General features: G+C 38.2%; 1 protein-coding gene across 1 annotated transcript; it reads left to right on the forward strand.

The window, feature by feature from the left end:
* The first annotated feature begins 32,237 nt into the window (after positions 1–32,237).
* On the forward strand, positions 32,238–32,858 carry LOC145619710 (uncharacterized). Its single transcript, XM_081674413.1, has one exon. It carries the CDS (start codon positions 32,238–32,240, stop codon positions 32,856–32,858), a length of 621 nt encoding a protein of 206 aa, XP_081530539.1.
* Positions 32,859–72,089: the final 39,231 nt, after the last annotated feature.

The raw sequence follows: 72,089 nt of genomic DNA on the forward strand, positions 1-72,089 counted from the left end.
TTTATTTTATCAATAATGTACTTTCTTTATTAATCAATAAAATTTTAGCTTTTATTTTAATTAACTTTCAATTAGAGCAATGAAAACAATTACAACATTTATTCTTCGGAGAATTAATTCGAGTACGAGAGTCGAACAAATTTCCAGAATACGTGAAACTTGTCTAGACACTTGCAGAAGACTGGCGCTGCTATCTGATGCACTGTCGCTGACGATTTAGCTCTGTCGCCTGGCGAAAAAATTGTCGTCTGGCGACAGAGTCTATTTCCTGGCGCCAGTCTTGATATTTTGCGGACGTGCATTTTTTACTTCGGGGACACAGAATTTGAAGGAATTAAAGTGGCCGCACCCTGTACGGGTTGCCTACGTATCCTTTATTTAAGGAATCAGGCCAAACGTAGCTCTCTTGAGTACTTCACTCAAGTACTTATGGGTAGTATTTCTTAAGTTGGTCAAGGTTTGTCATGTTTGAAAATTCATTGCCATCCATAACAGTTAATTTAGCCGCGCCTCCTGACAGGATTGTTTTGACAACATATGGTCCAGACCAATTAGGCCGGAATTTGCCTCTTGGATCTAAAACATTTTTCCTTAATGCTTTTAATACCAAGTCCCCAACCTTGATATTTCTAGTCTTGACCTTTTTGTTAAAATGTCTAGCCATGCGGGTTTGATAACATTGGGTATGATGAAGAGCTTCTAGTCGTTTTTCATCGAGTAGGATTAGCTCTTCATATCGTGCTCTAGTCCACTCAACTTCATCGAGTTTACTTTATAACGCAATGCGCAAAGAAGGTATTTCTAATTCTACAGGTTGTACGGCATCCATCCCGTATACTAAATTGAATGGCGTATTTCCTGTTGATGTTCGGATTGACGTGCGATAACCCCACAGTGCGAAATGAAGTTTGTCAGGCCAATCTTTATAATTTTCAGTCATTTTCTCAATGATTGTTTTCAAATTCTTATTAGCGGCCTCAACTGCTCCATTTGCTTGAGGTCTATACAGGGAAGAATGGTGATGTTGAATACCATACTTTTGTAGCAATTCCTCACATTCCGCTTGAAAGTGAGTTCCATTGTCACTTATCATTTCATGTGGGACTCCGTATCGACAAATTATGTTCCTTTTGATAAAGAGTGCTACATGCTTGGCGGTGAGTTTAGCATATGATTGTGCTTCCACCCACTTTGTGAAGTAATCTATTGCAACCAAGATGTATTCATGACCTCCTGTTCCGGGGGGTGTAATCTTTCCAATTATGTCTATTCCCCATGTAGAGAACGGCCATGGTGAAGTGTAGGTGTAGAGAAGAGATGGTGGGATATGTTGCAAATTTGCGTAAATTTGGCATTTTGGGCATCTTTTTACATATTGATGACAATCTTTGTTCATGGTAGTCCAGTAATATCCTTCTCGCATTATCTTTTGGACTAACATTTTGCCGTTAACATGTGTTCCGCATATACACTCATGGATTACTCTCATAGCCCTTTAAGCATTTTTTTTGCCTACACATAATAGAGCTCGTCCCTTAGGTACCCTTTTGTGTAGTTCATTTCCTATGAGTACAAACTGGGAAGCTAAGAGTCTTAATGCTCTTTTCGCTCTTTTGTCAGCATGAGGAGGATATTCTCCTTTGGTGACATAATTCAATATATCTACGAACCATGGTTCCTCCTCTGGTTCTTCTTCTTGAATTACTTCGTCATCCTCTATGGCTTGGATATACGCTGGTTTATGCCTTTTTTCTATGGTTAAAGGCATTTGCTCAATTTCCTTAGGTATTCTAACCATTGAGGCTAGCCTTGCCAAGGCGTCGGCGAATTGGTTTTCCTCTCTAGGTAGGTTAGTGTATTCTACCTTTTCCAATTGGTCGGTGAGAGTTTCCAAATATGTTTGGTAAGGAGCTAAACTTTCACTCCAAATATCCAAATATCCGGAGTTTCTTTACGCCTAGGGCTAAAGCGGTTTCGAGGCCTACCACGCATGCTTCATATTCAGCTGCGTTGTTGGTGATGTCGAAATCTAATTTGATGGATATAAGGACATGTTCTTCCTTAGGTGATACTAATAAGACTCCTACGCCGCACCCTTTTTGGTTTGAGGCTCCATCAAAATATAGAGTCCATGTATCATCCTCTGTCATCATTAAATTTTCGTCCGGAAATTCATTCTCTTCTAAGGGTGTTGAATCTTCTATTGGGAAATCTGCTAGAAAATCCGAGACCACTGATCCTTTAATTGCTTTTTGAGGCATAAACCTTATGTCGAATTGAGCCAAATTCACTATCCATCTTGAGATTCGTCCATTAAGTGTAGATCTTTCGAATAGGTATTTTAGGGGATCCATTCGTGAGACTACATAAACGGTATGCACGAGCATGTAATGTCTCAATTTAGTTGTGGCCCACACCAACGCGAGGCACAGCTTTTCCAACGGTGTGTAGCGTGTTTCATACTCGAGCATTTTTTTACTTAGGTAGTAAATAGCATTTTCTTTGCTTTCTACCTCTTGTGCGAGCATAGCCCCCATTGTTTCCTTTGTGACAGTTAAGTATAGTCTTAAGGGTATTCCGGGGAGTGCTGGGGCTAATACGGGAGGATTCGAAAGATAGGCTTTGATCTTCTCAAAGGCTTTTTGACACTCATCGTCCCATATGATTGGTACATTTTTCTTAAGCTTTTTGAATATTGGTTCGCATATCGTGGTTAACTTGGATATGAACCTACTTATATATTGCAACCGGCCAATAAATCCTCGAATTTGCTTTTCGGTTTTGGGCGGTGGCATGGACATGATTGCTTTAATTTTGGTGGGATCTATCTCTATTCCTCTAGAACTTATGACATAACCCAAAAGTTTCCCTGAGGTAACCCCAAAAGCACATTTAGAGGGGTTTAACCTCATGTTGTATTTTCTTAATCTTTCAAAGAATTTCTTTAAAGCTATTGGGTGTCCTTGGCGGTCTTTCGATTTTACAATCATATCATCCACATAGACCTCAACTTCATTATGCATCATATCATGGAGTAGGGCAGTTGCTGCTCGTTGGTAAGTGGCGCCCGCGTTTTTTAACCCGAATGGCATTACCGTATAGCAATAAGTACCCCAAGGTGTTATGAATGTTGTTTTCTCCATATCTTCTTCGGCCATGAGGATTTGATTGTATCCTGCGTATCCATCCATAAACGAGAGAAGTGCATGGTTTGCTGTGTTATCTACCAAAATATCGATGTGTGGCAAAGGGAAGTCGTCCTTTGGACTTGCCTTATTTAAATCTCGATAGTCGACACACATTCGAACTCTACCATCTTTTTTTGGAACTGGGACAACATTGGCGACCCATTCGGGGTATTTGGATACCCGGATAAAACCTGCAGTTATTTGTTTTTGTACTTCTTTTATTTTAAGGGCCACGTCGGGTTTCATTCGACGTAACTTTTGTTTTACAGGTTTCATTCCTGGAATTAATGGTATAGTGTGTTGAGCTATTTCTCTATTAATGCCCGGCATATCTTCGTATGACCAAGCAAATACATCGATAAATTCTTTAAGTAGATTAATTAAATCGGTTCTTTCTTCTTTGTTTAGTGTCAGTCCGATTTTAACTTCTCTTTTAATGGTTGGATCTTTTGAGATATCAACCGTTTCTGTATCCTCAATTATTGGTGTCTTATTTTCAAGTGTTTCCATTGCTTTAATTATTTCTTTGTCATTTTCATCATTAGTTAAGCAATGCTCGTCATCTTTAGATAAAGAAAAACAAGAGGAATAAGGGGAAGAAGACATATTATTGAACTCGGAAATCATTACATCAAATAAAGCAATGTCTGTCGGCACTTGATTGCTAACGATCCTAGGAGTAGAAAAAGAAGGTGAGGATGCTACAACTAAAGACTTAGAAGACTCGATGGGGGAAGACTCTAACTCAGATTCTGACTCAGACGACTCTTCGAATATTGGTCTTTGCCCTGTAGTTATTGAAATCTTCTTTCCATTTGTAGTAACTATCTTCACTGTCTTGCGCAATCCACGCTCTTGATCTTCTATTGGAGTGATAAGTTCGGAGGGATCGAAATTTTCGCTTTGGAGGACTGCTTGGATGAGTGAAGAATCATCTTCCACATATCTTAATTCGTTCTTTTCCCTTCCAAAGAAGAGTCCCATGACATTAAAGTCGAAACAAGGGGGGTGTCTTTTCCTTATATGTTGGAGGTGGAATCTCGTCTAGGAAACAACAATCCAAAAAGATTTCGAATCCAGGCTGCCTTATACCATTCACAACAAAAGGTTCAGGAAATTCATGACAAGGGTAATCCTCTCCTTCTCTTATAAATTGCCCGTTTAAAGTAAGAGGATAATGATCCATGGGTATTTCTTTTTTTTTTTGTATGCGGGAATTTCTTCGTGCTTTTGATTTTTCCTGGGCTCGTTTAAGGTCTTCGCGGGTTGGTTCAAAACCAAGTCCGAAAGTATCCAATTTAGGGAGGCCAGGTAAGCCCATGTGTTTAGCTACTCCTTTCTTCTTTCCTAGAGTCATTCCAGGAAAGTGTCCTTGTTTTCTTAGGATAGCATTTGTTATCATGTTTGAGTGGAGGTCATAATGAAGAGGGGTCCTTTCATCTTCCTCTATTAAGGAGACCTCTTCGCTAAAGCCCCACAAATCTTCATCGTTTTCATCGTGTTCCACATTAATTAGTGGATTTTCTACTGTTTTAATCCTCATAGATGAAGCATCAATGGTTATTGGAATGCCTCCAACTATAGCCTTTACTTGTTGATGGAGAGACAACGGGACGGCCTTCAAATCATGATGCCAAGGGCGTCCTAATAGCAAGTTAAAAGACGCTTTGATATCTACTACTTGAAATGTAGTAGCATGTTCAATTGAGCCTGCCGTTACATTCATAGTGATTGTCCCTAATGCTTGACGACGTGAATTATCATAGGCTCTTATTCCTTGGGTTGACGGGGATAAATCCTCATCTCTTATTCCCAACATTCTTGCGGTTCTAAGTGGGCACACATTAATTGCTGAACCGTTATCCACGAGAGTCATAGGGACATTCATTCTTTTGCATATGACTGTGAGGTTTAGAGCTTTATTGTGTTTGTCACCTTCCGGTGGCAGATCTTTGTCCGAAAAGGTGACCAAATTAATTGGACTTGGGAGATCGCTCGTGAGGAAGTTTGCAAGTCCCTCAGGAGTGGTGTCCGAATCTATGCCTACCTTAGCCAGTGCATCCATAACTGCAACTCTATGTTCTCGAGACGTGGCTAAAAGTTTCCATACATTCATTTCTACTTTAGTCTTTTTTAGCTGTTTGACAACATCGTTGTCTTCTATAATAGGCACGGGAATTTGCTGAATAGAAGGTATGGGTTGTGTTGAAATGGGAGGTTGTATTCTCCCGGACCTAGTGAGGACATCTATGGGTGAATCCTCCTCATCCCAAATGTCACTTACTGGGTATATTGTTGATAGAGGAGTTTCTTCAATGTCTTTGAGGTAAACATCCTCATCGTCACTGTCCCATACTCCATTAATCATGGCATCTTGTGGAAGTTGAACTAACTTTTTCTCATCAATCAAACGTTGAACCAAGTCCTTAAACTTGAAGCATTGCTCTATTGTATGTCCTCCTGATTGATGATATGCACAATAATATTTGTCTGTCCTTTTCAGCGATTCAAATGGTCTTGGCTCGAGAGGTTGGATTTTTCCATTCTCGAAGAGCATTTTGAATATGTTTGTGTATGACGTCCCAATTGGAGTATATTTCCTATTTTTCTTTTTGGCAGTGTCAATTACTTGGAAAGAAAATGGTTTCTTTTGCTTAAGTGGAGGTTTATTTTTAAGCAACTCATTTTTCTCTTTTATGGCCTCGAAGGTTTGTGAGATTAATTCTTTCAATTCCGAAAGTATTAATGTTAATGCCAATACTTCTTGCTTAGTTGCGGGTTCCTGACCGGAGAATTCGAGAGCATCTTCGAAGATTTCTTCTTCAATGGTCTCGATAGGCTCTATGAGACTAGATGGATCCTCTTGGTTTTCTTCGTCGGAAATAGCCAAAGAATCCGATAGCGGTGCAGTATTGATACTTGGCTTCTTACTTGCGGGACGTAATGGGAGCTTGTTACTATCAATCAAATCTTGAATGGCTTCCTTTAATCTCCAACAATTTTCTGTAGGATGACCCCTACCTTGGTGATATTTGCAATGTGCATTTGGGTTCCAGCTAGCCGTTCTCCTTTCGACAGGTGGGTCTCCAAATGGTCCAATGGGAGTTATAAGACCTTTTGCATGCAAGCGATCAAACGCGGTGTCATAACTCATACCAATAGGAGTATAATTCTTCCTAAATGGTTTCTTTTGTCCTTGATTATTATTCATTGCCAATACTTCATTAAGAGGAAAAGTGCTAACATTATTTGAGTGGGTAGATTTGGATGAAGAAGGATTGTCGTTCTTCTTATTTTTCCAGCCACTACTTGAGTTGTTATTAGCATTTTTCTGTTTAGCAAGATCATCTTCAATGTTAATTCCAATATCATATACTGCTTTGAAAGTATTTAAGTTGCTTTGGTATTTGAGATGCTTGGAATATTTTTCTTGGAGGTTCTTAATGAACATCCTGACGGATTCCTTTTCACTAGGCACTTCAACCATTTTTGCAGTGGTTTCCCTCCATTTATTGAAGAAGGAGGTGAAACCCTCGTTTTCTTTTTGTTTCAACATTTCTAATTCTCTATGATCGGTTTCAACTTGTATATTGCATTTATACCTTTCAATGAAAGCGCTCACAATAGACTCCCAACTAGAGGTCTTTTCTTTATCAAGTGAAAAGTACCACTGTTGACATACAGCTTCTAAGGATAATGAAAATACAGAATGAAATGCTTTTCTATCTATCCCCTTAATACTCATTACAGTTTCAAAAGCTCTTAAATGAAAATAGGGGTTATCCATAGCCTTGAACTTAGGGATGTCGTTGGGATTGAACTTTTGTGGAAGAAGGTCCTTATCCACCGAGACCCCTTGGGAGCTAATCTCTTGAAATCTGAAATCGTTGGACAGTTTGCCCAAGCTTTCCTGGATTAGGTCCATTTGTTTTTGTTTTTCAGGATTACTTATTTGCAGCGATAAGTTTTACAACATCTCAGCCAAGTTGGCTACTTGTCCCTTGACTTCAATAAGTTCTTCTTGACTAGCCATTGCATTCTTAGCTTTCCTTTTCCTACCGATTGGTTTGTCGAAAAGTAAAACTTGAACAAAAGTGTTGTCTTTGATTAAACGCCCTTCCTTTCTTGACCACGCCCTGTAATTTAAACCATATTTGTTTTAATATTTGACTCTAATTGACTTGACTTTATGTTTAAAAGATTAAAAAATGGGGTATATATTGTATATATTTTAAGGGAAGTTAAAAAAATTGGAGGATTAATATCCGACTTACCCCCCCAAAAAAATGACGGAAAACACGCATTCAAGACTCTCTAGACATGGTTATAATGTGACAAACATGTTATGTGTGTGCTTTATGTGTATGTGAGTGACATGCGTTGACTACTAGTGTGTGACCATGGGACTTTTAAATGCCTAAACTCAATTAAAGACTTGAACATGGTTTGAAATATTAACAAACTGATTAATCCGATTAGTAGACTGTTAATTAGACTCGTCGTGGTAACTCAACCAAGAAAACTAGACTGTCGCTAAAACAACAGGACTGTCGCCACCGTTTAGAGCCTGTCGCCAGACGACAAAATTGTCGCCAGGCGACAGACACTAGACTGCAGCGCCACAGTCCAAATTCCTGCGCCATTGCTGGAACATTAATCTGGACTGTTTCCAGTAATTTTACTCTAAATGGACATGCCTAAAGTCGTACTAAGTCGAATTGATTAAATTATTAGCCTTTAATTAATTCGAAATTAATTAATTGATTGATTAGACAAAGTCCTTTTAGTCATTGATCAATTTAATTAGTCTTTAACACAAGTCAAACAAACGGTTAACACACATATAATATATACAAACAAAGGCACAAGTAGTTCACATAGTCACAACATGATGAGTTTGCAACCTAACCATGGCTCTAGTTCTCTAAAGTTCGAGGATATGGGTTAAGTCAAAAAGGTCCATGGTTAAGAATCCATATGCATTTCACACAAGCCTACCGGGAGGGTTGGAGCGAATGGACAGGATTCCGCGAGTTCGTGATGAAATCGAACTCGACGCCACAGTTTGGTGGATTCACAAAACTTACACGTACCCAAATCTGAACTTTGCACATGATAGTGGAATATTCCATTGGGCAGGTGAAGCAGGAACCCCCAGAGGGTTATTTCCATATGTAGAACACATATGGGTTCAGAAAAGTAAGAAAATGACTCAATCAATAAGCAAAATCGAGCCAACAACACTAGAAATGGTCAAAGCAAGAAGACAGACCCCTGGCTCGGTATTGGAAAAACATGGCGCCAGACAACAGGGACTGTCGCCGCAAAAAAGCTCCCGTCGCCAAGCGACAGAATTGTCGCCAGGCGACAGAAACTTTTTACGGGCGACAAGCCCTGTTTTCTAGACGCTAGTTCCTACATGCCTTGGCAAGTTTCTGTGTTCTTCGAATTTTCCAGATTTCGCATCATCTTTTCGATTCTAGTCATGAAAGATATTTCCCAAATTTCCTACGTGTAAAATTCCTATGGATTGACTCATGGGGTACTCCCATGAGGACCTTTTAATGCATATGACAATAATGTTAATCAAATCACGCACATGAAATACTTAGAATTTTTCAAGTCTCATCCGCTCATTCTAAATAATTGCCAAAATTAAATAAATTTCAGGAATATAAATAGAAATCCTCCCAAGTGGAGTCGCCAAAAACTGTAGGGAATATTTCAAGCATCATGATAACCCCAAACTTGAACCCCACTGTGATCATACACTAAAGTACGGTGGCGTTCCAAAGGGAAAGACAAAGAGCAAAAAGAGTCGCCAACAAGTTTTAGGAACTTGTAAACCCAAAAGACAATCCAAAAGGACCATCAACTACTCCATAAGGTCTTGAACCAAACAGGGTCCGGGGATGAGGGTACGAATCCAATCTACAAAAGAAAGGACCCGCCCTATAAAATAGGCCTCTACTTTGTTCTGCTCGTATTCATGCGCGCTTTTCGAATAACATACAAACATTATGTTAAACCTACCCTGTTTATCTATGTTGGTTGAATATTAATGCAAAAATAATACTATTATTGGCGATCACTTGAGTTAAAATCACATTAGCCTAAACCAAATTAATAATTATCGTATTAAGCGTGATTTAAATACAAATTCCCTTTAAGCATGCATAAAAGGTGTGATCAAGCAATAACAATAATATAAATCAAGCAACATGACAATAAACAATAAATAATAATAACGATGATAATAACATGATAAGGCATAATAAAGCTTAATAATAATAGCAAGATCCTAGGCATGATACTAACAAGATTAATAACAAATCCTAGCATGTCACTAAGCAATAAAGATCAAAGCTTTAAATCTAACATGATACTAACATGCTAATATAATATTAGAAAGAATTAAAGGCACCCTAAACATGATACTAGAAAGCATTAAATAACATCCTAACATGATACTAGGAATATTAAACAATAATAAGCATGCAATCTACATTGAAAGAGAGTAATAAGATTACATACTTTGAAGCCTCGTACCTCTTTCTAATAACAAAAATACACAAGTTAGTAAACTTCAATGAAAATAATAAACAACAATTAATTAAAGAATTAAATTAGAAATCAAATTAAATAAAGTTTTGACTAGTTTTGGACCAAACCCTCAGAAAATATCAACCTTTCACGTCTAGGGCGAAGGCAACTTCGAACTTGGTTAAGAGATTCAAGATCTTGTGAATGCGGAATATTGTTTGTAAAAAGTTAGTTTAGAAAGAGAGAGAGAGAAAGCATATATTGCTCAAGAGAGAAAAGAGAGAATTAAGGAAGAGAGTTGATTGATGAAAGTTGATTCTGAAAACAGGAGTTCGGACGCTATTTATAATGAAAATAATCCGGAAAATCACAGAATTTGATAAGGAATAAAACTCCACGCTGTCGCCAGGAATTAACTCTGTCGCGACGCGACAATGTCTGTCGCGCGGCGACAGACTTGTCGTTTGGCGACAGCCTGCATTAGCGCGTTTTTCTTCACACGGAATCCGATCTTTAATCAACTTGATCTACGGAATCCGTACAGAAGATAAAATACGTATTTTTAAGATAACAAAACAATATTTTATTCCAAATAAAAATCTTTAAAAGATAATTAATTATTAAACCTATCAATATTAGAATTAAAAGGAACTTTCTAGAAACTTCTAGAAAACTATAATCAATCCTAATAATTTTAGGAATAATAATTAATATTGGGCCCTCCTCTAGATCATTGGGCCGTATTAAAATAAATCACCGGGCCCAGTTTAGTATTTTGGCCATAACTTCCTCAATATTCATCGGAATCGGGCTTATAATATATCGTTGGAAAGGTCTCTTCGAGCCCCATCCATCTACAACATTATTGGACCCTTATCATGGACCAAAATCAACTGAAATGGACATTTTCAAATAAATAAAGTCATTTTCAAAACAGGGAGAGAAGAATTTAATTAAAACTAAACCGCAACATTTGACTTTCGAATCACTTTCACCTAATTCGATAATAACACAACGCGCAAGGCATTCATCACTGGGTTTGGTTTTGGGGAGACACAAATGGGTGTCTACACCCCGTAACCTCAAAATTCCTCAAAACGCGTGGATTATAGCCTTCAATTTTGGAATTTTTTGTCCTTTTTTCGCCCGGAAAAAAAAAAATTGCCGAGATGTTTACCATGGTTCCTAATACCCTCCGGGAATCCAATTAATTGGGTGGAACAATCACATATTCCTTTAAACAGTTAATTTACCTGTTCCAAACTTGCACCGATATCGTGACTTGAAGCCTACCACGGACATTTATGGCAACATATAAAGGTCATATATAGTTCCAAACGTCATTATATGACTCTAAGATGTATCCCTAGGGTCTCAAGACTTTTCGCCACCGGGCCCCGTAACCTCAAAATTTCTCAAAAAGCGTGGATTATAGCCTTCAATTTTGGAATTTTTTGACCTTTTTTCGCCCGGAAATAAAAATTGCCGAGATGTTTACCATGGTTCCTAATACCCTCCGGGAGTCCAATTGAGTGGATGGAACCATCCAATATTCATTAAAACGGTCAATTTAGCCGTTCCATATTTGCACCGATTTCGTTAACTAAAGCCTACCACGGCTATTTTGTACAACATATAAGGGTCATATATAGTTCCAAACGTCATTCTTTGACCTTAAGATGTATCCCCTAGGGTCTTAAGACTTTTCGCCACCGGGCCCCGAAACCTCAAAATTCCTCAAAAAGCGTGGATTACAGCCTTCAATTTTGGAATTTTTTTACCTTGTTTCGCCCGGAAATAAAAATGGACGAGATGTTTACCATGGCTCCTAATACCCTCCGAGAGTCCAATTGAGTGGGTGGAACCATCCAATTATGCCTTTAAATAGTCAATTTACCCATTCCAAACTAACACCGATATCGTAACCTCAAGCCTACCACGGACATTTATGGCAACATATAAGGGTCATACATGGTTCCAAACGTCATTATATGACCCTAATATGTATTCCCTAGGGTCTCAAGACTTTTCGATACCGGGCCCTGTAACCTCAAAATTCCTCAAAAAGCGTGGATTATAGCCTTCAATTTAGGAATTTTTTGACCTTTTTTCGCCCGGAAATAAAAATTTCCGAGATGTTTACCATGGTTCCTAATACCCTCCGGGAGTCCAATTGAGTGGATGGAACCATCCAATATGCCTTTAAACAGTCAATTTACCAATTCCAAACATGCACCGATATCGTGACCTGAAGCCTACCACAGACATTTATAGCAACATATAAGGGTCATATATGGTTCCAAACATCATTATATGACCCTAAGATGTATCCCCTAGGGTCTCAAGACTTTTTGCCACCGGGCCCCGTAACCTCAAAATTCCTCAAAAACTGTGGATTATAGCCTTCAATTTTGGAATTTTTTGACCTTTTTTCGTCCGAAAATATAAATTGGCGAGATGTTTACCATAGTTCCTAATACCCTCCGGGAGTCTAGTTGAGTGGGTGGAACCATCCAATATGCCTTTTTATAGTCAATTTACCCGTTCCAAACTTGCACCGATATTGTGACCTCAAGCCTACCACGGACATTTATGGCAACATATAAGGGTCATATATGGTTCCAAACGTCATTATATGACCCTAAGATGTATCCCCTAGGGTCTTAAGACTTTTCGCCACCGGGTCACGTAACCTCAAAATTCCTCAAAAAGCGTGGATGGATTATAGCCTTCAATTTTGGAATTTTTTGAGCTTTTTTCGCCCGAAAATAAAAATTGCCAAGATGTTTACCATGGTTCCTAATACCCTCTGGGAGTCCAATTGAGTCGGTGGAACCAACCAATATGCCTTTAAACAGTCAATTTACCCGTTCCAAACTTGCACCGATATCGTGACCTCAAGCCTACCACGGACATTTATGGCAACATATAATGGTCATATATGGTTCCAAACATCATTATATGACCCTAAGATGTATGCCCTATGGTCTCAAAACTTTTCGCCACCGGGCCCTGTAACCTTAAAATTCCTCAAAAGCATTGATTATAAGCCTTCAATTTTGGAATTTTTTGACATTTTTTCGCCCGGAAATAATAATTGCCGACATGTTTACCATGGTTCCTAATACCCTCCGGGAGTCCAATTGCGTGGGTGAAACCATCCAATATGCCTTTAAACAGTCAATTTACCCGTTCCAAACTTGCACCGATATCTGATGTGTGTCATAAATGGCACACATTTGATGAGCATTTAGGTCCTTTTTATCCTCTTTTCATAGCTTTCTTGCTCAATAAATGTTCAGTTTTATGCTTTCTCTCTCTTTTCTACCTTTCTATGGTTTTCCAGTATTTTCTCCTTTATTTCTTTTATTTTCGTTATTTTAGTTGTTTTCTCTTTATTTTAGATTTTATAGATTTAGTTTTATTTTATTTTGGTTCATTTGATTTTATTTTCATTTCATTTTCTTTACTATATTTTATTTTTATTTTATTATATTTTCCTTCTTTTATTATTTTCATTTTCATTTTATTTCTTTTACTTTTATTTGTCGGTTTTAGTTTTATTTCACTTTATTTTATTTCTCGGTTTTATATGTGCTTTGTAGGTGTTTGTTCAAATCCAATTTGGTGCTAGCTACTGCATAGTTGAACCTTCATCACCATCATGGTGATGATGGTGATGGTGATTAAAACAACCAGGAACTCCTCCCTCATCTCCCCTGTTCCCGCACTATTCCCGCACTCCCTTATTTCCCCTGCTTCACAAACAACAACAATAATCCAAGAATATTTTCCCCTGCTCCGCACCTCCAGCAGCAGCAGCAAGCTCCAGCAATAACAATCGCCACCAGTGAACCACCTGCTGCCCCTTTAATCCGCCACCATCGCACCACCATTTCCACCAGCAATTAAGCAGCAATCGCAACCCAATCGCACTACATTCCCGCCACCACAAGTAGCCACACAAAGCAGCCCCTGCTGCACTTAATTGCGCCACCAATTGCGCCTCCTTTCGAGCAACCTCCAGCAGAACAGCCTCGAACCTCAGCAGGTGCGGGCGCACAATCAACGAGTCACTACAAGTAAAATGTCTTTTCGTAGCGATTATTTCGTAGCGATTGTACATTCGCTACAATATGCAAGTATGTTTGTGAAATCATTAAGCAAGTCGTATCATTTTACAATCGCCATGGTTTTCCCAAATAAAATCGATACGGAAAACATAATAATATATATCCACACTATTTTTACACATTTATATAATTTTGAGAAATCGTATCATTTACAATTGCCACTAAATCCCAAAAATCGATATGAAAAGTCTTTCCAACACTAGATATATAAATATTGTTTGATAAAGAATATATAAAATATATCATAGCTTATTGATGAAACATTTATTATAAGAGTTTGAGGTTGCATGTTCGAATCTTATAAAGATCATATGCATGTTTTTTTATTTTTTGAATAAAATGAGTTCAACATTTATAGCGATTGTAATCGCTACAATAATCACCACGATTGGATGTAGTTTTCCGTATCGAATATTGAGGCCAACCCCAACGATATTGAAAACCACTACTAAAGGCTAAGGCAATGGGGGATATTGTATCGAATGACCATTCGTTAGGAAAGCTTTTTGTTGTAATTATAATCGATACTAAAGGTTAAAATAATCGCTACGAAAAGGTTATTTTCTTGTAGTGAGTGCGGCCGCACCCACCTGGGTATTACTTGGACTGTTGATCGGAGATGATGAACGGCTGTGATGTTGTGTGATTTGATGATGATGAATGATGATGAGTTGCGTGCTGATGATGATGGACCGTGAGAAACCTGGGATTATTTCCCCATTTGATGAAGCAGCTTCCCGTTTCCTTTTTATTTCTTTTATTTTTGATTTCTTTTAATTCTAGTTTTTCTTTTACTTTTACTTTTAGTTTCTTATTTATCATACTTTCTTTTCTTTTCTTTTCTTTTCCTTTTTCATTTATTTTCTTTTCCCTTTTATTTTCTCTAATCCTTGTATTTTATAAATACCCATTTTTAGGTAGAGAGAGAAACAAGTAGAATTAGAATTAGCTTAGATTTTTAGATCATTTTCTAGCTTAGTTGAGAGCTTCTCTCTCTAGTTTTTAGGGTTAATTTTAGGAGTAGATTTTAGAGATAGAAAGTGAGGAATTTCAATGGTGATTAAGAGATTGAAGATTCAAATGTGACAATTGTATTGGAGATCTACTCTATTATCAAAGAGCATTTCTAAACTCTATCTCACTTATTGCTTGGTTTAATATTCATTGTTTTGATTGTTTGATTTTGTTTGGATTTTGATGAATTGATGATTGATCTTTGATTAGTGTAATTGTTCTTCTTAGATTGTTGATTCTTTGATTGTTGATTGTTGATTGTTGATCTCTTTAGTTGTTGGTTGAATTGATGATCATGTTTGAGTAGTTGTTTGGTTAGGGATTTGGTGAAGCTTATGATGTAATGAATTGATGTAAATTGGGGATAATTGATGGAGTTGATGATGTGATTAATTAAACTTGGTTGATTGATCATGAGCATGTGTGTGATTAATCAAAGAGTAGCTAACTTTGATTATTGCACAAGATTGCATTGTAAGTTCACATTGATACGGACCATTGATTTGTGGCTTGCAATTTACACGATTGAGGTGTCTTGTGATGTTTCCTAGCTAGAGTTTATCATAGTTGACGCTAGTTAGACCTCTAGGAGAATAGCTTGATATGCTCATTTGGTTGCATGTTTGATCTTCCCTCACATTGCTTGACTTAGTCGACTTTCCATTCCAATTTGCTATGTTCATTGCCATTATTTGCGGATCCTAATCCCTAGCTCTTTTTACTTGTTTGGTTTCCTCGTTTTAGTAGTTGTTAGAGTCATCTTTTACCCCTTGTCTTCGACCTAGCTTAGGCATATCATTGGAAGCACTTAGACATTACCGTTCCTTTGGGTTCGACCCTTGACTTACCTCTATAATTCTATTTAGGTTTGTTGAGTGTTTTTAAATTTTGTTTGGCTTAGGGAGAATTAGCCCAACGACCTAGTTTTCCCCACGTCAATATCGTGACCTCAAGCCTACCAAGGACATTTATGGCAACATATAAGGGTCATATATGGTTCCAAACGTCATTATATGACCCTAAAATGTATCACCTAGGGTCTCAAGACTTTTCGCCACCAGGCCCCGTAATCTCAAAATACCTTAAAAAGCGTGGATTATAGCCTTCAATTTTTGGAATTTTTTGACCTTTTTTCGCCCGGAAATAAAATTTGCCGAGATGTTTACCATGGTTCTTAATACCCTCCGGGAGTCCAATTGAGTGGGTGGAACCATCCAATATGCCTTTAAACAGTCAATTTACCCGTCCCAAAGTTTAACCGATATCGTTACCTCAAGCCTACCACGGACATTTATGGCAACATATAACTGTCATATATGGTTCCAAACATCATTATATAACCCTAAGATGTATCCCCTACGGTCTCAAGACTTTTCACAACCGGGTCCAGTAACCTCAAAATTCCTCAAAATTCCGCCCACAAATAAAAATTGCCGAGATGTTTACCATGTTTCCTAATACCCTCCGGGAGTCCAATTGAGTGCGTGGATCCATCCAATATGCTTTTAAACAATCAATTTACCCGTTCCAAACTTGCACCGATATCCTGATCTCAAGCCTACCATGGACATTTATGGCAACATATAAGGGTCATATATGGTTCCAAACGTCATTATATGACCCTAAGATGTATCCCCTAGGGTCTCAAAACTTTTCGCCACCGGACCCCCGTAACCTAAAAATTCTTAATAAAGCGTGGATTATAGCCTTCAATTTTGGAATTTTTTGACCTTTTTTCGCCCGGAATTAAAAATTGCCGAGATGTTGACCATGGTTCCTAATACCCTCCGGGAGTCCAATTGACTGGGTGGAACCATCCAATATGCCTTTAAACGGTCAATTAACCCGTTCCAAAATTGCACCAATATCGTGACATCAAGCCTACCACGGACATTTATGGCAACATATAAGGGTCATATATGGTTTCAAACGTTATTATATGACCCTAAGATGTATCCCCTAGGGTTTCAAGTCTTTTCGCCACCGGCCCCCTTAATCTTAAAATTCCTCAAAAAGCGTGGATTATAGCTTTCAATTTTTGAATTTTTTTACCTTTTTTCGCCCGGAAATAAAAATTGCCGAGATGTTTACCATGGTTCCTAATACCCTCCGGGAGTCCAATTGAGTGGGTAAAACCATCCAATATGCCTTTAAACAGTCAATTTACCCGTTCCAAACTTGCAATGATATCGTGACCTGAAGCCTACCACGGACATTTATGGCAACATATAAGGGTCATATATGGTGCCAAACGTCATTATATGACCCTAAGATGTATCCCCTAGGGCCTCAAGACTTTTCGCCACCAGGCCCCGTAACCTCAAAATTCCTTAAAAGCGTGGATTATAGCCTTCAATTTCTGAATTTTTCTACCTTTTTTCACACGGAAACAAAAATTTCCGAGATGTTTACCATGGTTCCTTATACCCTCTGGGAGTCCAATTGAGTTGGTGGAACCATCCAATATCCCTTTCAACAGTCAATTTACCTGCTCCAAACTTGCACCGATATCGTGACTTCAAGCCTATCACGGGCATTTATGGAAACATATATGGTTCCAAACGTTATTATATGACCCTAGGATGTATCCCCTGGGGTCTTAAGACTTTTCACCACCGGGCCCCGTAACCTCAAAATTCCTCAAAAAGCGTGGATTATAGCCTTCAATTTTGGAATTTTTTGCCCTTTTTTTCAGCGGGAAAAAAAATAACCGAGATATTTACCATGGTTCATATTACCCTCCGGGAGTCCAATTGAGTGGGTGGAACCATCCCATATGCCTTTAAACAGTCAATTTACCCGTTCCAAACATGCACCGATATCGTGACCTAAAGCCTACCACGGACATTTATGGCAACCTATAAGGGTCATATATGGTTCCAAATCTCATTATATGACCCTAAGATGTATCCCCTAGGACCTCAAGACTTTTCGCCACCGGGCCCCGTAACCTCAAAATTCCTCAAAAAGCGTGGATTATAGCCTTCAATTTTAGAATTTTTTGACCTTTTTCGCCAGGAAATAAAAATTAACGAGATGTTTACCATGGTTCCTAATACCCTCCAGGAATCCAATTGAGTGGGTGGAACAATCCAATATGCCTTTAAACAGTCAATTTACCCGTTCCAAACATGCACTGATATCGTGACCTCAAGCCTACCACGGACATTTATGGCAACATATAAGGGTCATATATGGTTCCAAACGTCATTATATGACCCTAAGATGTATCCCCTAGGGTCTAAAGACTTTTCACCACCAGGCCCCGTAACCCCTAAATTCCTCAAAAAGCGTGGATTATATCCTTTTTTGGAATTTTTTGACCTTTTTTCGCCCGGAAATAAAAATTGCCGAGATGTTTACCAAGGTTCCTAATACCCTCCGGGAGTCCAATTGAGTAGGTGGAACCGTCCAATATGCCTTTAAATCGTCAATTTACCCGTTCCAAACTTTCACCGATATCGTGACCTCAAGCATACCACGGACATTTGAGGCAACATATAAGGGTCATATATGGTTCCACACGTCATTATATGACCCTAAGATGTATACCCTTGGGTCTCAAGACTTTTCGCCACCGGGCCCCGAAACCTCAAAATTCGTCAAAAAGCAAGGATCATAGCCTTCAATTTTGGAACTTTTTTGACCTTTTTTCGCCCGAAAATAAAAATTGCCGAGAGTTTTACCATGGTTCCTAATATCCTCCAGGAGACCAATAAAGTGGGTGGAGCCATCCAATATGCCTTATAACAGTCAATTTACCCGTTCCAAAATTGCACCGATATCGTGACCTCAAGCCTACCACGGACATTTATGGCAAGATATAAGGGTCATATATAATTCCAAACATCATTATATGACCCTAAGATGTATCCCCTAGGGTCTCAAGAATTTTCGCCACCAGGCCTTGTAACCTCAAAATTCCTCAAAAAGCGTGGATTAGCCTTTAATTTTGGAATTTGTTTGACCTTTTTTCGCCCGGAAATAATAATTGCCGAGATGTTTACCATGATTCCTAATACCCTCCGGGAGTCCAATTTAGTGGGTGGAACCATCCAATATGCCTTTAAACAGTCAATTTACCCGTTCCAAACTTGCACCGATATCGTGACCTCAAGCCTACCACGGACATTTATGGCAACATATAATGGTCATATATAGTTCCAAACGTCATCATATGACCCTAAGATGTATCCCCTAGGGTCTCTAGACTTTTCGCCATCGGATCCTGTAACCTCAAAATTTCTCAAAAAGCGTGGATTATAGCCTTCAATTTTGGAATTTTTTGACCTTTTTTCGCTCGGAAATAAAAATTGCCGAGATGTTTACCATGGTTCCTAATACCCTCTGGGAGTCCAGTTGAGTGGGTGGAACCATCAAATATGCCTTAAAACGGTCAATTTACCCGTTCCAAATTAGCACTGATTTCGTAAACTGAAGCCTACCACGGCTATTTTGTACAACATATAAGGGTCATATATGGTTCCAAACGTCATTATATGACCCTAAGATGTATTCCCTAAGGTCTAAAGACTTTTCGCCACCGGGCCCCGTAACCTCAGAATTCCTCAAAAAGCGTGGAAATAGCCTTCAATTTTGGAATTCTTTGACCTATTTTCGCCCGGAAATAAAAAATGCCGAGATGCTTACCGTGAACCCTAATACATCCTGGGAGTCTATTTGGGTGGGTCCAACCATCCAATATGCCTTTAAACAGTCAATTTACCCGTTCCAAACTTGCACCGATATCGTGACCTCAAGCCTACCACGGACATTTTTGGCAACATATAATGGTCATATATGCTTCCAAATGTCATTATATGACCCTAATATGTATCCCTTAGGGTCTCAAGACTTTTCGCCACCGGGACCCTAACCTCAAAATTCGTCAAAAAGCGTGGATTATAGCCTTCAATTTTGTAATTTTTTGATCTTTTTTCACACGGAAATAAAAACTGCTGAGATGTTTACCATGGTTCCTAATACCCTCTGGGAGACCAATTGAGTGGGTGGAACCATCTAATATGCCTTAAAACGGTCAATTTTCCCGTTCCATATTTGCACTGATTTCGTAAACTGAAGCCTACCACAGCTATTTTGTACAACATATAAGGGTCATATATGGTTCAAAATGTCATTATATGACCCTAAGATGTATCCCTTAAGGTTCCAAAACTTTTCTCCACCGGGCACCGAAACCTCTAAATTCCTCAAAAAGCGTGGATATAGCTTTTAATTTTGGAATTTTTTGACCATTTTTCGCCCGGAAATAAATATGCCGAGATGCTTACCATGGACCCTTATACACCCTGGGAGTCTATTTGGGTGGGTCCAACCATCCAATATGCCTTTAAACAGTTAATTTACCTGTTCCAAACTTGCACCGATATCGTGACCTCAAGCCTACCACGGACATTTATGGCAACATATAATGGTCATATATGGTTCCAAACGTCATTATATGATCCTAAGATGTATCCCCTAGGGTCTCAAGATTTTCGCCACCATGCCCCGTAACCTCAAAATTCCTTAAAAAGTCAATTTTGGAATTTTTGAACTTTTTTCGCCCGGAAATAAAAATTGCCAAGATGTTTACCATGGTTCCTAATATCCTCCGGGATTCCAATTGACTCAGTGGAACCAACCAATATGCCTTTAAACAGTCAATTTACCCGTTCCAAACTTGCACCGATATCGTGACCTCAAGCCTACCACGGACATTTATGGCAACATATAAGGGTCATATATGGTTCCAAACGTCATTATATGACCCTAAGATGTATCCCCTAGGGTCTCAAGACTTTCGCCACTAGGCCCCGTAACATCAAAATTCCTTAAAAAGTCAATTTTGGAATTTTTTAACCTTTTTTCGCCCGGAAATAACAATTGCCAAGATATTTACCATGGTAGCTAATATCCTGCGGGAGTCCAATTGAGTGGGTGGAACTATCCAATATGCCTTCAAACAGTCAATTTACCCGTTCCAAATTTGCACCGATTTCGTAAACTAAGCCTATCACGGCTATTTTGTATAACATATAAGGGTCATATATGGTTCCAAACCTCATTATATGACCCTAAGATGTATCCCCTAAGAACTCAAGACTTTTCTCCACCGAGCCCTATAACCTCAAAATTCGTCAAAAAGCATGGATTATAGCCTTCAATTTTGGAATTTTTTGACCTTTTTTCGCCTGGAAATAAAAAATGCCGAGATGGTTACCATGGACCCTAATACACCTTAGTAGTCTATTTGGGTGGGTCCAACCCTCTAATATGCCTTTAAAAAGTCAATTTACCCGTTCCAAACTTGCACCGATATCGTGATCTCAAGCCTACCACGGACATTAATGGCAACATTTAATAGTCATATTGAAGGAGTTATGTCTTCGATAAGTGCAATTACTAGATATATCAAGGATCACTATTATGGAGATAATAAGTTCATTCTATAGGGTCGTCAATATGTGGTGCTAGATATGATAATTAATCTTTGGGTTAGTTAAATAGCCCAAAGCCTTATAGAATGGATTCTATGAGGTCACACAACAAGGGTATTGGGTTAAAAAAGTAAGAGGCCCATTAATGGGCCTTATGAGATTATGACATACCATGTAGAGTGTTGGGCTAGAGTGGTGTGTTTAGGATAAGGGTTTTGGGCTTTTGACATAGGCTCTTATTTAGAGATGAGATCTATAAATAAGATCCATGCCTAGGGTTTGCAGTAAGCAGTCATAATTCACATACTGTGAATTTTGACATCAAGGCAACCAATTCCAAAATCCCTAAACACTCTCCTCACTCACGGCCTTCTTCTCTCCCCTTCACGTCCGTACGTGCGACGCCCCTCATGGTGGCTCGTGGTGTTCGTCATGGTGGTTTGTGGTTAGCTCGTGTTTCTCTTCTCCGTTGAAGGTTTATTGAAGCGTTCAATCACGACTAACTAGCATTAGTGAAGGTTTAACTTGTGCCCGTGGACCAAGTAGAGGAATCACGCTTGGGGTTCTTTATCTCCCTTTTTTCTTGCTCAATCGCACGTGGAATCACGCTTCAAAGGTACAATTATTTGTTCTTTATGTGTTATGCATTAGATCCTTGGATTAGGTACTGTATGAATATGATTCATGTTTATTTCCGCTGCGTAGTACCTATAAACTCCTACAGTGGTATCAGTTAGCCTATTGCATTTACGCATATTGCCAATAATTCTTTGATAGTCCACAATTTTAATTCAATTAGAAGGAGAATTATTTAATTATGGGTCAATTATTATATTAAATGTGATTTAACTCTTGGAATTAATTAAATGTGATTTAATAATGCTCAAAATAGCAATGAAGAGATCCGATTTTGCCCTATTATGCTCAAATATTTCGACCCCCCCAAACCCTAATTTTTCGAAAATTTTCAAAACCCTAACCCTAAATTATGCATTTTATGTTTTGGTTTTGATTTAATTCGTTTACTATGTAATTAATAATTTTAATCTATTTGCTTTCATGATAAATTATGAATTTTTCATGATCAAATAATTTAATTTATGAGTTAAATTGAATTGGGGATTAAAATTCATGAAGAACCCTAATTTTGAGATTGAATATGATTTAATTTTGAAATTAAAAGGACCACATTAAGTTAATTTAATTTTAACAAAAATGTTTTGTTTTAATTAAAATCATCAAGAAAAAAAGGAAGAATTTCAGCAACAGCAATTGCGGCTGGGTGGCGCTGCCACGGCGGTTGCCGCTGCTGGTGGTCCGGAGGGAGGCGGGGTGGGGCAACGGCTCTGGTCAAGGAAGTGCAGCAACAGCAGCATCGTGCAGCAGTTGCGCGGCGCCACTGTTGCTGCTGTGCGTCGCTGCCTATAACAGCGTACACCTCACGGTGTACAGCCACCGTGGCTAGCTTCGGCTGGCCACACCACGGTGGCTGGCGTATATTTTTTAAAAAAAAAACAGTTTTTGAAAATATTTCAAGATAATTACAAAATTATTTTAGGATGAAAATCAGTTTTATTTTGGATAAGTTAAAATATTTTGAAAATATGATCTTTTATTTTAAAAGATAAAATTGGTTTTATTTGGATAAAATCTTTTATTTTAGGATAAAATCAAATATTCAAAAGTTGTTATATTTGATATTATCCATATTTAAGTTGTCAAATTAGTAATTATCCATAATTAAAGTGGTTAATTTTGGATAAGATTTGTTAGGATATTTTGAGCATATTCCAAAAGGATAATAATTGATTTAAATAATGTGATTATCCCATAATTATTTTTTGGTATAAGTGATTTAAAATATTGTGATTGGCTAGTAATTAAGATAGAGTTTCCTAACTTTGTTAGGATAATCTTTGAGGATAAATATGATTTATCTTTTAAGATTAAAATAAGATTTGATTCTATATCATGACTAATTTAAAATATATGATATTTTATTGATGATCATGAATAATATATGATATTATCTAATTACATTAATTAAAATATGAGATATTTAGGTGCTATGTTTCCTTAATTGTGAACATTCGATGTTGTAGTTTAGGAAAGCATGATGAGTGATTTATTATGTGGCAATTTTATAATATATGATGTTGTTTTATCTCTATATAATGACTAGTATGGCCCAGTAAATTGCTAAATACGATCTGCGCAATGTGATGTATTTTTGTAATCTTAGTACGGTCTACGAACCGATAAAATATTTTGTAATTTTATTTTATTTTATTTAAGTAGTAGATAGAATAGAGTAGAATTACAGGTTGCAGTTATTCCAAGAAGCCCATGAAATGAAGGCCCAAAGGAGCAAGGTGGATGCGATCCATCATGATTCAAGTGGGAGCATTTACTTTATTAGTTTTCTTAGGATTAGGGGCCATGCTATGTCTTTTTTTATTGCATTAGTTGATTATGCATGTTTAGGTTTATTTATGTTGCTTGATGATGCGCTAGAGTTCACTATTTAATCACAACATAATAAATCTAGATCCCAGTAATGTTGATGCAGCTTTTCCAATTAAAAACCCGACGAAAACTTTGATCGTTTATGATGGGTCGGCCCTCAGCAGAGCATCATAATATATCTTGGGGAAGTGGGGGTAGGACCGCATATCTACACTTTTAATTGGTTATATTCAACAAGGTTACCTAAAGCGTTTAGAACCTTGAAGCTAAGAGTAATAATTAAACATGCGATGGTTAATTATTCAACCAAGAATTACAAGAGTTGTAATCAGTAAAGAGTTTACTCACCTTGAAAATTTAATGGTTGATTGGAAAGCCTCACTCTGGTTAATTATTGCACAAATAAAGGATCTTGGAATCATTTAATTCAATAGGGATAAATTTAAAATTGAATGAAATGCTTTAAAGTTACCAATTAATTCGCTTTTGGTACTTTAAATTTATTAAACATAATTGAATTTTGCGTTTACTTATAAGTAACATGTCGTTTAATATTATATATAATCTCCTTGATTGAAAATAATGTTGATAAACGTTCTCAAAAGGTTTAAAAGATAATCCATAAACCCATATTCCAATTTTGCTAAGATTGTTCTAAAAGGCAAGTTTTAGAAATTCATGTCACATGTCTAAGGTTGGTTTTATTCAAAATGTTTGAGTAAAATACCAAGACATCTTCATTTTGAAAAATATTTCAAGGGATATAATGAGATGAGAGGTACAATCCCTCAAAAGACAAGTGTACAAGTCCAATAAAATCTCTTATCTTCAATATGATTGAATATAAGAAAGTGATTGGAAATCTCTATGATCAAAAGTTGATCAAATAAAAGTATTCTTCATCTATTTTATATAGAGTTTAATACTTGATTAAACTCAAATATAAATAATGATAGAATAGACTTAGCAGAATCATGAATAGTGCTTAAAGTATTTGAGCAAAGTATCATTTTGAACCTAAGAGAAATGTTCTAAGTGGCTCAAAGGGAAAGGTTTAGGAATATATGAGGATTGCATTAATATGTTATAGGCCAAGAAATGCAAACAAGTTGCTACTTCTCAAACCTAGAACTACTTACATGCTAAAAGTTGTTCTGAACAACAAATGTTTCAAATTAAATGGACCAATTCCAATTGATTAGATACTACCTCATATAATTGGAAGGTAAAAGAATGGAAATGTTCCAATTTAAGAATTATATTATAGAAATTGATTTAGCATATTGCTACTTCTTGGACATATCATGTCTTGTTTAGATCACTCATTGCACAATGTGATTGAATTAAAGGAAGAAGTTATAGCTAAAGGAGGAATAAATCTACAAGTTTAGAAACAAATGTTGCTACTTCACAAGTAGAATCTACAAGTCTGGAAGCACAAGTTGCAACTTTACAAGTAGAACCAGTATTTCACCACTAATGATTGGCTAGAATTAAATAAATGTTATTCATTCTTGCCATTATCAAAACACCATTCAATGTTAGTAATGACTAAGCATCGAAGATTCTAAAAAGTGGAATAAATGTTATTCAATGCTTCTTTGAGTCATAATGTCTTTTGAATTGCTAAATTTTATTTCCGGGCGAAAAAAAGGTCAAAAAATTCCAAAACTGAAGGCTATAATCCATGCTTTTTGAGGTACTTTGAGGTTACGGGGCCCGGTGGCGACAAGTCTTGAGACCCTAGGGGATACTTCTTAGGGTCATATAATGACATTTCGAACCATATATGACCCTTATATGTTGCCATAAATATCCGTGGTAGGATTCATGTCACGATATCGATGCAAATTTGGAACGGATAAATTGAATGTTTAAAGGCATATTGGATGGTTCCACCCACTCAATTAGACTCCCGGCGGGTATAAGGAACCATGGTAAACATCTCGGAAATTTTTATTTCCGGGCGAAAAAGGTCAAAAAATTCCAAAATTGAAGGTTATAATCCATGCTTTTTGAGGAATTTTAAGGTTACGGGGCCCGGTGGCGAAAAGTCTTGATACCCTAGGGGATACATCTTAGGGTCATATAATGACGTTCGGAACCATATATGACCCTTATATGTTGTCATAAATGTCCAAGGTAGGTTTGAGGTCACGATATCGGATCGGTGCAAGTTTGGAACGGGTAAATTGACTTTTTAAAGGCATATTGGATGGTTCAACCCACTCAATTGGACTCCCGGAGGGTATTAGGAACCATGGTAAACATCTCGGCAAATTTTATTTCCGGGCGAAAAAAGGTCAAAAAATTCCAAAATTTAAGGCTATAATCTACGCTTTTTGAGGTATTCTGAGGTTACGGGGCTGGGTGGCGAAAAGTCTTGAGACCCTAGGGGATACATCTTAGGGTCATATAATGACGTTTGGAACCATATATGACCCTTATATGTTGCAATAAATATCAGTGGTAGGCTTTAGGTCACGATATCGGTGCAAGTTTGGAACGAGTAAATTGACTGTTTAAAGGCATATTGGATGGTATCACCCACTCAATTGGACTCCCGGAGGGTATTAGGAACCATGGTAAACATCTCGGCAAATTTTATTTCCGGGCGAAAAAAGATCAAAAAATTCCAAAATTGAAGGCTATATTCTACACTTTTTGAGGAATTTTGAGGTTACGGGGCCCGGTGGCGAAAAGTGTTGAGACCCTAGGCGATACATCTTAGGGTCATATAATGACGTTTGGAACCATATATGACCCTTATATGTTGCCATTAATGTCCATGGTAGGCTTGAGGTCACGATATCGGTGAAAGTTTGGAACGGGTAAATTGACTGTTTAAAGGCATATTGGATGGTTCTATCCACTCAATTGGACTCCTGGAGGGTATTAGGAACCATGGTAATTATCTCGGAAATTTTTATTTCCGGGCGAAAAAAGGTCAAAAAATTCCAAAATTGAAAGCTATAATCCACGCTTTTTGAGGAATTTTGAGGTTACGGGGCCCTGTGTCGAAAAGTCTTGAGACCCTAGGGGATACATCTTAGGGTCATGTAATGACGTTTGGAACCATATATGACCCTTATATGTTGCCATAGATGTCAGTGGTAGGCTTGAGGTCACGATATTGACGTAGGGAAAACTAGGTCGTTGGGCTAATTCTCCCTAAGCCAAACAAAATTACTAGGTCGTTGGGCTAATTCTCCCTAAGCCAAACAAAATTTATAAACACTCAACAAACCTAAATACAAGCATAGAGGTAAGTCAAGGGTCGAACCCAAAGGAACGGTAATGTTTAAGTGCTTCCAATGATATGCCTAAGCTAGGTCGAAGACAAGGGGTAAAAGATGACTCTAACAACTACTAAAACGAGGAAACCAAACAAATAAAAACAGCTAGGGATTAAGATCTGCAAATGATGGCAATGAACATAGCAAATTGGAATGGAAAGTCGACTAAGTCAAGCAATGTGAGGTAAGATCAAACATGCAACCAAAAGAGCATATCAAGCTATTCTCCTAGAGGTTTAACTAGAGTCAACTACGATAAACTCTAGCTAGGAAACATCACAAGACACCTCAATCGTGTAAATTGCAAGCCACAAATCAATGGTCCGTATCAATGTGAACTTACAATGCAATCTAGTGCAATAATCAAAGTTAGCTAATCTTTGATTAATCACACACATGCTCATGATCAATCAACCAAGTATAATCACATCATCAACTCCATCAATTATCCCCAATTTACATCAATTCATTACATCATTAGCTTCACCAAATCCCTAACCAAACAACCACTCAAACATGATCATCAATTCAACCAACAACTAAAGAGATCAACAATCAACAATCAAAGAATCAACAATCTAAGAAGAACAATTACACTAATCAAAGATCAATCATCAATTCATCAAAATCCAAACAAAATCAAACAATCAAAACAATGAATATTAAACCAAGCAATAAATGAGATAGAGTTTAGGAATGCTCTTTGATAATAGAGTAGATCTCAAATACAATTGTCACATTTGATTCTTCAATCTCTCAATCACCATTGAAATTCCTCACTTTCTCTCTTTAAAATTACTCCTAAAATTAACCCTAAAAACTAGAGAGAGAAGCTCTCAACTAAGCTAGAAAATGATATAAAAATCTAAGCTAATTCAAATTCTACTTGTTTCTCTCTCTACCCAAAAATGGGTATTTATAAAATACAAGGATTAGAGAAAATAAAAGGGAAAAAAAATAAATGAAAAAGGAAAAGAAAAGAAAAGAAAGTAAAATAAATAAGAAATTAAAAGGAAAAGTAAAAGAAAAGCTAGAATAAAAAGAAATCAAAAATAAAAGAAATAAAAAGGAAACGGGAAGCTGCTTCATCAAATGGGGAAATAATCCCTTGTTTCTCACGGTCCATCATCATCAGCATGCAACTCATCATCATTCATCATCATCGAATCACACACCATCACAGCCGTTCATCATCTCCGATTAACGGTCCAAGTAATACCCAGCTGGGTGCGGCCGCACTCGTTGATTGTGCGCCCGCACCTGCTGAGGTTCGAGGCTGCTCTGCTGGAGGTTGCTCGAAAGGAGGCGCAATTGGTGGCGCAATTAAGGGCAGCAGTGGCTGCTTGTGGTGGCACAAATGAAGTGCGATTGGGCTGCGATTGCTGCTGAATTGCTGGTGGAAATGGTGGTGCGATGGTGGCGGATTAAAGGGGCAGCAGGTGGTTAAATGGTGGCGATTGTTGTTGCTGGAGCTTGCTGCTGCTGCTGGAGGTGCGGAGCAGGGGAAGATATGCTTGGAGTTATTGTTTCTGTTTGTGAAGCAGGGGAAATAAGGGAGTGCGGGAATAGTGCAGGAACAGGGGAGATGAGGGAGGAGTTCCTGGTTGTTTTAATCACCATCACCATCATCACCATGATGGTGATGAAGGTTCAACTATGCAGTAGCTAGCACCAAATTGGACTTGGAAAAAACACCTACAAAGTACACATAAAACCGAGAAATAAAATAAAGTGAAATAAAACTAAAACCGACAAATAAAAGTAAAAGAAATAAAATGAAAATGAAAATAATAAAAGAAGGAAAATATATAAAATGAAAATAAAATAAAGTAAAGAAAATGAAATGAAAATAAAATCAAATAAACTAATATAAAATAAAACTAAATCTATAAAATCTAAAATGAAGAGAAAACAACTAAAATAACGAAAATAAAAGAATAAAGGAGAAAATACTAGAAAACCATAGAAAGGTAGAAAAGAGAGAGAAAGCATAAAACTAAACATTTATTGAGCTAGAAAGCTATAAAAGAGGATTAAAAGGACCTAAATGTTCATCTAATGTGTGCCATTTATGACACACATCAAATACCCCCAAGCTTACCTTTTGCTCGTCCTCGAGCAAAATGTAGTGCGATTGGGCTGCGATTGCTGCTTAATTGCTGGTAGAAATGGTGGTGCGATGGTGGCGGATTAAAGGGGCAGCAGGTGGTTAACTGGTGGCGATTGTTGTTGCTGGAGCTTGCTGCTGCTGCTGGAGGTGCGGAGCAGGGGAAGCTATGCTTGGAGTTATTGTTGCTGTTTGTGAAGCAGGGGAAATAAGGGAGTGCGGGAATAGTGCGGGAACAGGGGAGATGAGGGAGGAGTTCCTGGTTGTTTTAATCACCATCACCATCATCACCATGCAGTAGCTAGCACCAAATTGGACTTGGAACAAACACCTACAAAGCACACATAAAACCGAGAAATAAAATAAAGTGAAATAAAACTAAAACCGACAAATAAAAGTAAAAGAAATAAAATGAAAATGAAAATAATAAAAGAAGGAAAATATAATAAAATGAAAATAAAGTAAAGTAAAGAAAATGAAATGAAAACATAATCAAATAAACTAAAATAGAATAAAACTAAATCTATAAAATCTAAAATAAAGAGAAAACAACTAAAATAACAAAAATAAACGAAATAAAGGAGAAAATACTAGAAAACCATAGAAAGGTAGAAAAGAGAGAGAAAGCATAAAACTGAACATTTATTGAGCAAGAAAGCTATGACACACATCAAATATCGGTGCAAGTTTGGAACGGGTAAATTGACTGTTTAAAGGCATATTGGATGGTTCCACCCACTCAATTGGACACCCGGAGGATATTAGGAACCATGGTAAACATCACGGCAATTTTTATTTCCGGGCGAAAAAAGATCAAAAAATTCCAAAATTGAAGGCTTTAATCAACGCTTTTTGAGAAATTTTGAGGTTACGAGGCCCGGTAGCGAAAAGTCTTGAGACCCTAGGTGATAAATCTTAGGGTCATATAATGACGTTTGGTACCATATATGACCATTATATGTTGCCATAAATGTCCGTGGTAGGCTTGAGGTCACGATATTGGTGCAAGTTTGGAACGGGTAAATTGATTGTTTAAAGGCATATTGGATGGTTCCACCCTCTCAATTGGACTTCCGGAAGGTATTAGGAACCATGGTAAACATCTCGGTAATTTTTATTTCCGGGCGAAAAAAGGTCAAAAAATTCCAAAATTGAATATCCACGCTTGTTAAGGAATTTTAAGGTTACGGGGCCTGGTGGCGAAAAGTCTTGAGACGCTAGGGGATTCATCTTAATGTCATATAATGACGTTTGAAACCACATATGACCCTTATATGTTGCCATAAATGTCCGTGGTAGGCTCGAGGTCACGATATCGTTGCAAGTTTGGAACGGGTAAATTGACTGTTTAAAGGCATATTGGATGGTTCCACCCACTCAATTGGAATTCCGGAGGATATTAGGAACCATGGTAAACATCTCGGCAACTTTTATTTCCGGGCGAAAAAAGGTCAAAAAATTCCAAAATTCAAGGCTATAATCCACGCTTTTTGAGGAATTTTGAGGTTACGGGGCCCGGTGGCGAAAAGTCTTGAGACCCTAGGGGATTCATCTTAGGGTCATATAATGACGTTTGGAACCATTTATGATCCTTATATGTTGCCATAAATGTCCGTGGTAGGCTCGAGGTCACGATATCGTTGTAAGTTTGGAACGGGTAAATTGACTGTTTAAAGGCATATTGGATGGTTCCACCCACTCAATTGGACTTCTGGAGGATATAAGGAACCTTGGTAAATATCTCGGCAACTTTTATTTCCGGGCGAAAAAAAGTCAAAAAATTCCTAAATAGAAGGCTATAATCCACGCTTTTTGAGGAATTTTGAGGTTACGGGGCCCGGTGGCGAAAAGTCTTGAGACCCTAGGGGATACATCTTAGGGTCATATAATGACGTTTGGAACCATATATGACCCTTATATTTTGTCACCAATGTTCGTGGTAGGCTTGAGGTCACGATATCGGTGCAAGTTTGGAACGGGTAAATTGACTGTTTAAAGGCATATTGGATGAGTCCACCCACTCAATTGGACTTCCGGAGGGTATTAGAAACCATGGTAAACATCTCGGCAATTTTTATTTCCAGGCGAAAAAAGGTCAAAAAAATTCAAAATTGAAGGCTATAATCCACGATTTTTGAGGAATTTTGAGGTTACGAAACTCGATGGCGAAAAGTCTTGAGACCTTAGGAGATACATCTTAGGGTCATATAATGACGTTTGGAACCATATATGACCCTTATATGTTGCAATAAATTTCCGTGGTAGGCTTCGTGTCACGATATCGGTGCATGTTTGGAACTGGTAAATTGACTGTTTAAAGGCATATTGGATGGTTCCACCCACTCAATTAGACTCTCGAAAGGTATTAGGAACCATGGTAAACATCTTATGACATATAAGGGTCATGTTGGAATATTTCCAATAATAATGTTATGTGTGAGAGGTTATCCCACATGGAAAAAGTAAGAAGGGAATGTATTGTTTATATTGTAAACAATTAGATATGAGTTATGAAATGGGCTAAGTGGTGTTTTTGGACATGTGGGCTAAGTGGCTTATATATATTTATAATCAAAGACTTAGCACTTAGCACTTGGCCACTTGACACGGACACGTGAATTAAAGCCTAAAACGATAATTATTTTTTGTCAGTTTATTTTAACTCTGATTATTTAATTATATATTATTTAATATTTAATTAAATGAAAATTGAACAGTTACAATTATAATAACTGTTCATTCTTATCTTTTCGTTAACTGCCAATTTTGATCTATTTCAGATCATTACTGGATGAATTCACGTTCATTAGTTTTTCTCCCCTTTTCTCTGTTTTTCCTCAAAAAGTCCAGGGTCTCAAGATCGTTAGTACTAAACGCTCTTGAGTGTTCAATCTTTGTATCCCAAAAACGTGTTCATCATAGCCTTGTTAGTACGGTGGGGCGAATAACGTTTTTAGGAAAGTGTTCTTCGTACACGCCTAGATCCATTGTATATTTTGTTGTTCCAATCTATTTTTCCACCAACAATCTAAAAACGTTATTTCTGAAATATGGCATCAACAATGAAAGACATGGCTACGAACTTTGTCAAACTTGACAGATTCGATGGAGGCAATTTTAGGCGCTGGCAGAAGAAGGTTCACTTCCTGTTGACAACCCTCAATGTGGCGTATGTTCTGACTCAGGAAGTACCACAACAGGTTGAGAACGAAACCATGGCTCAGAGTCGTGCAAGGCTGAAGCATGAAAACGACAATTACATCTGTCACGGCCACATACTCAATGCCATGGAGGATACTCTATTCGACACTTATCTTCATGTTACTAGTGCAAATGAATTATGGGAGATGTTAGAGTCCAGATACATGAAAGAAGATGCTACAAGTAAGAAATTTATTGTTTCCCAATTTAATTCCTACATGATGAAAGACAATAGGTCAGTTATGGAGCAATTCCATGAAATTGAACGAATTATTGGTCACTTTAAACAGCATAATATGAATATGGATGAATCTATTGTTGTTTCAAGTATTGTTGATAAATTACCCCCCTCTTGGAAGGATTTCAAGCATAGTTTAAAACATAAGAAAGAAGATATTTCTCTTGAAGAACTTGCTAACAATCTTCGTGTTGAAGAGGAATTTCGTAAACAGGAAGGCACTAAGGAATAACATGTTTCTAGTGTTAATGTTGTAGAAACTGGAGAATCCAGTAAGGCACAAAGCAAGAAGAGAAAGGGCAAACCGAACAAGCAAAATCAGAAAAATCAGAAAAATATGAACAAGAAACAATGCTGGAATTGTGGCAGCCCTGATCACTTCAAGAAAGACTGTCCGAAAAAAGAAAAACAAAGGGAACAAGATGAATTCGGGAGGGCAGAACACGAGTGGGCAGAAAAATTCTGAAAAACAGGATGTTTTTGTTGCTGTAATTTCGGAAGTCAATATGATTCAAGATGACAATTCTTGGTGGATTGATTCCGGTGCAACAAAGCATGTGTGCAAGGATAAGTCGCTGTTTGCTTCTTATGTTCCTATGGAAGAAGGAACGGTCCTATACATGGGAAATTCGTCCACCACCCAAGTCCTTGGAAAGGGCAGCGTTGCGATTGAATTTACTTCTGGAAAAGTTCTACTTTGAATGATGTTTATCATGTTCCTGAAATTAGGAAGAATCTTGTATCGGGTAGTCTTTTGAACCGTTATGGTTTTAAGCTAGTGTTTGAATCTGATACTTTTGTAATCTCTAAGGGTGGGGTGTTTGTAGGAAAAGGCTATCTTCATGATGGCATGTTTAAGCTGAACATTATTAATAAAGTTGTTGTTAATTCTGCTTATTTGCTTGACTCTTTTTCATTATGGCATCATCGTTTAGGACATGTACATTTTAAACGTATGAATGATATGGCTAATCCGAACTTAATTCCTTATGTTGGCAAATGTAATGAAAAGTGTAAAACTTGTATGGTTACTAAAATTACGAGGCAGTCTTTTCCTTCCATTCAAAGAGAATCAAATTTGCTTGATCTTGTACATAGTGATTTATGTGAAATGAATGGAGTTATTACTAACGGTGGGAAAAGATATTTCGTGACCTTTATAGATGACCATTCTCGTTTTTGTTATGTTTATTTGCTGCATAGTAAGGATGAGGCACTTGACAAATTTAAGATTTACAAACCTGAAGTAGAACTGCATTGTGAATCTTTTATTAAGTGCTTAAGATCAGATAGGGGAGGAGAATATTATAACCCCTCATATTTCCAATCAACTGGAATTGTTCATGAACTTACGGCACCCTACACACCACAACAAAATGGTGTGGCCGAAAGGAAAAACAGGGTTCTAACTGAAATGGTTAATGCAATGTTGTCTATTTCAGGATTAGAACAAGGTTTTTGGGGTGAAGCAGTCCTAACTGCTTGTCACATTTTAAATCGGGTTCCAAATAAGAGAAATAAGAAAACTCCTTATGAACTTTGGAATAAAAGAAGACCTAACTTGACATACTTGAAAGTATGGGGGTGTAGAGCAATTGTTAGAGTTCCTGAACCTAAAAGAAAGAAACTAGGTGAAAGAGGAATTGAGTGTATTTTCATTGGTTAAGCTATGCATAGTAAGGCATATAGATTTGTAGTAATTGAGCCAAATAGTTTTATTTCGGTTAATACTGTTATTGAATCTAGAGATGCTGTATTTGATGAAAATAGGTTCACTTCAATTCCTAGACCTAAGGACTTAGTTGTTAACACCCCGTTGGAACAAGCTAGTGAAGCTCCACAAGAAGTTAGGCAAAGTAAAAGGATTAGAAAGGCAAAAGATTTTGGACCAGATTTTGTAACCTTTCTAGTGGAAGGATCAAGAGAAACAATTTGTGATTATGTTCCTTTATGTCTAAACATAGAGGATGATCCTTTGACTTTCAGTGAGGCTATGAAGTCTCCTGATGCAGCTTTTTGGAAAGAAGCGGTAAATGACGAAATGGAATCGATCATGGGTAATAAAACCTGGAAATTGGTGGATCTTCCACCAGCTTGCAAACCAATTGGTTGCAAGTGGATTTTCAAAAGAAAAAGAAAAGTCGATGGTACAATCGAAAAATTCAAAGCACGATTGGTAGTGCAAGGTTTTACACAAAAAGAAGGGATTGACTACTTTGATACCTATGCTCCCGTAGCTAGGACAAGTACAATTAGAATGCTTCTTGCTTTAGCTTCTATCCATGGTTTGGTAATTCACCAAATGGATGTAAAAACTGCTTTTCTAAATGGTGATTTAGAAGAGGAGATTTACATGAAACAACCCGAAGGGTTTGTTGTTCAAGGACAAGAGCACAAGGTCTGCAAGTTAGATAAATCCTTGTATGGACTAAAGCAGGCACCAAAACAGTGGCATCAAAAATTTGATGAAGTTGTTCTTGGATACGGTTTTTCCATTAATGATGCTGATAAATGTGTTTACACAAAGTTTAATGGAAATAAGGGTGTCATCATATGTCTTTATGTTGATGACATGTTGATTTTTGGTACAGATCTTGATGAGGTTGAAAATACCAAAGGATTTCTATCTGAAAATTTTTCCATGAAGGACATGGGAAATGCAGATGTTATTCTTGGAATAAAAATTTAGAGGAATGCTAATGGATTGTGTTTGTCTCAATCTCATTACATTGAAAAGGTGTTAAGGAAGTTTGATAACTTTGATTGCAAACCAGTTTCTACGCCTTTTGATCCGAGTATAAAACTCACAAAGAACAAGGGAACTCCAATATCTCAATTGGAGTATGCAAGAGTAATAGGTTGCCTAATGTATGCTATGACATGTACTAGACCGGATATTGCTTTTGCTGTTGGTAAACTAAGTCAGTTTACAAGCAATCCAAGTGATGCCCATTGGCATGCTGTAAGAAGGGTGCTTAAGTACCTCAAGAAAATAATTAATTTTGGATTATGTTTTTGTGGTTATCCTTCAGTTTTAGAAGGGTATTCGGATGCTAGTTGGATTACTAGTAGTGATGATCATGCTTCCACAAGTGGATGGATTTTTACTCTTGGTGGGGGTGCTATTTCTTTGGGGTCCAAGAAACAAACTTGCTTGGCAGATTCAACTATGGCTGCTGAATTCATAGCTTTAGCTTCTTCGGGCAAAGAAGCGGAATGGCTAAGAAATTTTTTATATGATATGCCATTGTGGTCAAAACCTATGTCACCTATCTCAATTCATTGTGATAGTGAAGCAACATTGGCAAGGGCATATAGTCAAGTCTACAATGGTAAATCAAGGCATATTGGTTTACGTCATAGTTATGTCAAAGGTCTTATTCAAGATGGACTCATAACTGTGGATTTTGTGCGCTCAAGTCAAAATTTGGCCGATCCTTTGACTAAAGGACTTGCTAGAGATTTGGTTAATAAACCAAGTAAAGGGATGGGCCTAAAGTCCATTGTGATCACCAATGATGGAACCTCAACTTAACATTCGTGATTACCCTCGAGTCTTTGATGTGTGTCGTAAATGGCACACATTTGACGAGCATTTAGGTCATTTCTATTCTCTTTTCATAGCTTTCATGCTTAATAAGTGCTTAATTTTATGCTTTGTTGCTTAGTTTTACCTTTCTTCTCTTATTTTGTAGCTTTTGTGCTTTTCGTTGGTTTTCTAGTCTTTTCTTCTTTATTTGCTCTATTTTCGTGGTTGTAGGTATTGGACGAGGTTCGGGTCTTGATTTTGGTGATCCACTATGGTGGAAGAAGCTTTTGGATCAAGTTCATGGAGTTTGGGAAGCTCAAGATGCAAAGAAGTGGAAGTTCCAAGTCTTGGCTCTTTTCTTGTGCTCCCTTCAAAGGAAGTGTGTGCCCTCAATATTAAGCCTTAGCTTCAGCCTACCTTGTCCTCCATCAGCATCATAAATCATGTGTGCACCCCTTGAGCTTAAAGAGTTGAAGATTCGAAGAAACCCAGCTGAGTGCGGCCGCACGCGCAGAATGTGCGGGCGCACACGAGGGATGTGCGGGTGCACATCATGGTTGTGCGGGCGCACATCCCCTGTTGTGTGGCCGCACCAACGTGGGTCTTTTCCGATCGGATTTTGACGATTTTCTCTCTCTTCTTATACCTATTTGAACCCAATTTTTGTAAGAAGTTTTCATAATAGAATTAGATCATATTCTTAGCTTAGTTGAGAGCTTCTCTCTCTAGATTTAGGGGTTAGTTTTAGGAGTAGATTTTAGAGAGAGAAAGTGAAGAATTTCATTGGTGATTGAGAGATTGAAGATCCAATGGTGACAATTGTATTGGAGATCTACTCTATTATCAATGAGCATTTCTAAACTCTATCTCATTTATTGTTTTGTTTAGTATTCATGTTTAGATTGTTGATTTTGATTGGATTTTGATGATTTGATGATTGATGTTTGATTAGAGTAATTATTCTTCTTTAATTGTAGATTCTTTGATTGTAGATTGTTGATTACTTTAGTTGTTTGTTGAATTGATGATGTTGCTAGAGTAGTTGTTTGGTTAGGGATTTGGTGAAGCTTGTATTATGTAATGGATTGATGTAGATTGGGGATTTTGATGGAGTTGATGATGTGATTAAATTGGTTAATTGATTATGTGCATGTGTGTGTTTGATTTAGGCTTGATCACCCTTGTTATTCACACTAGATTGCATTGTAAGTTCACAATGATACGGACCATTGATTTGTGGCTTGCATTTACACGATTGAGGTGTCTTGTGATGTTTCCTAGCTAGAGTTTATCGTAGTTGACGCTAGTTAGACCTCTAGGAGAATAGCTTGATATGCTCTTTTGGTTGCATAATTAATCTTCCCTCATATTGCTTGACTTAGTCAACTTCCTAAACCAATTTGCTTTGTTCATTGCTAATATAAGTGAATCCTAATCCCTAGCATTTTATTTGTTTGATTTCTTTGTCTTAGTAGTTGTCAGTGTCCTCTTTTGCCCTTAGTCTTCGACCTAGCTTAGGCACATAATTGGAAGCACTTAGACATTACCGTTCCTTTGGGTTCGACCCTTGACTTACCTCTATACTTGTATTTAGGTTAGTTGAGTGTTTATAAATTTTGTTTGGCTTAGGAGGATTAGTTCAACGACCTAATTTTCCCACGTCAGTCTTAAGTTCAATGAGTCAAAGTACGTTATTTGTGTGGTTGAAGAGCACTAATCATTGTATTTTCATCCCGAGAATTGTACTGCTTGTATTAGTTCCCATTTGTATTAAAGTAGGTTGAGCATAGCTCTTAATAAACTTCTAATGGAATTTATTTGAATTGTAATATAAGTATTGTAATATTTTATTATTTTATTATAATGTGTGCTTATATATTCAAATATTTTTTATTATAATACTTTAATGGGAGTATTGTGAAGTTTACCTAAGTGAGCGTAAAGTTTGGCCGCTTTAAGGAGTTTTAGGACTTTTAACTCTGAGGCGCTCATGATTGGATACATGACACGTGGCCTTTTAAATGTGTCGGCTCTTTACTAGATTTTAAGGGGAATGAAATCTTGTGTGTGATTTGGATTTAATTAGTCAAAGAGGATCACTGGTTCAAAGCATAGTCTACCATGTCATCCTGACTATTTGAAAACAAATTTACTAAGTAAAGGTTCAATCGTAAGACACCTTTATTTATGCATAAGGTTTCCAGAGTTTCCATTAGTTTTGGAAATGGTGGGGGATTGTTGGAATATTTCCAATAATAATGTTATGTGTGAGAGGTTATCCCACATGGAAAAAGTAAGAAGGGAATGTATTGTTTATATTGTAAACAATTAGATATGAGTTATGAAATGGGCTAAGTGGTGTTTTTGGACATGTGGGCTAAGTGGCTTATATATATTTATAATCAAAGACTTAGCACTTAGCACTTGGCCACTTGACACGGACACGTGAATTAAAGCCTAAAACGATAATTAATTTTTGTCAGTTTATTTTAACTCTGATTATTTAATTATATATTATTTAATATTTAATTAAATGAAAATTGAACAGTTACAATTATAATAACTGTTCATTCTTATCTTTTCGTTAACTGCCAATTTTGATCTATTTCAGATCATTACTGGATGAATTCACGTTCATTAGTTTTTCTCCCCTTTTCTCTGTTTTTCCTCAAAAAGTCCAGGGTCTCAAGATCGTTAGTACTAAACGCTCTTGAGTGTTCAATCTTTGTATCCCAAAAACGTGTTCATCATAGCCTTGTTAGTACGGTGGGGCGAATAACGTTTTTAGGAAAGTGTTCTTCGTACACGCCTAGATCCATTGTATATTTTGTTGTTCCAATCTATTTTTCCACCAACAATCTAAAAACGTTATTTTTTGACCTTTTTTAGCCCGGAAATAAAAATTGCCGAGATGTTTACCATGGTTCCTGATACCCTCTGGGAGTCCAATTGAATGGGTGGAACCATCCAATATGCCTTTAAACAGTCAATTTACCCATTCCAAACTTTCATCGATATCGTCACCTCAAGCCTACCATGGACAATTATGGCAACATATAAGGGTCATACATGGTTCCAATCGTCATTATATGACCCTAAGATATATCCCCTATTGTCTCAAGACTTTTCGCCACCGGGCCCCGTAACCTTAAAATTGCTCAAAAAGAGTGGATTATAGCCTTTATTGGAATTTTTTGGCCTTTTTTCCCCCGGAAATAAAAATTTCCAAGATGTTTACCATGGTTCCTAATATCCGCCGGGAGTCCAATGGAGTGGGTGGAACAATCCAATGCCTTAAAACAGTCAATTTACCCTTATTTGTACAACATATAAGGGTCATATATGGTTCCAAGCGTCATTATATGAACCTAAGATGTGTCCCCTAGGGTTTCAAGACTTTTCGCCACCGGGCCTCGTAACTTCAAAATTCCTCAAAAAGTGTGGATTATAGCCTTTAATTTTGGAATTTTTTGACGTTTTTTTGCCCAGAAATAAAAAATGCCAAGATGTTTACCATGGTTCATATAATATCCTCTGGGAGTCCAATTGATTGGGTGGAACCATCCAATATGCCTTAAAACAATCAATTTACCCATTCCAGATTTGTACTGATTTCGTAAACTGAAGCCTACCACAGCAATTATGTACAACGTATAAGGGTCATATATGGTTCCAAACGTCATTATATGACCCTAAGATGTATCCCCTTTTGTCTTAAGTCTTTTCGGCACCGGGCCCTATTACCTCAAAATTCCTCTAAACGCGTGGATTATAGCCTTCAATTTTAGAATTTTTTGAAATTTTTTCGCCCGGAAATAAAAACTGCCGAGATGTTTACCATGGTTCCTAATACCCTCCGGGAGTCCAATTGACTGGGTGGAACCATCCAATATGCGTTTAAACAGTCAATTTACCCGTGCCAGACTTTAACAAATATCGTGACCTCAAGCCTAACACGGACATTTATGGCAACATATAAGGGTCATTTATGGATCTAAACATCATTATATGACCCTAAGATGTATCCCCGAGGGTCTCAAGACTTTTCGCCACCGGGTCCCGTAACCTCAAAATTCCTCAAAAAGCGTGGAAGATAGCCTTTAATTTTATAATTTTTTGACCATTTTTCACCCTGAAATAAAAATTGTCGAGATGTTAACCATGGTTCCTAATACCCTTTCCTATTCCAATTGAGTAAATGGAACCATCCTATATGCCTTTAAACAGTCAATTTACCCGTTCCAAAATTGCACCGATATCGTGACCTTAAGCCTACCACGGACATTTATGGCAACATATAAGGATCATATATGGTTCCAAAAGTCATTATATGACCCTTAGATGTATCCCCTAGGTTCTTAACACTTTTCGCTACCGGGCCCCGTAACCTCCAAATTCCTCAATAAGCGTGGATTATATCCTTCAATTTTGGAATTTTTTTACCTTTTTTCGCCCGGAAATAAAAATTGCCGAGATGTTTACCATGGTTCCTTATACCCTCCGGGAGTCCAATTGAGTGGGTGGAACCATCCTATATGCCTTTAAACAGTCAATTTACCCGTTCCGAACTTGGACCGATATCTTGACCTCAACCCTACCACGGACATTTATGGCAACATATAAGGGTCATATATAGTTTCAAATGTTATTATATGACCCTAAGATGTATCCTCTAGGGTTTCAAGACTTTACGCTACCGGGCCCCGTAACCTCAAAATTCCTCAAAAAGCGTGGATTAAAGCCTTCAATTTTGGAATTTTTTGACCTTCTTTCGCCCGGAAATAAAATTTGCCGAGATGTTTACCATAGTTCCTACTACCTTCCCGAAATCCAATTGAGTGGTTGGAACCATCTAATATGCCTTTAAAAGTCAATTTACCCGTTCCAAACTTGCACCGATATCGTGACCTCAAGCCTACCACGGACATTTATGGCAACATATAAGGGTCATATATGGTTCCAAACGTTATTATATGACCCTAATATATATCCTCTAGGGTCTCAAGACTTTTCGCCACCGGGCCCCGTAACCTCAAAATACTTTAAAAAGCATGGATTATAGCATTCAAATTTGGAATTTTTAGACCTTTATTCGCCCGGAAATAAAATTTGCCGAGATGTTTCCCATGGTTCTTAATACACTCCGGGATTCCAATTGAGTGGGTGGAACCATCCACTATGCCTTTAAACAGTCAATTTACCCGTTCCAAACTTGCACCGATATCGTGACCTCTAGCCTACCACGGACATTTATGGCAACATATAAGGGTCATATATGGTTCCAAACGTCATTATATGACCCTAAGATGTATCCCCTAGGGTCTCAAGACTCTTCGCCACCGGGCCCCGTAACCTCAAAATTCCTTAAAAAGCGTGGATTAAATCCTTCAATTTTAGAATTTTTTGACTAATTTTCGCCCGGAAATAAAAATTGCCGAGATGTTTACCATGGTTCCTAATACCCTTCGGGAGTCCAATTGAGTGGGTGGAACTATCCAATATGACTTAAAACGGTCAATTTACCCGTTCCAAATTTGCACCGATTTCATAAACTAAGCCTATCACGGCTATTTTGTACAACATAGAAGGGTCATATATGGTTCCAAACCTCATTATATGACCATAACATGTATCCCCTAAGGTCTCTAGACTTTTCGCCACCGAGCCCTGTAACCTCAAAATTCGTCAAAAAGCGTGGATAGCCTTCTATTTTGGAATTTTTTTACCATTTTTCCCCCGGAAATAAAACATGCCGAGATGCTTACCATGGACCCTAATACACCATGGGAGTCTATTAGGGTGGGTCCTACCATCAAATATGCCTTTAAACAATCAATTTACCCGTTCCATATTTGCACCGATTTCGTACTAACACGGCTATTTTGTACAACATATAAGGGTCATATATGGTTCCAAACGTCATAATATGACCCTAAGATGTATCCCCTAGGGTCTCAAGACTTTTCGCCACCGGGTCCCGTAACCTCAAAATTCCTCAAAAAGTCAATTTTGGAAGTTTTTAACCTTTTTTCGCCCGGAAATAAAAATTGCCGAGATGTTTACCATGGTTCCTAATACCCTGCGGGAGTCCAATTGAGTGGGTGGAACTATCCAATATGCCTTAAAACGGTCAATTTACCTGTTCCAAATTTGCACCGATTTTGTAAACTAAGCCTTTTACGGCTATTTTGTACAACATATAAGGGTCATATATGGTTCCAAACCTCATTATTTGACCCTAATATGTATCTTCTAAGGTCTCAAGACTTTTCTCCACCGAGCCCCGTGACATCAAAATTCGTCAAAAAACATGGATTATATCCTTCAATTTTGGAATTTTTGAACCTTATTTCGGCCGGATATAAAAAAATGCCGAGATGGTTACCATGGACCCTAATACACCCTAGGAGTCTATTTGGGTGGGTCCAACCATCTAATATGCCTTTAAAAAGTCAATTTACCCGTTCCAAACTTGCATCGATATCGTGACCTCAAGCCTACTACGGACATTTATGGCAACATTTAATGGTCATATTGAAGGAGTTATGTCTTCAATAAGTGCAATTACTAGATATATCAAGGATCACTATTATGGAGATAATAAGTTCATTCTATAGGGTCGTCAATATCTGGTGCTAGATATGATAATTGATCTTTGGGTTAGTTAAATATCCCAAAGCCTTATAGAATGGATTCTATGAGGTCACACAACAAGGGTATTGGGTTAAATAACTAAGAGGCCCATTAATGGGCCTCATGAGATTATGACATACCATGTAGAGTGTTTGGCTAGAGTAGTGTGTTTAGGATAAGGGTTTTGGGCTTTTGACATGGGCTTTTATTTAGAGATGAGATCTATAAATAAGATCCATGCCTAGGGTTTGCAGTAAGCAGTCATATTTCACACACTGTGAATTTTGACATCAAGGCAACCAATCCCAAAATCCCTAAACACTCTCCTCACTCACGACCCTCTTCTCTCCCTTTCACGTCCGTACGTGGGACGCCCCTCATGGTGGCTCGTGGTGTTCGTCATGGTAGTTTGTGGTTAGCTCGTGTCTCTCATCTCCGTTAAAGGTTTATTGAAGTGTTCAATCAGGACTAACTACCATTAGTGGAGGTTTAACTTGTGCCCGTGGACCAAGTAGAGGAATCACGCTTGGGGTTCTTTATCTTCCTTTTTTCTTGCTCGATCGGACGTGGAATCACGCTTTAAAGGTACAATTATTTGTTCTTTATGTGTTACGCATTAGATCCTTGGAATAGGTACTGTATGAATATGATTCATGTTTATTTCCGCTGTGTAGTACCTATAAACTCCTACAGTGGTATCAGTTAGCCTATTGCATTTACGCATATTGCTAATGATTCTTTGATAGTCCACAATTTTAATTCAATTAGGAGGAAGAATTATTTAATTATGGGTCAATTATTATATTAAATGTGATTTAACTCTTGTAATTGATTAAATGTGATTTAATAATGCTCAAAATAGCCATGAAGAGATCCGATTTTGCCCTATTATGCTCGAATATTTCGACCCCCCCAAACCCTAATTTTTCGAAACCCTAACCCTAAATTATGGATTTTGTGTTTTGGTTTTGATTTAATTCGTTTACTATGTAATTAATGATTTTAATCTATTTGCTTTCATGATAAATTACGAATTTTTCATGATCAAATTATTTAATTTAAGAGTTAAATTAAATTGGGGATTAAAATTCATGAAGAACCCTAATTTTGAGATTGAATATGATTTAATTTTGAAATTAAAAGGACCACATTAAGTTAATTAAATTTTAACAAAAATGTTTTGTTTTAATTAAAATCATCAAAAAAAAAGGAAGACTTTCAGCAGCAGCAACTGCGGCTGGGTGGCGCTACCACAGCGGTTGCCGCTGCTGGTGGTCCGGAGGGAGGCGGGTTGGGGCAACAGCTCGGGTCAAGGAAGTGCTGCAACAGCAGCACCGTGCAGCAGTTGCGCGGCGCCACTGTTGCTGCTGTGCGTCGCTGCCTATAGCAGCGTACACCTCGCGGTGTACGGCCACCGTGGCTAGCTTCGGCTGGCTACACCACGGTGGCTGGCGCATATTTTCAAAAAAAAAATAAAACAGTTTTTGAAAATATTTCAAGATAATTACATAATTATTTTGGGATAAAAATCAGTTTTATTTTGGATAAGTTCAAATATTTTGAAAATATGATCTTTTATTGGAAATTTTAGAAAATAACACCAGGAAAAAACCCATATTTTGATTATAACACCACAAAATTTAAAAGTTTGATTATAACACCACCAAAAAATCAAAAAAATTGATTTCACCACCACTTACTAACGTCATCCAAAAAAACCGCTAGTAGGTCCCACTTAGTATACGTGTCAAGTATATACTGGATAAAAATAATAAAAAACAAAAAAAAAAGAAAAATCCTAACCCAGCCACCGCACTCATCACCGGCGCCATTCCACTTACCCCCACCGCCGCTACTAGTTCCCCCAGCTGACCACCCTCGACCGACCACCCTTGATCGACCACCTGAACGAGCACCACCCTGACCCTTAAACACCGTACCTAGCTCAGCCCAGCCCCGATTCAATTTGATTTCTTGAAACGGGTTAGGGTTCAGGTGAGGGAGGTTTTTGGGTAATGTGGGTTGGGATTTCGATTTTTGAAGAAAGCTCTAGGTAAGGAAGAAGATTTCGGCGACGATGGTGGTGATGTAGCCGAGGTAGTTGTTGGCGGCGTGATGTAGGAGTTCGGCGGCGTGGGGTGGTTTTCGGGTTTAAACGTTTGGCGGTATGAGTTCAGCGGCGTGAGTGGTTTTCAGGGAGGGGGAAAGTGATATTCGGCGCCGTGGAGTGGTTTTGGTTGGGGAGATGGGTGTCGCCGGTTTTGGTTGGAAAGATGGGTGTCGGCGGCGGCCTGGGTTATAGTGTCGGCGGCTGAAGCAAGGTGGCGCTGGTGGTGGGGCTAGCTGGTTTAAGGGATTTTTTTTTCTTTTTATTATTTCATCTTTTTTAAACTTACAGGCTATTGACACATGTCAATTATGGCCCCACTAACGGATTCCATCCAAGAATCCGTTAAGTGGTGGTTAAATCAAATTTTGGTGTTTTCTTGTGGTGTTATAATAAAAATTTATTTTTTTGTGGTGTTATAAACAAAATTTGTGTTTTTTTGGGGTGTTATTTTCTAAAATTTCCTCTTTTATTTTAAAAGATAAAATTGGTTTTATTTGGATAAAATATTTTATTTTCGGATAAAATCAAATATTCAAAAGTTGTTATATTTGATGTTATCCATATTTAAGTTGTTAAATTAGTAATTATCCATAATTATAGTGGTTAATTTTGGATAAGATTTGTTAGGATATTTTGAGCATATTCCAAAAGGATAATAATTGATTTAAATAATGTGATTATCCCATAACTATTTTTTGATATAATTGATTTAAAATATTGTGATTGGCTAGTAATTAGGATAGAATTTCCTAACTTTGTTAGGATAATCTTTGAGGATAAATATGATTTATCTTTTAAGATTAAAATAAGATTTGAATCTATATCATGACTAATTTAGAATATATGATATTTTATTGATGATCATGAATAATATATGATATTATCCAATAACAATAATTAAATATGAGATATTTAGGTGCTATGTTTCCTTAATTGTGAACATTCAATGTTGTAGTTTAGGAAAGCATGATGAGTGATTTATTATGTGGCAATTTTATAATATATGATGTTGTTTTATTGCTATATAATGACTAGTATGGCGCAGTAAATTGCTAAATACGATCTGTGCATCGTGATGTATTTTTGTAATCTTAGTACAGTCTACGAACCGATAAAATATTTTGTAATTTTATTTTATTTTATTTAAGTAGTAGATAGAATAGAGTAGAATTACATGTTGCAGTTATTCCAAGAAGCCCATGAAGTGAAGGCCCAAAGGAGCAAGGTGGATGCGATCCATGATGATTCAAGTGGGAGCATTTACTTTATTAGTTTTCTTAGGATTAGGGGCAATGCTATGTCTCTTTTTATTGCATTAGTTGATTATGCATGTTTAGGTTTATTTATGTTGCTTAATGATGCGCTAGAGTTCACTATTTAATCATAACATAATAAATCTAGATCCCAGTAATATTGATGTAGCTTTTCCAATTAAAAACCCGACGAAAACCTTGATCGTTTATTATGGGTCGGCCCTCAGCAGAGCATCATTATATATCTTGGGGAAGTGGGGGTAGGACCGCATATCTACACTTTTAATTGGTTATATTCAAAAAGGTTACCTAAAGCGTTCAGAACCTTGAAACTAAGAGTAATAATTAAACATGCGATGGTTAATTATTCAACCAAGAATTACAAGAGTTGTAATCAGTAAAGAGTTTACTCACCTTGAAAATTTAATGGTTGATTGCAGAGCCTCACTCTGGTTAATTATTTCACAAATAAAGGATCTTGGAATCATTTTATTCAATAGGGATCAATTTAAAATTGAATGAAATGCTTTAAAGTTACCAATTTAATTCGCTTTTGGTACTTTAAATTTATTAAACATAATTGAATTTTGCGTTTACTTATAAGTAACATGTCGTTCTAATTTTATTATTATATATAATCTCCCCTATTGAAAATAAAGTTGAGAAACGTTCTCAAAAGGTTTAAAAGATAATCCATAAACCCATATTCCAATTTTGCTAAGATTGTTCTAAAAGGCAAGTTTTAGAAATTCATGTCACATGTTTAAGGTTGGTTTTATTCAAAATGTTTGAGTAAAATACCAACACATCTTCATTTTGAAAAATATTTCAAGGGATATAATGAGATGAGAGGTACAATCCCTCAAAAGACAAGTGTACAAGTCTAATAAAATCTCTTATCTTCAATATGATTGAATATAAGAAAGTGATTGGAAATCTCTATGATCAAAAGTTGATCAAATAACAGTATTCTTCATCTACTTTATATAGAGTTTAATACTTGATTAAACTCAAATATAAATAATGATAGAATAGACTTAGCAGAATCATGAATAGTGCTTAAAGCAGTTGAGCAAAGTATCATTTTGAACCTAAGAGAAATGTTCTAAGTGGCTCAAAGGGAAAGGTTTAGGAATATATGAGGATTGCATTAAGATGTTATAGGCCAAGAAATGCAAACAAGTTGCTACTTCTCAAACCTAGAACTACTTAGATGCTAAAAGTTGTTGTGAACAACAAATGTTTCAAATTAAATGGACCAATTCCAATTTATTAGATACTACCTCATATAATTGGAAGGTAAAAGAATGGAAATGTTCCAATTTAAGAATCATATTATAGAAATTGATTTAGCATATTGCTACTTCTTGGACATATGATGTCTTGTTTAGATCACTCATTGCACAATGTGATTGAACTAAAGGAAGAAGTTCTAGCTAAAGGAGGAATATATCTACAAGTTTAGAAGCAAATGTTGCTACTTCACAAGTAGAATCTACAAGTCTGGAAGCAAAAGTTGCAACTTTACAAGTAGAACCAGTATTTCACCACTAATGATTGGCTAGAATTAAATAAATGTTATTCATTCTTGCCATTATCAAAACACCATTCAATGTTAGTAATGACTAAGCATCGAAGATTAAAAAACGTGGAATAAATGTTATTCTATGCTTCTTTGAGTCATAATGTGTTTTGAATTGCTAAATAGGTTTAAAGTTCTATATGATAGAAATAGTTAAACCATTTCTATATATATAAGTTGTCTCTAATATTTCAATTAATTTAAATGAAAATGAAAATTGCATGCGAAAGATCCAAAGGGATGGACTTTCAATATCATTGGATTATGAATCATTAATATATGTAATCATCATTCTAATTTAAAATTTTGACTAAGTCACCATTTAGAGAAATGATGATGAAAACTCAAGGTCGAATACATATCGATGTAAGAAAACCAAAGGTTCAAAGGCTAGAGACAGACAATGAAATTTCATTTGTGATATGATCACTACTTGTGCTTAGTTGAAGCATAAGAATGAAGATTTTGAAAAGTTCAAAATTTTCAGTATGAAGTTCATTAACTTGACAAGATAATGATTACACTACAACATGATTGTAATTGTGAAAATTTAAGTCAAGACATGTACTTGGCAACACATTCGAAATATTGCGATATGATTGTAATAATGAGAATATAAGCCAAGACCTTAATAAACATCCAAGAGTTGTGAAATCGTTTTACAACAAACTCCGAAAGAAAACCTTGTGAAGTGTTTATGAAGGGAGCTATCAACCTATATGAGATATATTTTGATAATGGATGAAAATTACCTATCTTCCAACTACTGTTCAAGGGATATACTTTTAAAATAAGCTACAAAACTAAACAAACTACATACGTCAAATCAACTGTAGCAAAGGCTTTATATATGATATGGATAAGAAAAGTTCTTATTAAGTCTTTCTACAAAGCAAGGAATAAAACATGTATTAAACCGTTTGATGCACGTTCGATTCCTATATAGAGCACAGGGTACTACGACACAAACCATACTTAGCACAAAATGTTTGTTGCTCAAGTAGGTGCCCTTATGGAAATTGTTCCAAAAGGTCAAGTAGGAGTAGTGTAAATCTCAAAAGAGTTCGAGAAAAGCAACAAACAAACGTGGTTCAAACCATGATTGGTTCACCCAATGCAAAATGTGCCTCCTCAAAAGGCAAGTGGGAGTATAAGAATCTCGAAAAGTTCGAGAGCCTTGAAAGAGTTCAAGAAAAGTGATTTCGAAAATCTTGAAGAAATTTGAGAAGTTATCGAATAAAAGCAACAATATGAGCATGATTCACCTCATGTTACAAATGAAAACGCGTGGTCTCATTAAGTGTAATGGGATTAATAACCATGTGTTGAAGGTAGTACATTCCAAGTACAAATCCTCTATTGTCGTTTCTCATTGAAAGCTAAACAAAGTTGTTTTATGAGTTTCAATTGTTGCATAAAAACCCACAATGATGACTAGCATATGTAAAACTTAGCCAAAGAAATATAATTTCATATTGACTAAGAGTTCTAAAATATTTATTTTGGAACATGATGATTTTGCAAGTAATAAGGATGATTTGACGAGTTATAACTCCAAGTGGTTTTAAAACCATGAAATCTGAAATAGATTCTAAGAGTGTAAGCAAGTCTATGACACTTAAGTAATTTGCCTAAATTGGGTGAAACCCAATATAAGCAAAGCATACAAGAAAGAAAAATATTTTCTAACTAAAGCAAACAATTGTTAAAGGATTTAACAAATTCATAGTATGACTATGACTACGATGAAACCTTTACATTAGTCATGTTGCAAAGATCTATTAAAGATACTTTAGTGATTTCTACCTTATAAGATTTGGTAGATGGATTTCAAAACACCTTCTTGAAATTGTTCATAAAATAAGATTTGTATATGATACAGTCAAAAGTTTGGAGATCCAATAATCCTAGGGATGCATAAAAGATCCATAATGGATTGAAGTTAGCATCAGGCAGTTATGTTCCTAATTTTTTGAGTTAATCAAATCGTTTGATGTTCTCGTAAAATGAAGAAAAGGTCTTGTATGTACAAGATGTTTAGTGGGAGCTATGAAGTCTTCTTGGTCTAGTATAAAGAGCAATTATTCATTGCTTGAAGAGTCAAGTGGTGGGTAATGCATTTTGTATGAAAATGTTGAAGAAGAAGATGAGAACATTTGGGATTCAAGATCTATATAGATAGGTCTCAAAGGATGTTTGAGTTTTGGTTAAGAAGCTTATATTGATAAGATTCTTATAAGGTTCAACATTATATTGAAAAGAGTTTCAATCCCATGTGACATGGCACGTTGCTTAATGATTCAATACCTTGAGAAAGGTTGATGAAATTAAGACTTTAATTGATGATCCTTATGCAATTCGCAAAGGATGCATCATGCACATGCCATGGACTATACTCGTCTATTTGATTTGCGTGTTTTAGAACAAGTGATGGTAGATTTCAATCTAAATCCAATGTAACGTTGGAATACAAATCAGAAATTCCAAAGTTCCTTGCGAAAGGGCGAAGGAAAATTCTTAGTGTATGGATATGAAAATGATTATAAGATTTAGAAATTGCAAAGTTCATGTTTATGAGAATGTCTCATGAACTCTACTTACTGAACCCCTTCCATGACCAAGGTATGAGAGTCATACTAAGGTTTTTGGATTGAAGCAATTTATGTAATTTTAGTTGTGTATGTTTTGAGAAAGCATATTACAAAAGTAAATAAATTAGCTTGCAGAATTATGTTTATCAGTTGAAACAAAGTTTCAATCTTATTTAATCGTGGTTTCAAGATTAAACAAAATGTCCAAAATAATTATGAATTGATGGGCTCACTAGGTTGATGACCTTTTGAATGAAACCCCACAGGTGAACTAAATTCATATATTATTTAAGTTCCTAGTTCGAAATCATTAAACTGGACATAAATGATTTCATTTAATGGACTAGCATGTAAGATTGATTGGATAACGCAGTTTCATGGGCTATAGGAGCGTAGTGATGCTCGATCAATCACATGGATATGCATGAATGATGCATGATCGAACTAAGACCTACTTTGAAGTTCAAGTATAGAGCTTCCGGATATATTAGTGGATTCCTTTGATATGAATGGAACACTGATTCCATTCAATGATTGTTTTAACTGTGGTACATTCAAACGTCTAGCCGTAACTGGAGATTATAAAGGATGTTTCCCGGTTACTTCATGAGTTCAGTGGGAGCTTTGGTTGCCACAACATTGGATAGAGTCTACCTATTTAATTAGGAATGTGTCTTGGCCCTTGAAGAGGGAGAATTCAGAAAATGTATGGCCGTGCTCAAATGGATTACATTGTAACCATTTGTTTTGTAATTCTAACTCACATTTCAAGAAAAGATTTGTAGATTAATATGATCACGACATAAGATGCAATCATATCATTAAATCGACAACATTGATATAAGGAATTTGAATATTGCGCACTTGTCTCAGACAAGTGGGAGATTGAAGGAGATATGTCTTCGATAAGTGCAATTACTAGATATATCAAGGATCACTATTATGGAGATATTAAATTCATTATATAGGGTCGTCAATATCTGGTGTTAGATATGATAATTGATCTTTGGGTTAGTTAAATAGCCCAAAGCCTTATAGAATTGATCCTATGAGGTCACACAACAAGGGTATTGGGTTAAACCAAGTAAGAGGGCCATTAATGGGCCTCATGAGATTATGACATACCATGTAGAGTGTTGGGCTAGAGAAGTGTGTTTAGGATAAGGGTTTTGGGCTTTTGACATGGGCTCTTATTTAGAGATGAGATCTATAAATAAGATCCATGCCTAGGGTTTGCAGTAAGCAGTCATATTTCACAAACTGTGAATTTTGACATCAAGGCAACCAATCCCAAAATCCCTAAACACTCTCCTCACTCACGGCCCTCTTCTCTCCCTTTCACGTCCGTACGTGCGACGCCCCTCATGGTGGCTCGTGGTGTTCTTCATGGTGGTTTGTGGTTAGCTCGTGTCTCTCATCTCCGTTAAAGGTTTATTGAAGCGTTCAATCACGACTAACTAGCATTAGTGGAGGTTTAACTAGTGCCCGTGGACCAAGTAGAGGAATCACGCTTGGGGTTCTTTATCTCCCTTTTTTCTTGCTCGATCACACGTGGAATCACGCTTCAAAGGTACAATTATTTGTTCTTTATGTGTTACGCATTAGCTCCTTGGATTAGGTACTGTATGAATATGATTCATGTTTATTTCCGCTGCGTAGTACCTATAAACTCCTACACATATATGGTTCCAAACGTCATTATATGACCCTAAGATGTATCCCCTATGGTCTCAAGACTTTACGCCACCGGGCCCCGTAACCTCAAATTTTCTCAAAAAGCGTGGATTATAGCCTTCGATTTTGGAATTTTTTGACCTTTTTGGTCCCGAAAATAAAAATTGCCAAGATGTTTACCATGGTTTTTAATACCCTTCGGGCGTCCAATTGAGTGGGTGGAACCATCCAATATGCCTTAAAACGGTAAATTTACCCGTTCCAAATTTGCACCAATTTCATAAACTAAAGCCTACCACGGCTATTTTGTACAACATATAAGGGTAATATATGGTTCCAAACGTCATTATATGACCCTAAGATGTATCCCCTGAGGTCTCAGACTTTTCGCCACCAGGCCCCGTAACCTCAAAATTCCTCAAAAAGCGTGAATTATATCCTTTTTAGACTTTTTTTCGCGCGGAAATAAAAAATGCCGAAATGCTTACCATGGGTCCTAATACACCCTGGGAGTCTATTTGGGTGGGTCCAACCATCCAATATGCCTTTAAACAGTCAATTTACCCGTTCCAAACTTGCACCGATATCGTGACCTCAAGCCTACCACATAGATTTATGGCAACATATAATGGTCATATATGGTTCTAAACGTCATTATATGACCCTAATATGTATCCCCTAGGGTCTCAAGACTTTTCGCGACCGGGCCCCGTAACCTCAAAATTCCTCAAAAAGCGTGGATTATAGCTTTCAATTTTGGAATTTTTTGACCTTTTTTTGCCTAGAAATAAAAATTGCAGAGATGTTGACCATTGTTCCTAATACAATCCGGGAATCCAATTGAATGGGCGGAACCATCCAATATATCTTAAAACGGTCAATTTACCCGTTCAAAATTTGCACCGATTTCGTAAAGTGAAGCCGACCACGGCTATTTTGTTAACATATAAGGGTCATATATGGTTCCAAACGTCATTATATGACCCTAAGATGTATCGCCTAAGCTCTCAAGACTTTTCGCCACCGGGCCCCGTAACCTCAAAATTCCTCAAAAAGCGTGGATCATAGCCTTCACTTTTGGAATTTTTTGATCGTTTTTTGCCCGGAAATAAAAATGGAAAGATGCTTACCATGAACCCTAATACACCCTAGGAGTCTATTTGGGTGGATCCAACCATCCAATATGCCTTTAAACAGTCAATTTACGCGTTCCAAACTTGCACCGATATTGTGACCTCAAGCCTACCACGGACATTTATGGCAACATATAATGGTCATATATGGTTCCAAACGTCATTATATGACCCTAAGATGTATCCCCTAGGGTCTCAAGACTTTCGCCACCGGGCCCCGTAACCTCAAATTATCTCTAAAAGCGTTGATTATAGCCTTTAATTTCGGAATTTTTTGACCTTTTTTCGCCCAGAAATAAAAATTGCCGAGATGTTTACTATGGTTCCTTATACCCTCTGAGAGTCCAATTGAGTGGGTGGAACCATCCAATATGCCTTAAACCCGTTCCAAATTTGCACCGATTTCGTAAACTGAAGCCTACCACGGCTATTTGTACAACATATAAGGGTCGTATATGGTTCCAAACGTCATTATATGACCCTAAGAGGTATCCCCTAGCGTCTCAAGACTTTTTACCACCGGGCCCGTAACTTCAAAATTCCTCGAAAAGCGTGGATTATAGCCTTCAATTTTGGAATTTTCTGACCATATTCCCCTGGAAATAAAAATAGCCGAGATGTTTACCATGGTTCCTTATACCCTCTGGGAGTCCAATTGAGTGGGTGGAACCATCCAATATGCCTTAAAACGGTCAATTTACCTGTTCCAAATTTGCTCCGATTTCGTAAACTGAAGCCTAACACGGCTATTTTGTACAACATATAGGGTCATATATTGTTCCAAACGACGTTATATTACCCTAAGATGTATCCCCTAAGATCTCAAGACTTTTCGCCACTAGGCCCTGTAACCTCAAAATTCCACAAGAAGCGTGGATTATTGCCTTCAATTTTGGAATTTTTTGACCTTTTTTGGCCCGAAAATAAAAATTGCTGAGATGCTAACCATGGAACCTAATACACCTTGGGAGTCTATTTGGGTGAATCCAACCATCCAATATGCATTTAAACAGTCAATTTACCCGTTCCAAACTTGCACCGATATCCTGAACTCAAGCCAACCACGGATATTTATGGCTACATATAATGGTCATATATGGTTCCAAACGTCATTATATGACCCTAAGATGTATCCACTAGGGTCTCAAGACTTTTCGCCACATGGCCAGAAACCTCAAAATTTCTCTAAAAGCGAGGATTATAGCCTTCAATTTTGGAATTTTTTGACCTTTTTTCGCCCGGAGATAAATATTGCCAAGATGTTTACCATGGTTCCTTATACCCTCCAGGAGTCCAATTGAGTGGGTGGAACCATCCAATATGCCTTAAAACGGTCAATTTACCCGTTCCAAATTTGCACCAATTTCATAAACTAAAGCCTACCACGGCTATTTTGTACAACATATAAGGGTAATATATGGTTCCAAACGTCATTATATGACCCTAAGATGTATCCCCTGAGGTCTCAGACTTTTCGCCACAGGCCCCGTAACCTCAAAATTCCTCAAAAAGCGTGAATTATATTCTTCAATTTTGGAATTTTTAGACTTTTTTTCGCGTGGAAATAAAAAATGCCGAAATGCTTACCATGGGTCCTAATACACCCTGGGAGTCTATTTGCGTGGGTCCAACCATCCAATATGCCTTTAAAAAGTCAATTTACCCGTTCCAAACTTGCACCGATATCGTGACCTCAAGCCTACCACAGAGATTTATGGCAACATATAATGGTTATATATGGTTCTAAACGTCATTATATGACCCTAAGATGAATCCCCTAGGGTCTCAAGACTTTTCGCGACCGGGCCCCGTAACCTCAAAATTCCTCAAAAAGCGTGGATTGTAGCCTTCAATTTTGGAATTTTTTGACCTTTTTTTGCTTGGAAATAAAAATTGCAGAGATTTTGACCATTGTTCCTAATACAATCCGGGAATCCAATTGAATGGGCGGAACCATCCAATATGCCTTAAAACGGTCAATTTACCCGTTCAAAATTTGCACCGATATCGTAAAGAGAAGCCGACCACGGCTATTTTGTTCAACATATAAGGGTCATATAGGGTTCCAAACGTCATTATATGACCCTAAGATGTATCGCCTAAGGTCTCAAGACTTTTCGCTACCGGGCCCCGTAACCTAGGGTCTGGACATTTATGACATCATATAATGGTCATATATGGTTTCGAACGTCATTATATGACCCTAAGATGTATCCCCTAGGGTCTCAAGATTTTCGCCACCGGGCCCCGTAACCTCAAAATATCTCTAAAAGCGTTGATTATAGCCTTTAATTTTGGAATTTTTTGACCTTTTTTCGCCCGGAAATAAAAATTGCCAAGATGTTTACAATGGTTTCTACTACCCTCCGGGAGTCCAATTGTGTGGGTAGAACCATCCAATATGTCTTAAACCCGTTTTAAATTTGCACCGATTTCATAAACTGAAACCTACCACGGCTATTTGTACAACATATAAGGGTCATATATGGTTCCAAATGTCGTTATATGACCCTAAGATGTATCCCCTAGCGTCTCAAGACTTTTTACCGCCCGTAACTTCAAAATTCCTCAAAAAGCGTGGATTATAGCCTTCAATTTTGGAATTTTCTGACCATATTCCCCTGGAAATAAAAATAGCCGAGATGTTTACCATGGTTCCTTATACCCTCTGGGAGTCCAATTGAGTGGGTGGAACCATCCAATATGCCTTAAAACGGTCAATTTACCTGTTCCAAATTTGCTCCGATTTCGTAAACTGAAGCCTAACACGGCTATTTTGTACAACATATAAGGGTCATATATTGTTCCAAACGACGTTATATTACCCTAAGATGTATCCCCTAAGATCTCAAGACTTTTCGCCACTAGGCCCTATAACCTCAAAATTCCACAAGAAGCGTGGATTATAGCCTTCAATTTTGGAATTTTTTGACCTTTTTTGGCCCGAAAATAAAAATTGCTGAGATGCTAACCATGGAACCTAATACACCTTGGGAGTCTATTTGGGTGAATCCAACCATCCAATATGCATTTAAACAGTCAATTTTCCCGTTCCAAACTTGCACCGATATCGTGAACTCAAGCCAACCACGGATATTTATGGCTACATATAATGGTCATATATGGTTCCAAACGTCATTATATGACCCTAAGATGTATCCACTAGGGTCTCAAGACTTTTCGCCACCTGGCCAGAAACCTCAAAATTTCTCTAAAAGCGAGGATTATAGCCTTCAATTTTGGAATTTTTTGACCTTATTTCGCCCGGAGATAAATATTGCCGAGATGTTTACCAAGGTTCCTTATACCCTCCGTGAGTCCAATTGAGTGGGTGGAACCATCCAATATGCCTTAAAACGGTCAATTTACCCGTTCCAAATTTGCACCAATTTCATAAACTAAAGCCTACCACGGCTATTTTGTACCACATATAAGGGTAATATATGGTTCCAAACGTCATTATATGACCCTAAGATGTGTCCCCTAAGGTCTCAGACTTTTCGCCACCGGGCCCCGTAACCTCAAATTTTTTCAAAAAGCGTGAATTATATCCTTTTTAGACTTTTTTTCGCGCGGAAATAAAAAATGCCGAAATGCTTACCATGGGTCCTAATACACCCTGGGAGTCTATTTGGGTGGGTCCAACCATCCAATATGCCTTTAAATAGTCAATTTACCCGTTCCAAACTTGCACCGATATCTTGACCTCAAGCCTACCACAGAGATTTATGGCAACATATAATGGTCATATAGTGTTCTAAACGTCATTATATGACCCTAAGATGTATCCCCTAGGATCTCAAGACTTTTCGCGACCGGGCCCCGTAACCTCAAAATTCCTCAAAAAGCGTGGAATATAGCCTTCAATTTTGGAATTTTATGACCTTTTTTTGCCTGGAAATAAAAATTGCAGAGATGTTGACCATTGTTCCTAATACAATCCGGGAATCCAATTGAATGGGCGGAACCATCCAATATGCCTTTAAACAGTCAATTTACCCGTTCCAAACTTGCACCGATATCGTGACCTCAAGCGTACCACGGACATTTATGGCAACATATAATGGTCATATATGGTTCCAAACGTCATTATATGACCCTAAGATGTACCCTCTATGATCTCAAGACTTTTCGCCACTGGACCCCGTAACCTCAAAATTCCTCAAAAAGCGTGGATTATAGCTTTTAATTTTGGGAATTTTTTGTCCTTTTTTCGCCCAGAAATAAAAATTGCCGAGATGTTTAACATGGTTCCTAATACCGTCTGGGAGTCCAATTGAGTGGGTGGAACCATCCATTATGCCTTAAATTGGTCAATTTACCCGATCCAAATTTGCACCGATTTCGTAAACTGAGCCTACCACGGCTATTTTGTACAACATATAAGGGTCATATATGGTTCCTAACGACATTATATAACCCTAAGATGTATCCCCTAAGGTATCTAGACTTTTCGCCTCCGGTCCCCGTAACCTCAAAATTCCTCAAAAAGCGTGGATATTAGCCTTCAATTTTAGAATTTTTTGACCTTTTTTCGTCCGAAAAAAAAATGCCTAGAAGCTTACCATGGAACCTAATACACCCTGGGAGTCTAGTAGGGTGGGTCTAACCATCCAATATGCCTTTAAATAGTCAAATTACCTGTTCCAAACTTGCACCGATATCGTGACCTTAAGCCTACCGCGGACATTTATGGCAACATATAAGGGTCATATATGGTTCCAAACGTCATTATATGACCCTTAAATGTATCCCTTAGGGTCTCAAGACTTTTCCCCACCGGGCCCCGTAACCTCAAAATTCCTCAAAAAGCGTGGATATTCAATTTTGGAATTTTTTGACCTTTTTTCACCCGGAATTTAAAATTTCCGAGATGTTTACCATGGTTCCTAATACCCTCCGGGAGTCCAATTGAGTGGGTAGAACCATCTAATAATCCTTTAAACAGTCAATTTACCCGTTCCAAACTTGGACTGATATCGTGACCTCAAGCCTACCACGGACATTTATGACAACATATAATGATCATATATGGTTCCAAACGTCATTATATGACCCTAAGATGTATCCCCTAGGGTCTCAAGACTTTTCGCCACCGGGTCCGTAACCTCAAAATTCCTTAAAAAGAGTGGATTTTAGCCTTAAATTTTTTAATTTTTTGACCTTTTTTCGCCCGTACATAAAAATTGACGAGATGTTTACCATGGCTCCTAATACCCTCCGGAAGTCCGATTGAGTGGGTGGAACCATCTAATATGCCTTTAAACAGTCAATTTACCCGTTCCAAACTTGCACCGATATCGTGACCTCAAGCCTACCACGGACATTTATGGCAACATATAATGGTCATATATGGTTCCAAACGTCATTATATGACCCTAAGATGTACCCTCTATGGTGTCAAGACTTTTCGCCACTGGACCCCGTAACCTCAAAATTCCTCAAAAAGCGTGGATTTTAGCCTTAAATTTTTGAATTATTTGACCTTTTTTCGCCCAGAAATAAAAATTGCCGAGATGTTTACCATAGTTCCTAATACCCTCCGGGAGTCTAATTGAGTGGGTGGAACCATCCAATATGCCTTAAAACGGTCAATTTACCCGTTCCAAATTTGCACCGATTTCGTAAACTGAAGCTTACCATGGCTATTTTGTACAATATATAAGGGTCATATATGGTTCCAAACGTCATTATATGACCCTAAGATGTATCCCCGAGGGTCTCAAGACTTTTCGCCACCGGGCCCCGTAACCTCAAAATTCCTTAAAAAGAGTGGATTTTAGCCTCAAATTTTTGAATTTTTTGACCTTTTTTCGCCCGTACATAAAAATTGACGAGATGTTTATCATCGCTCCTAATACCCTCCGGGAGTCCGATTGAGTGGGTGGAACCATCCAATATGCCTTTAAAAAGTCAATTTACCCGTTCCAAACTTGCACCGATATCGTGACCTCAAGCGTACCACGGACATTTATGGCAACATATAATGGTCATATATGGTTCCAAACGTCATTATATGACCCTAAGATGTACCCTCTATGATCTCAAGACTTTTCGCCACTGGACCCCGTAACCTCAAAATTCCTCAAAAAGCGTGGATTTTAGCCTTTAATTTTGGGAATTTTTTGTCCTTTTTTCGCCCAGAAATAAAAATTGCCGAGATGTTTAATATGGTTCCTAATACCGTCCGAGAGTCCAATTGAGTGGGTGGAACCATCCATTATGCCTTAAATTGGTCAGTTTACCCGATCCAAATTTGCACCGATTTCGTAAACTGAAGCCTACCACGGCTATTTTGTACAACATATAAGGGTCATATATGGTTCCTAACGACATTATATAACCCTAAGATGTATCCCCTATGGTATCTAGACTTTTCGCCTCCGGTCCCCGTAACCTCAAAATTCCTCAAAATACGTGGATATTAGCCTTCAATTTTAGAATTTTTTGACCTTTTTTCGTCCGGAAAAAAAAAATGCCTAGATGCTTATCATGGGCCCTAATACACCCTGGGAGTCTATTTGGGTGGGTCCAACTATCTAATATGCCTTTAAACAGTCAATTTACCCGTTCCAAACTTGCACCGATATAAAATTGAGGGTTGACTTTTCTTGACTTTTCTCTCTCCCATGGCGATTTTCTGAGCTGGTTTTTTCACTCGGTTTGATTGATATGGCTAAGAAGAAGAAGCAAGCAACTCCAACTCCTCAACCCTCAAACTTAGCATCATTGACTTCATTGAATTCTGGTTTGAATCAGGTTAATGCTGATGGTTTTCCTACAAATATTCCCTCGATTCCTGAGGAGTCTGATATGGATGAACGGGTTACACCTCCTTCTCATCTGGTGAATCCTTCTTCTGCTGTTGGTAAGATTACTAGAGCTGAACTTAAAGCCCTCGAATTGAATCATCAAGCTGTTTTACCCAGTTCTCTGCAGAAATCCAATGAAACAGTACCTAGGGTTTCTCGGGTTACTGTTCCATTGGATGCTGGAGCTATTCAGGGAAATCCAACTCAATTAAATGGTGTTAACAGCAATTCTAATGTTCCCATTGCTAGTGCTAGTCTCAGTTTTGGAGATATTGCTCCAGATCTAACTCAGCCAGTTGCTAGGGATCCTCGAGTTACTGTTCCATTGAATACTGGAGCTGGTTCTGTTCCTGTTGATATGGGTGTGTCTGATAGTGTTGGTGATTATCCTGTGTGTACTGATGTACCTTAGAAAGCTAACCCTTGGTCCAACTCCAAACTTACTGCTAAAGGAGCTTCTCTATCATTTGTTGCCCCTGGTCTTAAGGATGGAAAATCTGTTGCTCAGCTGCAGAGTGCTGAACTGCAAGCAGGTAATCTTAAATGGAAAAACTCTGTTGTTTTCTATGTTATTGGTTACTACCCTACAATTGCTGCTGTTCATAGATATATTTCTGAAAATTGGACCTTCATTACTAAGCCTGATATATTCTGGCATGATGATGGTTATTTCTTGATTAAGATGCAAAACTGTGATGATATGCATAATTTTATGAATGCTGGACCACATATGTTTTATGGTAAGGCAGCTATTGTTAAACCTTGGAGTGATAAGTTTGATTTTCATTCTGAGGTGCTCAGAACTGTTCCTTTATGGGTGAGACTTCCTAATCTTCCTCTCAACTGCTGGGGGGTTGATACCTTGAGCAGGATTGGAAGTGTTATTGGGGTGCCTCTGTATGCTGATGACTGTACTTCTAAGCAACTAAGGGTTACTTTTGCTAGATTGCTTATTGAAGTTGATATTACTAAGACTTTGCCTCAGAGTGTATGGGTTGAGAATCCAGATGGCAACCTCATTGAACAGAAGCTTATCTTTGAATGGTCTCCTCCTTTTTCCAAGAAATGTAATAAAGTGGGTCATGACTGTAGTGCTCCTGCTAAGTCTAAGACTCGGTTTCAGAAGAAACAGCCTGTTGCTAAGGAGCAAACTAAGGTCTGGGTTCCTAGGCAGTCTAATCCTGCTCCTACTACTGCTGCTGCTGTTCTTGTCTCTAATGCTAGTGTGAATGAGACAGTCCATGGTGCTGCTATTATTACTCCTGCTCCTACTACTCACAAAGCTAATTCTGATTATGATTGGAGAGTAGTTGGAAGAAAGCATAGAAGCCATAGTGTTTCTTATCCTGTACCAGAGGTACCTAGTTCTAATGCTTATTCTTCTCTATTTGAAGATACCCATACTGATCCTATCGAGGGTGATGGTAATCCCCCTCTGGGAGGATGATTGTTGTTTCTTGGAATATTAGGGGTCTTAATGACCCTAATAAAGTAGCTTCTGTTAAGAAGTTACTCTTTGAGCAATCTGTTGATGTTATTGGCATTCTTGAAACGAAGGTGAAACTGAAGAATAGTGTCAAGTTACAGAAGAAGTTTGGCAAAGCTTGGTCTTGGTCATGCAATTATGATCATTCTCATAAAGGTAGAATCTGGATTGGTTGGTTACAGGACAAGGTGAATGTAACTGTTCTCTCTTCTCATGAGCAGTTTATTCATACTGCTATTTGTTCTAAAGACTTGCAGCATCAGTTTGTTGTTACTTTTGTTTAGGGTCTTCACTCTATTCATGATAGGGTCCCTCTTTGGTATGGTATTAACAGCATTTCAGTGAATACTGCTCCTTGGCTTGTTATTGGTGATTTTAACTCTGTTCTTCATGATGGTGATAGGTTTAATGGTGTTTCTATTACTAATTATGAGGTGAAGCACTTTAAAGAGTGTATTGAAACAATGGATTTGTGTGAGATTAAAAGTAAAGGCTCTTTTTATTCTTGGAATAATAAAGGGCATGGTGATAATAGGGTTGCTACTAGAATTGACAGAGGTCTAGTTAACCAAGCCTGGATGTCTATTTACAGTTCTGCTGAAGCTATTTATCTCCCTCCCTTGCTGTCTGATCATTGTCCAATTTTGGTGGAGGTTGGTTCTCACTCCCCAGGGAAGGGAAGGCCTTTCAGATTCTTAAACTGCCTTGCTGATCACAGAGATTTTTGTTCTATTATTGAAGCTGGTTGGTCTAGGGTGTCTAAGAGCAATGCTATGGTTGATATTTGGCAGAATTTGAAAGCTGTCAAGCAAGGTCTTAAGAACCTAAACACCAAATACTTTGCAAATGTTGATGATAGAGTGGATCAAGCTAATTCTATGTTAACTCAAATTCAGGAGAAGCTTGTTGTTGATATTGCCAATGTTAGTTTGCATTTACAAGAAGCTTCTGCTATTGACCAAGTTAAACATTGGATGAATATTCAAGAGAACATATACAAACAGAAAGCTAGAGTAGATTGGATCAGACTAGGAGACTCTAACTCTCACTATTTCTTTTCTGTTATGAAGCAAAGGCAAAATAGGAATAGAATTGTTTCTATTTTCACTGATTCTGATGTTCTGCTGAAAGATCCTATTCAAGTAGAAAATGAGATTGTTAGCTTCTATAAGGTTCTGCTGGGTACTAGAGCCCCCTTTTTGCCTGCTGTTGATATTCAAACTATGAGAGCTGGTAAACAGCTGGACAAAGTTGCTATGGATATTTTGTCTGCTGAGGTTACTTATTCTGAAATTGATGCTGCTTTGGCTAATATTGGTAATGACAAGGCTCCTGGTATTGATGGCTTTAATGTTGTCTTTTTCAAGAAGGCTTGGCATATTATTAAGCATGACATCTATGCTGCTGTTACTCAGTTCTTTCATACAGGTGTTATTGCTAAGCAATGGAGTTGTACTACAGTAACTTTAGTTCCTAAAGTTTCCCATCCTTCTTATGTTAAAGAATACAGACCCATTGCTTGTTGTACTATGGTATACAAAATAATCTCTAAAGTGCTCACTCATAGAATTGCTCAGATTGTGGGATCTGTTGTTAGTGATTCCCAATCTGGCTTTATCCCTGGGAAGCATATTGGGGATAATATCCTCTTGGCTACTGAGCTTATCAAGGGTTACACTCACAAATTTATCACCCCTAGATGTATGCTCAAGATTGATTTGAGGAAAGCCTATGATTCTGTTGAATGGAGCTTCCTTAAGACTGTTCTTGAGGAAACTGGCTTTCCTCAAAAGGTGGTTGGTTGGATCATGGCCTGTGTTTCTTCTGTCTCTTATTCTGTAATTTCAACTTTCACCCTAGATGTGAGAAGCTGGGTATTACTCATATGATGTTTGCTGATGATTTATTGCTCTTTGCTAGAGTTGATGCTGGTTCTATCCAACTTCTCTTGTCTGCTTTTCAGAAGTTTTCCAAGGCCTCTGGTTTGTCTGCTAACCTTAGCAAAAGTGAGGTTTATTTTGGTGGCTTGCTTGAGGCTGAAAAAGATAACTTACAAGCTATTCTTTGGATGAGCAGAGGTAATCTTCCTTTCAAGTATCTTGGTGTTCCTCTGTCTTTTAGAAAGTTGACTATTGCTCAGTGTAGACCCTTGATTGAGAAAGTTACTGCTAGGATTGATAACTGGTCTGCTAGACATCTCTCTTATGCAGGAAGGTTGCAACTTATTAGAAGTGTCCTTTTTGGTATTCAAGCTTATTGGGCTCAGATCTTCATTCTCCCCAAAAAGGTGCTTAGAGAAATTGAGTCAAGATTTAGGGTGTTTCTTTGGACTGGAAAAAATGTTTTTTCTAAGAAAGCTCATGTTTCTTGGAATCATATGACCCTTCCTAAAGTGTGTGGTGGTTGGAATATCACTTTGTTGAGTGATTGGAACAAGGCTGCTGTCTGTAAGATTCTGTGGGATTTAGCTTATAAATCTGATAATTTATGGGTTAAATGGGTTCATACATACTATTTCAGCAACAGGAATTTTTGGGCTGCTCCTATTCCTAATAAGTGCACTTGGATTTTAATGAAAATTTTAGGGTGCAGGGAAGTTATTGATAGCTTCGGTGGTTGGTCTGCAGTTACCCACAATGGCAAAATGAGTATCTCAAAAGTATACTCTAAATTAAGACCTCAGGCTGATAAAGTGAGTTGGAAGAGACTTGTCTGCAACAATCAAGCTTCTCCTAAGAGTATTTTTATAACTTGGCTGGCTTTGAAGAATAGAATGGTGACTAGGGATAGGCTTATCCACTGGCATATTAGTTGTGATCCTTTGTGTTTCCTTTGCTAGAGCTGTGATGAATGTGTTTCCCACTTATTTTTCTCTTGTTCCTATTCTAGTGAGATTTGGCAAAAAATTCTTGATTTGCTGAAAATTCAGAAGACTGCTCAATGCTTTGAGCTTGAACAGCAATGGGCTGCAAGATTTTGCAGGAAAACTAGCAGAAAGTGTAGGCTTTATTTGATGTTCTTTACTGAAACTGTGCACAGTATCTGGCTTCAGAGGAACAATTTAATGTTCAATGGTAGCTGTCAGCCTGCTGATTTGGACTTCAGAGAGATTGTCTACAGGGTTGCAGTTAGATGTTCTGAGTCTGACAGGAAATTTCTGTATCTTTGATTCTGTTTTTGTAAGCTTAGGTCTGTCTGTTGGATTTGTTGCTGTCCTTTTTGTTTTGTCTGGTCCTTTTCTTCAGAACCCTTCCTAGAAGGTGGCTGAAGGTCTGAGTCCAGGTTGGTCCTTGGTTCTGTCTTGCACCCTTCCTAAAAGGTGGCTTGATAGTTTCTTGGATCTTTGGTTTTTGTTTGCCTTTTGTTTGGGTCTTGTGGAGTTTGTTGTTGGTTATAACTTAGCTTGCTGTAAGTTGTAACCTTTCTCTTTGGTAATAAAATTCTTTATTTACCAAAAAAAAAAACTTGCACCGATATCTTGACCTCAAGCCTACCACTGACATTTATGGCAACATATAATGGTCATATTTGGTTCCAAACGTTATTATATGACCCTAAGATGTATCCTCTAGGGTCTCAAGACTTTTCGCCACCGGGCCCCGTAACCACAAAATTCCTCAAAAAGCATGGATTATAGCCTTCAATTTTGGAATTTTTTGACCTTTTTTTGCCCGGAAATAAAAATTGCCGAGATGTTTACAATGGTTCCTAATATCCTTCGGGAGTCCAATTGAGTGGGTGGACCATCCAATATGCCATAAAACGGTCAATTTACCCGTTCTAAATTTGAACCGATTTAGTAAACTGAAGCCTACCACGGCTATTTTGAACAACATATAAGGGTCATAAATGGTTCAAAATGTCATTATTTGACCCTATGATGTATCCCCCAAGGTCTTAAGACTTTTCGCCACCGGGCCCAGTAACCTCAAAATTCTTCAAAAAGCGTGGATTAAAGCCTTCAATTTAAGAATTTTTTGACCTTTTTTCGCCCGGAAATAAAAAATGTCGAGATGCTTACCATAGACCCTAATACACCCTGGGAGTCTAGTAGGGTGGGTCCAACCATCCAATATGCCTTTAAATAGTCAAATTACCCGTTCCAAACTTGCACCGATATCGTGACCTTAAGCCTACCACGGACATTTATGGCAACATATAAGGGTCATATACGGTTCCAAACGTCATTATATGACCCTTAAATGTATCCCCTAGGGTCTCAAGACTTTTCCCCACCGGGCCCCGTAACCTCAAAATTCCTCAAAATAGCCGTGGTGGTGTGTCGGGGATGAATTGGAGGTGGTTCGGTTGTGAATTGGTGCTGATGTGTGTGGTGTTTGATTGAGGGAGGTACGAATTGGTGGGAGGTGTTGTTTGGTTTGGTTGTTGCGGGGTGTTGGGTGGTGTCGGTGTGACCGCTGGTGGTTGGTTTGGTAAGGTTGGAGTTGCGGGTTGGTGTTGTTGATGTTGTGTTGCCGCTGCTGTTGGTCTTGCGTGGTGGGAGCAGGGGAGGAGAGTTGGAGCAAATTGGTTTGTGGTGTTGTAGTGGTGATGTGTGTGGTGGAGGATAAGGTGGGATGTGGGGTGAAGGTTAAGGGGCAGCAGCAAGTTTGGGGCTTGAAAGCTTCTAGGATTGACACCTTTGACTCGAACCTCCGACCTCCGACCTCCGAGCACGATCCTACACAACCAAATAAACACAAGGGAAAATCGGGAGAAAGATAAAATAAAATAAAATGAAAATAAACAAAGGACGAAATAAAACACGACAAATAAAATAAAATAAATAAAATAGAAATAAATAAAATAAAATAAAATAGGAAAATAGACTAAAACTAATAAAATAAAGAAAATAAACTAAAACACTCCAAAATTACCGAAATAAACTAGAAACTTTATCAAAGAGAAAACAAGAGAATAAAAGGTAAAATAAGGGAAAATAAACACGAAAATAACCTAAACACTACCCCTAGGAGTGACATAAATATCACTTATCAAATTCCTCAAAAAGCGTGGATATAACCTTTAATTTTGGAATTTTTTGACCTTTTTTCGCCCAGAAATAAATATGCCGAGATGCTTACCATGGACCCATATACACCCTGGGAGTCTATATGGGTGGGTCCAACCATCCAATATGCCTTTAAATAGTTAATTTACACGTTCCAAACTTGCACCGATATCGTGACCTCAAGCCTACAACGGACATTTATGGCAACATATAATGGTCATGTATGGTTCCAAACGTCATTATATGACCCTAAGATGTATCCCCTAGGGTCTCAAGACTTTTGCCACCGGGCATCGTAACCTCAAAATTCCTTAAAAAGTCAATTTTGGAATTTTTTGACCTTTTTTGCCCAGAAATAAAAATTGTCGAGATGTGTACCATGGTTCCTAATACCCTGCGGGAGTACAATTGAGTGGGTGGAACTATCCAATATGCCTTAAAATGGTCAATTTACCCGTTCAAAATTTGCACCGATTTCGTAAACTAAGCCTATCACGGCTATTTTGTACAACATATAAGGGTCATATATGGTTCGAAACCTCATTATATGACCCTAAGATGTATCCCCTATGGTCTCAAGACTTTTCGCCACCGAGCTTTGTAACCTCAAAATTCGTCAAAAAGCGTGAATTGTAGCCTTCAATTTTGGAATTTTTTGACCTTATTTCGCCCGGAAATAAAAAATGTCGAGATCGTTACCATGGACCCTAATATACCCTGGGAGTCTATTTGGTTGGGTTCTACCATCCAATATGCATTTAAACAGTCAATTTACCCGTTCCAAACTTGCACCGATATCGTGACCTCAAGCCTACCACGGAGATTTATGGCAACATATAATGGTCATATATGGTTCCAAACGTCATTATATGACCCTAAGATGTATCCCCTAGGGTCTCAAGACTTTTGCCACCGGGCATCGTAACCTCAAAATTCCTTAAAAAGTCAATTTTGGAATTTTTTGACCTTTTTTGCCCAGAAATAAAAATTGCCGAGATGTGTACCATGGTTCCTAATACCCTGCGGGAGTCCAATTGAGTGGGTGGAACTATCCTATATGCCATAAAACGGTCAATTTACCCGTTCCAAATTTGCACCGATTTCGTAAACTACGCCTATCACGACTATTTTGTACAACATATAAGGGTCATATATGGTTCCAAACCTCATTATATGACCCTAAGATGTATCCCCTACGGTCTCAAGACTTTTCGCCACCGAGCCCCGTAACCTCAAAATTCGTCAAAAAGCGTGGATTGTAGCCTTCAATTTTGGACTTTTTTGACCTTATTTTGCCCGGAAATTAAAAATGCCGAGATGGTTACCATGGACCCTAATACACCCTAGGAGTCTATTTGGGTGGGTCCAACCATCTAATATGCCTTTAAAAAGTCAATTTACCCGTTCCAAACTTTCACCGATATTGTGACCTGAAGCCTATCACGGACATTTATGGCAACATTTAATGGTCATATTGAAGGATTTATGTCTTCGATAAGTGCTATTACTAGATATATCAAGGATCACTATTATGGAGATAATAAGTTCATTCTATAAGGTCGTCAATATCTGGTGCTAGATATGATAATTGATCTTTGGGTTAGTTAAATAGCCCAATGCCTTATAGAATGGATTCTATGAGGTTACACAACAAGGGTATTGGGTTAAACAAGTAAGAGGCCCATTAATGGGCCTCATGAGATTATGACATACCATGTAGAGTGTTGGGCTAGAGTAGTGTGTTTAAGATAAGGGTTTTGGGCTTTTGACATGGGCTCTTATTTAGAGATGAGATCTATAAATAAGATCCATGCCTAGGGTTTGCAGTACGCAGTCATAATTCATACACTGTGAATTTTGACATCAAGACAACCAATCCAAAAATCCCTAAACTCTCTCCTCACTCACGGCCCTCTTCTCTCCCTTCACGTCCGTACGTGCGCCGCCCCTCATGGTGGCTCGTGGTGGTGTGTCGTTAGCTTGTGTCTCTCTTCTCCGTTGAAGGTTTATTGATGTGTTTAATCACGACTAACTAGCATTAGTGGAGGTTTAACTTGTGCCCGTGGACCAAGTAGAGGAATCACGCTTGGGGTTCTTTATCTCCCTTTGTTCTTTCTGTATGAATATGATTCATGTTTATTTCCGCTGCGTAGTACCTTTAAACTCCTACAATGGTATCACTTAGTGTTTATGGAAAAAATACCCCAGGTACGAGGCCTAATGTCATAGTGACACGTGTCCACCTGTAAAAAGGCGACACGTGGCCCTATGAGAGTGAGACACGTGTCCACCTGTCATGGTGACACCTGTCAGCCATCTCTAAATGCCCTAATGCAACAATATGAAAGAGAAAAAGGCCCTGATGACCTCAGGCCCAAATCTCGAGAAATCCTTGAAAGCCGTAAAACGGCGCCCCCCGCGACACGTGGCGACCTCTGATTGCGCAGCCAATCATGTCACGAGATTCTAGGGCATAAACCCTAGGGGGCACATGTTCTCACCCTTGTATATACCCCAATCATTGATGATGGGAGGGGTGGATTTTGATGTGACATTAATATAGAGCACTAAAAGCTCCAACTTCTCTCTACTTTCTCTCTCTAGCCTTTTCCGTTTCCGATCACTAACTTGATCGTCGGAGGCGAATATTCCGATTACCGGAATATTCGTTATTTTGTAGGTGTTCGAGTCTCATTGTCAGCAAAGCGCGACCAGTGTCCGAGGGAATCACAAAAAACACCGAAACATTTGGCGCCGTCTGTGGGGACACTCGTCCGTTATGGCAATAGATGGTCAGACACCTAATTCTGGTCCTCGTCCAGGCGAGGATGGATATGTAGAAGACATACGTACTACCATACACTCAAGCAATCCTTTGACTGCCTCATTTGAAGAGGCCGAACAACCTCTTGTTACCCCAGCTACTCTAATGGGCGAGCTGACCTAGCTCCGCAAGGAGTTGGCGGCTACCCAGCAAAAGGGGGGAGGAGGCACCTCTAAGAAAGCCAACAACAAGACCAATGCAACTGATGCTGGTAACACCCCCTTTCGTCGTCCGCACGGAAGGTCTCCCCGAGTCCCACGGACCAACTTCTCTAGCCTGCTGGCGAAAACACAGTCGGTTGGGGGGAGGGGCAGACAGCCAAAAAGGGTTGAGACTGAGCCGTCACAGCATTTCAAGGACGCAAGGGACTACATTCGGCACAAGCAAAGGGAGAGGGCCGCCTACTCTGACACGGCCTCTACCCCAACCATGCCGGATGAGGCCTCCAACCAATGTTTCTCCTAATACACCAACACGGCCGCTTCCAGCAAGAGTCATACTATCACTCCCCGTCCAATTCAGCCATTACAATATCAGCCCCCTCAAGTACTCAATGGGTTGATACAACCAACTCCCCAAGTCTTTGGGCAATATGGGCCGTATGGACAGATGTTCGGCCAGACTCCCTATCTGGCTGGAACGTCCGCTCAGCCTCAGCCTATTGATTGGCAAATGCGTTTGTTGAATTTGGGAGATAAGCCGCCTCCGTTTTCGCAAGACATACTAGTGTCCCCTCAACCAGCAAAAGTGAAGAGTGTACTAGTGGGTGCCTATGATGGTACGGGAAACCCAGAGGAGCATGTTACCTCGTACAGAAACATGATGTACTTGCAAAGCGTAGATGATGCTACATGGTGTAGATGCTTCCCGGCCACTCTCAAAGGGGTGGCCCAGGATTGGTTTAACAGCCTTCCAGCCGGATGCATCAATTGCTTTACCACCCTCAGTTTGTTGTTTGTGGGAAACTTCTCATACAACATCCCACCAAGAAAGACATGTCTCAACTTGGCTACAATTGTCCATGGAAAAAATGAAGGACTACGCTCGTACGTCCAAAGGTTTAACCAAGAAAAAGCTCCAACTTCTCTCTACTTTCTCTCTCTAGCCTTTTCCGTTTCCGATTACTAACTTGATCGTCGGAGGCGAATATTCCGATCACCGGAATATTCATTATTTTGCAGGTGTCCGAGTCTCATTTGGCGCCGTCTGTGGGGCCCAAATTCATAATCTTCCGGACGAAATTGCTTACTCAGAATTTCTTCGGGGATTAAGGCATAATGGTTTTAAGTTTGATTTGGTCAGAAAAAAGATTCGGTCATACGCAGGTGTATTGCGGGAAGCCGAAGCCTATATTGAGGCCGCGGACTTTTGTTCGCTCACCAAATCAGAACAGCCAGCCAAGGGGGCTGAGAAGAGGCAATCTTCTCAGCAAGACTCGGCCGGTCGAAAGAAAGAAGGAAACAAAAGAAAGGAAATCTGGGTAGCTGATGACAAGCGACCCAAGTCAAAGAAAAGCAAGATGTACGAGCCTTAGTATGAGTTCAACAAGGATGGTTACTCCATTTTGATGGAGATAAAAGACAAGTTTGAGTTTGAGACGCCTCAGCCTTTGAGAGGCTCGGCTCAGTATAGAAACAAGAACAAGTATTGTCATTACCACAAGGATGTGGGTCATGACACGAATGAGTGTATTAACCTGAAGAGGCTGTTGGATAAGTTGGCCGACAAGGGTCTGTTGAAACCCTATGTGACCAAGTCCAAATTTACCTTCAAGCGGACAGACAACACGTCCGAGAAAAAGCAACAAAGTGAAAAGAAGAATGACAAGGAAAATGATGGGAATAGCACTGATTCAGGTTTTGTGGCCGTGATATCAGGAGGCTTTGCTTCAGGCGGCCCTACCATGAAAGGAATCAAGTAGGACGCTCGAAATATGTCAAATGTTATGCAAACAGACGTTGTTAAGGCTGAGCCATTTCCTGAAGTAATCATAAGTGAGGCTGACCGTGGAGAGGTCAGAGCTTTGCACAATGATCCCATGGTCTTTGTAATGAAGATAGAAAATTTGAAGGTGGGACGGATATTGATTGGTACGGGGAGTTCGGCCGATATCACCAGTCTCTCTGCCTTGAGGAATTTAAGCTTCCCAGAAGATGCTCTCCAGGATATAACTCACCCTTAGTAGGATTTGGGGGGAATATCATTCATCCAGTTGGACGGATCGACCTTCCCATTCGTTTCGGGCAGAAGGGTGAAGGAAGAGACATGGTCGTCCGTTTCCTTGTGGTAAAAGTGTTAACTGGGTACAATGTCATCCTTGGCCGCCCTACTCTTAATGCAGCCAAGGCAGTCATAGTGCCCCACTAGATGTTGCTGAAGTTTGAAAGGTCGGACGGAAAAATTGGAACAATTCAAGGAAGTCAGAAAATGGCTAAGGAATGTAATCAGCTGGCCGTGAAGCCAACAACACGCGGCCCAAAGTTGTCCGAGCCTAAGGAAGAAGGAACCTCACTCCCAGCATACCAGGTCGGCCAGAAGCGTAAGGCGACCAGGGCAGAAGAAGCCTAGCAATTAATGACTGTCGGCCGGCTAGATGAGTTGAGGCACCAGCCGGCCGGTAGCCACCAGGATATAGTGCTTGACTCCAACCACCCAGAACGGACAGTTAGTGTCGGCACTATAGCCTTGGGATTGCTTGGGGATGAGTTGGTTCAGCTGTTAAGGGAATTCAAAGATGTGTTTGCATTTGAAGTTGGTGAAATGCTAGGAATAAGTCCTGACCTGGCCGTGCACAAGTTGGTCGTGAATCCTCTGATAAAGCCTAT

The sequence above is a fragment of the Chenopodium album genome, chromosome 27 (genome assembly GCF_948465745.1).
Source record: "Chenopodium album chromosome 27, dcCheAlbu1.1, whole genome shotgun sequence".
Taxonomy (NCBI): domain Eukaryota; kingdom Viridiplantae; phylum Streptophyta; class Magnoliopsida; order Caryophyllales; family Amaranthaceae; genus Chenopodium; species Chenopodium album.

What these genes read in the sequence shown, in the direction of transcription:
- LOC145619710 (XM_081674413.1), top strand. Translation starts at nt 32,238, where the DNA reads ATGGCATCAACAATGAAAGACATGGCTACGAACTTTGTCAAACTTGAC.